General features: G+C 36.9%; 1 protein-coding gene across 1 annotated transcript; it reads right to left on the bottom strand.

Moving 5' to 3' along the window:
- Positions 1–38,134: 38,134 nt before the first annotated feature.
- LOC143559070 (uncharacterized) lies at positions 38,135–40,428 on the bottom strand. Its single transcript, XM_077047771.1, has 3 exons — positions 40,367–40,428; positions 38,537–40,231; positions 38,135–38,151 (listed from the first exon to the last, which is right to left on the bottom strand). The coding sequence occupies exons 2-3, from the start codon at positions 39,615–39,617 to the stop codon at positions 38,135–38,137; spliced, it is 1,098 nt and encodes a 365-aa protein (XP_076903886.1). The 5' UTR covers positions 39,618–40,231; positions 40,367–40,428.
- Between the last annotated feature and the right edge of the window lie 31,661 nt (positions 40,429–72,089).

The raw sequence follows: 72,089 nt of genomic DNA, 5'->3' as shown, positions 1-72,089 counted from the left end.
AATTGAACGCCCGTTGGTGATTAGATCGTTATTACACGAGCTATATACAAGATTGAGAGTTCATAAACAAGCTAAACAAGACCAAACGAACACGTAAAGGTATGTCTTTTACCTTAAAGTTCACGTTTTTATAAACGTTTAGTCTTGAAACTTAGAACAAGATTAGATCGGGTGTAAATGAAACGTAAAGTAACAAACTTGATGTTAGAAACGAACTTAACGAACTTATGGCTGCTTGTGACCCTTTTGAAATAAACCCTAGACTTAGTATTGAACGTTTCAATCTTAAAGGTTCAAACTTTATGTGTTTTCGGGTCGTGTTTTATCCAAAATTTTCAACGGGAAAATTTACGGGAATTATTAACATCGTGTCAAAGGATTTCACGTTAAAACTGATATGTTCATGGGGTTAGAACCAACTCGAAACTGCTACTGTACAACTTCGCCTGCAAGCAAGTTCGCCTACTGGTCAACTTCGCTGTTGATTAAGTTCGCTGATGGTTAAGTACGTTTACTGGCATGTTCGCTAACGTTTACCTTCGCCTCTCAATATGTTCGCTGAGCAAGTTCGCCAACTGTAAACTTCTCCTGATAGTTAAGTTCGCTACTGGTCAAGTTCGCTTAACACTAAGTTCGCTTAATATTAAGTTCGCCAAAAGTTAAGTTCGCTGAGAAATGGATTAAAATCCTAGTGAAAAATATGCTAAGACAGCTTAACCCCAGCCGGGGGCTCTGCCCCTTGGACCCCGCTAGGGGCTGCCGCCCCTAAAACCCAGCTGCCAGGGGCGCTGCCCCCGGACCCCCGTCCGTTGAGGATAATAATTAAACTAGAAACGCGATATGGGTAGTGATAGTTAATTGATACGTGTAATTGATATACATTTAGCCGTGCTCAACTAAAGAAAGGGATTACTATTAACGGTGAACGCAACCGCATCCAGGTGAGTTTCTAGCCCCACTTCCTTGTTTTGTTTTCGGGGCTGTGTGCATACTCGATGTGATAGTTAATACACTTACCTTAAGTGGTAAGTGTATGCCTTGCACGATTTATGTATGATGATTTCTTGACGGTGCGTGAACGATCTTCGGATATTGCACGTACCATTAGGTGGAAGTTAAAGATATGATAAATATATAAGATGTATAAATTATGTATGTATGAACATATATGATGTATGAATGATGAATATATGAACATATTTGATGTATGTATGATAGTTGATGGCACGTGAACGATCTTCGGATATTGCACGTGTTGTCATGGAAAGTATGTAAAGACAGGTATTGTACAGTTGCATGAAACAAAGGGACCAGACCCTAATAATATCTGTGAGGATAGGGACCAGACCCTCATAATATCTGTGATGGTGGGGACCAGACCCTTTTATAATATCTGTGATGTTAGGGACCATGCCTTCATAATATCTATGATGGTGGGGACCAGACCCTTTATAATATCTGTGATGTTAGGGACCAGGCCCTTATAATATCTGTGAGGTTATAGGGCGGAAGGCTCTTTAAATAGGATGGATAGTTATGTATGAAAAGTAAGTATGAATAATGTACACCCCTTCGGACGTGTCTGCAAGTATGTGAACCAATTGTATGTTGTATGATTAACTAGAACTCACTCAGCGTAGCTGACTTTTAGTTTGCACGCAGGTGAGTAGGATGAGGCAGCTCGCTTGAGGGGAACACATGGCATGGAATTGAAGATACTGGCATCTTAAGGAAGTGTTATGTTATTTTAAAGACAATGTTTTATGTTTAAACTAGTTTGAATGTTTGTTATGATGTGATTTGAAAGCTATGTAATTGTAACGATTCCGGCAAAATCAGGTATACCCTAACCGGTATATACTATTTATGTGTTATTTAATAATGAATATATGAATTATAATGCGTTTATACGACTACGTATGATTCACAGTACGGATTATACTCGATTATACAGTTAATCGTATTGGAAATACGATTAACTGATTAACGGTTATTGAAGCCCGAACGAATCGAGGATTACATTATAGACGATATATATGATATTTAGTGATGTTTACGAAGTATTAAAGCTTCGGGATAAGTGAATTAAAGCACAGAAAAAGAATTTTTGATTTAATGGTACGTCGGTACGTTAAACGAAACCTTTAATACCAAACCGAGCAAGAGACGATCGATCAAGCCGAAAAAGATGCGCAATTATTAATAATATGATGTTTTAAGTTAATAAATGTCATGGTTTAAGTTTTTAAAGTTTTTAAATCGGTTTTATATAAATTTCATTTTTAAGCCGAAAACGACCGTTTTAGCCTCGTTTTAAGCTAAATTAAACATTTAACCGAAAAACGAACTGAACCAGATTATCCAAAACGTTATCCGGATTTCCAAAATCCAAATGAGTGGCTAGAAATGGAAAGGTGGGTCCCACCCCACCTCCCCTACCCTTCCGATCGGCTTGGGGTATAAACCCCTTGCCTTATCATTTTTTTTTTGTAAACCAAGTATTGCAAGATCCTTCTTCCCTTCCACATTATGATCTAAAAACCCGGATTTGTAAAAAGAAAAGCAAGGTAAAAATCGAGTTATTTACGTTTTCATCTTCTTTTCTTGAGTTTATTTGCAAGAAAATGAGGTTTCAAGTAAAAAAGGGTGAAAACCCAAGATGAAAACCGATTCTTGCATGATCAAGTGATGTATACGGGTTATACAAGGGATCTTGGTCCAAGAAAGGAGTTAAACGAACCAAAAACGAATTTTTACGGTTTAAATCTTTGTTTTTAAATCATAACCGAACCCATGAAAGAAATGGCTTGATTGTGGGTGTAACTTGCTTGGTGTGGTGTTATTGTGCTTGTAGGTGTTGTATCTAGTTGTTAACAAAGGCTAGAAAGCAAGATCCTTACGATTTGAAGCTAAAAACACAAGGTAGTTCGGTTTTTATATGGTGTATGTGTTTTGGACAGATTGTGGTACATTTAGAGTTAGGCTACGGAATTTCACAAAGATGATCTACACATGAAAATATGAGTTCTGTGAAAATTTGGTAATTTTTGGATAAAGGATGAATATTTGGTGAATTTAATGCTCGGTTTTGGCTAAAAATGGTGAAAAATACTTAAATATCATGATAAATTCTGGAAAATTCCAGATAAGCTTTTTATAACAAGTAAAAGTCACACACCAAATTTTAGGTCAGTTGGAGAAGTTTAAGTAGGTTTTTCGGTTAAACGAGTTCTAGGGTTTTCTAGCTCGGTTTTAGTGAAAATGGCATGTAAAAAGAGATTTTGGTTCTGGAAAAATTACAGGGGACTATGTGGATGACAGGGGTCATCCAGGAAAAATTTGATATTTTTCTAAGGTCGTTTGGTATTTACGACATATTTAGTGTTTAAATGGTGTTTAAAAATAGATAAATAAATTTTAAATATAAAAATTAATTCTGGAAATATATTTATAAAATTCCCCACTGTCAAAAAGTGATTTGTGCAAAATTTCAAGATCCGAGATTAAACGGATAATTATTTGTGCTAAAGAAAATAAAAACAAACTTTTAAAGTTTAAAACGCGTAAACCGGTAAAGTTCGCCTAAACGAGCTGACCGGTGTATAAAACCCTAAAAATGAACTATTTTCATATAACTGAGTTAAACAAGTAAAAACAAATCATCCGAAAATAATTCGGATGATTTGAGTAATTTTATCCGATTTAACAGTTTCCGGTGCACTAAAGACGGAAACGGGTCCCGCGGCCAATCGGGGCGTCTAAACCGAGCTCTAATTTCACAACTTTAATTAAATTATCAGTCAACAACTATTTTCGGGTCGTGTGTGACCAAACTCATTTTGAAACGTAAAAACGGATAACCGTGCTAGGCACGCAAAACGGGGAAAACGAACTAATAGTAATTTTGACTATTGAACTCTAAACAATATCACAATCTGAGTCCGGAGAAGTGTTTCTGGGTTAACATTGCCCCCGGAACGGGTACAGTACTGGGTTAACAGTGTCCCCAGATGTACCGGTTAACACGGTTAAAGTTATATTAATAGTGATTGTATAGTAACGAACTTAGGGATCGTATTACAGATCCGGACTAGTTGCTTACGTACTGTGTTACCTGCTTGCTTGCGATAAGGTGAGTTTCACGAGCCCCTTTTTCTGAATTTTTTTTAAATATTTTCTCGGGGCGGGAAGCATGTTACTATTAAAATGTTTAAGTACATACTGAACGCATGGATTTGCGTGTATTTATATATATTTTATTGTACGGGAATCGTACGGAAATGTACTAAGATGGTAATTGTCTGAGTTGCTAACATTGTAAGGCCCTGTAACACGAGTGATTAGCTAAAAGCCGGTAGAGTGTGAATAGTACTATTGCTCTGACAAACCCAACTGGTCCGGCATGGATTTGCTGATGTTTCCCAGCCAGTTGCACATGTCTATTTTGTTGTTATTTATTTTGCTATGTAATGTTAGACATAGCGGTTTGGGGCAGGTTCGTGGGCGGAGTATGCCACGGGGTTGTATGTGGATAGTCAGAGGTTTCACTTGTGGGCTCAGTATAATTACATCGCTAATATATGATTATTATAATGATTTGTCACTGTTTATTTAAATTAGTGAAACTCACCAACTATTCGTAGTTGACCCGTTTTCTTTACAAGCTTTCTAGGTACCCCCAAACTGGAATAATTGCTACATGCTTGACGATGCGTGCTTTTTGTGGAAGCTTAATGATCTTTTTGTATTAAATATGTTAATGTACTGTTGGTAAAACTTATGTGCTAACGCTTAGACGGTAACTAAACTCGGAACAATGTAATATGGTGTAAATTAATGTAGTGGTGTTTTCTTTATAAGCAATGCTGTTGATATCAGACGTGTGTGTTGCATCTCGTTTACGTTTCCGCTGCGGTTACGGGGTGTTACAGAAGTTGGTATTAGAGCCATTGGTTATAAAGAATTAGGATGTCTTTAAAAGATACCTAAAATATAACCAGTAGCTCAAGTATTATAGGATCTGAATATCAACTAATAATTTATAGTGACGAGATCTGGATGAACTTGGATGGACAAGTGAGTTATTATGGTCCGGAACATAATAACAGACTTGTCCGCGCGAGGGAATTCAGGGGAAGTCACGGGGAACATTAATAGGTAAAATCGGCAACATATGTGTAAGTATATGATAATATTTTTATGTGACAAAGTTGTATAAGTATGTGTATATTAATTATGATTTACGTTATGGAAGGAACTATACGTTTGCTAACTTGTGTACAGGTAAGGATGTCGAGATCACGAAGTCTGTCATTGGAGGAGGACCCGGAGGAGATCAGTTCCGGGAACTCTAGGAGCTTACGCCTAGTATCCAGCACTGAGCCTAGTGAGACTAGCCGTAGGAGTACTAGCCTGTCCTCCCCTACTAGGGTTGCCAGATCCCCCACCCCACCCGCACCACAGGCCACCCCTACCCCTCCCAGACCCGGATCCTGCCTCACGGCGCGGATCAGTGTCCCCTATGTCCCACCTACCTCTACCCCACCCAGACCTACTTTCCACAGGGGCGAGTCCTCCCGCCCCCAACCCGAGCCTGTGCCTCCACCCGTGTGGGGTACCCCTAGGCTGGAGAGGGATGAGCGTCCCTCCTCCGAGGCTGCATGGCTCCGAGTGCTCACCGAGCAGGTGGTTGAGCACACCATCGCCTTGACGGTGGGGATCCAGAGGAGGAGGCACTTGGCGGACTGCGTACTGGACAGCCAGTATGCGATTGCTCAGCTGAGAAGGGAGGGCGCATACTCCCAGTGGATGATTGACCGGATGGAGACACGGATCCGGGGTGTGCTGGAGGTGTTGGTGACGATGGTGGCAGTGTTGGTGTGGTTGGTATACCACCATGCTTAGTTGTGTTAGGGTGGTAGTAGTCAGGGTCCGCTTTTTGACACTCTGTGTAAGCAGTTAGTGGTGATGCTAACATAGAGTGAATCTTGGGTAGTTATAGTACAGCCACTAGCCCATAGGGGGTCTCTTTTGGGGATGTCATTGTAGATACTTTTGGTGTATCATTCAAGCACTGACCCATAGCGGGTTATGTCGAAATGATGCCAATGTAGGACCGATGTATGAAAACTTAATCTATGTGATGATGTTTATGTAATATGTACTGATGTTTATTAATGAATGGAATGTGTGTTGTGTATCGAGATTGGAACTTGTATTAATTATATGTATTTTTCTTAATGTTGTGTAGAATGGCACCAAAACGGTCAGCTCGAATGTCAGAAGTGGATGTGGACCGTCTGATTGCTCGACAGTTAGAGGCGGCGATACCGGATATAGTATCGCGCATCGCCGCCAGGATTAACAATACGACCAATCCAGACCCTGCGAGCAATCAAACGACCACCAATAATGATGGGGAACAAAATCTTAACCTTCCACCGAACGGTAACCCGATTCCGAGTAATGACGCACCGCCTAGAGTGGTCGTTATAGACAGTAATGGCCCTATACTTAGTGTAGAAACGAACCGCACTGAACCGACTCCTGCAACAAAGGGATGTTCAATCAAAGATTTTATGTTGTGCAAACCCCTAGAATTTAGCGGGTCTGAGGGACCAAATGGGTTGGTTAAGTGGATTGAGAAAATAGAGGCTGTTGTGAACATCAGCAACTGCCCTGAGGATTACGTTGTTAAGTATGCTACCTGCACGTTCACGGACCATGCCTTGACATGGTGGAACACAATAGTGCAAACTCGCGGTCAGGCAGCGACAAACCGCATGACCTGGGTAGAGCTCAAGGCCCTTGTACTGGAACATTTCTGCCCGAAAAACGAACTGCAGAAGTTAGAAAACGAGTTGTGGAACCTAGAGATGCAGGGGGCAGACCACTTGGGTTATACGAACCGATTTAATGAATTGTCGCGATTGGTGCCATGGTTGGTCACCCCAGAGTCAAAGAGGGTTGAGCGTTATATATGGGGACTAACTCCAGTAGTAAGGAGTATAGTCAACTCTGGGGGACACAAGACGTTTGAGGGTGCGGTGACGCAAGCTGGTATCGTCACATACGATTTCGTGAGGAGTGGGTCACTGAAGGTGGCAGGAGAGCCTGCTGGGGGAAAGCGAGGTACGTACGACAATAGGATCCAGGAGAAACAGCAAAATAAACGTGCTCGGCCCGCTGCCCAGAACTACGCCATGACTAGTTCAGGCGGAAGGCAGGAATCGCAGAAAGGGACGTTCCCTAAGTGTGGGAAATGTGGTTACCAGCATGGTGGCGAGTGCAAGGGAGTAGCGTGCCACGGGTTTGGCAGGAATGGCCACTACGCACCGAGTTGTAGGACAAACCTAAACAATCTGAACCGACAACCGCAACCTATCCGTGCGCAGCCACCTAGGACCCAACCAGCCCGACAACAAAACCCACAAGGAAACCAAATGATGACCACCAGCCGTGCTTGCTTTGAATGCGGCAGCACAAATCACTTCAAGAGAAAATGTCCGAAACTGAACCAGGGAGGAAATGGGAGGCAAACCGTGGGTCAGGCATCGTCGTCCAATCCGGCGAGAGGCCGAGCATTTGTGATGGGGGCGAACGAAGCACGCCAGGATCTCAGCGTAGTGACAGGTACATTCCTCGTCTCTGATCATTACGCTTCTGTATTATTTGATACGGGCGCCGATAGAAGTTTTGTCTCCGTTAAGTTCCTATCGATAGCAAACCTTCCGATTAGTGAAACCATAGAACCTTATACCGTTGAACTTGCTAACGGTAAAACCATGATAGTTAATCAGATAGTTCGGAATTGCCCTTTTATTCTGAACGATCAATCCTTCCTGATTGACTTATTACCGGTAGAATTAGGTAGTTTTGACGTGATAGTGGGAATGGATTGGTTAGCACGTAACAAAGTGGAAATAAACTGTGAAAAGAAAATCGTCAAGATCCGGGTGTCGGATGACGAAGAGGTGTTAGTGCAAGGCGAGAAGTCGGGCACAATGATACCATTTATATCCCACCTCAAGGTGTTAAAATATATACGCCAGGGATGCGTGGCGTATCTAGCGAGCTTGACGGCCACAGATTTTGAGGAGAAACGGGTGGAAGATATCCCGGTGGTTCGCGAATTTCCACAAGTTTTCCCAGCAGAACTTCCTGGATTACCGCCAACCCGACAGGTCGAATTCAGAATCGATTTAATACCTCAAGCTGGCCCTGTTGCTAAAGCACCTTACCGACTTGCACCGTCCGAGATGCAAGAATTATCCAATCAGTTGCAAGAATTGTTGGATAAAGGATTCATACGTCCTAGTCATTCCCCGTGGGGTGCACCTGTATTATTCGTGAAAAAGAAGGACGGGAGCCTTAGAATGTGCATTGATTATAGGGAGTTGAACAAGTTAACAATCAAAAATAGGTACCCTCTTCCCCGAATTGATGATCTGTTTGACCAGCTGCAAGGTGCGAGCTATTTCTCAAAAATCGATCTTAGATCGGGATACCATCAGGTTAGAATTCAGGAAGAAGATATCCCAAAAACCGCATTCCGGACTCGCTACGGCCATTACGAGTTCTTAGTTATGCCTTTCGGACTAACAAATGCGCCGGCAGTGTTTATGGACCTCATGAATCGAGTCTGTAAACCCTACCTCGACAAATTCGTCATCGTGTTTATTGACGATATTTTGATCTACTCGAAAAGTAAAGAAGAGCACGAGCAACACTTAAGAATAATTTTAGAGCTTCTGAATCAGGAGAAGTTGTATGCAAAATTCTCCAAGTGTAACTTCTGGTTACAAGAAGTGCAATTCCTCGGTCACGTTGTAAACCATCAAGGAATACACGTTGATCCGAGTAAGGTTGAAGCAATTAAGAATTGGCAAGCGCCTAAATCGCCAAAGGAAATCCGCCAATTCTTAGGCTTAGCTGGATATTATCGTCGATTTATAGAGAACTTTTCCAGCATCGCCCAACCTTTAACTCTCCTGACTCAAAAGGATCGAAAGTATGAATGGGGAGAAGAGCAGGAAACGGCGTTTCAAACGTTAAAGCAAAAATTGTGCCAAGCGCCGATTTTAAGTCTCCCCGATGGAGACGATGGTTTTGTCGCGTATTGTGACGCATCGCGTAGAGGGTTAGGATGCGTGTTGATGCAGAATAATAAGGTTATAGCCTATGCTTCCCGACAGTTAAAAGTACACGAGAAAAATTACACTACTCACGACTTAGAACTGGGAGCGGTTATCTTCGCACTTAAAATCTGGAGACATTATCTCTACGGTACGAAGTGCACCATCTTCACCGATCATAAAAGTTTGCAGCACATATTCGATCAGAAAGAACTGAATATGAGGCAACGAAGATGGGTCGAGTTGTTAAGCGATTATGACTGTGACATCCGTTATCACCCCGACAAAGCTAACGTCGTAGCCGATGCCTTGAGTAGGAAAGATCGGGTTAAGCCATTGCGAGTGCGAGCGCTGGGGATGATAGTCCAGTCGAACCTTTCGGACCTGATTCGAGTCGCTCAACGTGAGGCGTTGAAAGAGGAACAATTGGAAAAGGAGGGACTTTACGGCAATGAGAAGAATTTCGAACAGCGCGTGGACGAAATTCTCTATTTCAAAAATCGGGTTTGGATCCCGACCCTCCATGACCTTCGTGAATTAATCATGGACGAAGCGCATAGATCGAAATATTCCATACATCCGGGATCGGATAAGATGTACAAGGATGTGAAGGAGTTCTACTGGTGGCCGGGTATGAAAAAGGATATAGCAACGTATGTCGGTAAGTGTACGACTTGTGCGAGAGTTAAGGCGGAGCACCAGAAACCCTCGGGGATGTTACAACAACCGAAAATTCCCGAGTGGAAGTGGGAGCAAATCACGATGGATTTTGTGACACATCTCCCTAAGACATCCCGAGGACATGATGCAATTTGGGTAATCGTGGATCGATTAACCAAATCGGCACATTTTATCCCGATTAGGAATAATTATAACACTGAGAGACTTGCGCAGATTTATATAAATGAAATTGTGTCTCGTCATGGGATACCCATCTAAATCATCTCCGATCGGGATAGCCATTTCACCTCCAATCTTTGGCAAGCTGTGCAAGAAGCGCTGGGAACGCGTATTGATCTAAGCACAGCTTACCACCCTCAGACCGATGGTCAGTCTGAGAGGACCATCCAAACCCTGGAGGATTTGCTTCGTGCATGCGTACTGGATTTTAAGGGAAATTGGGATCAACATCTCCTACTCGTTGAATTTTCCTATAATAACAGTTACCATAGCAGTATAAAGGCAGCGCTATACGAAGCATTGTATGGTCGGAAGTGCCGATCACCACTCTGCTGGACTGAAGTGGGCGACACTCAGGTTATTAGATCAGACCTGGTCCAGGAAACGACCAGCAAAATCCTTGAAATTAGGAACAATCTGAAGGCCGCGCGGGATCGGCAGAAGAGTTATGCCGATACCCGTAGAAAACCGTTGTCGTTTGAGAAAGGTGATAAAGTGTATTTGAAGGTATCACCTTAGAAGGGTGTAGTCAGATTTGGAAAGGCGGGGAAGTTAGCCCCGAGATATATTGGACCATTCAATATTACTGCAAAAATCGGTCCCGTAGCATACCGATTAGAACTACCCGATGAACTGAGTGCAGTTCACAACGTGTTTCACGTATCGAACTTGAAAAGATGTCTGGCGTATGAGACGTCGGTGTTACCTTTAGAGGGTGTCCAAATAAGTGATAAGCTCAATTTCGTAGAGGAACCCATAGAAATAGTAGACGGGAAAATCAGGCAACTTAGACACAATAAGATTTCGTTGGTCAAAGTTAGATGGAATTTGCAACGAGGCCCAGAATATACATGGGAACGAAAGGACGAATTCCGGAAGAAATACCCCTACCTATTCCCTCAAAAGGAAGTAGTCGACGCGTAAAATTTCGAGGACGAAATTTTTTTTACGAGGGGAGAATGTCACGATTCCGGCAAAATCAGGTATACCCTAACCGGTATATACTATTTATGAGTTATTTAATAATGAATATATGAATTATAATGCGTTTATACGACTACGTATGATTCACAGTACGGATTATACTCGATTATACAGTTAATCGTATTGGAAATACGATTAACTGATTAACGGTTATTGAAGCCCGAACGAATCGAGGATTACATTATAGACGAGATATATGATATTTAGTGATGTTTACGAAGTATTAAAGCTTCGGGATAAGTGAATTAAAGCACAGAAAAAGAATTTTCGATTTAATGGTACGTCGGTACGTTAAACGAAACCTTTAATACCAAACCGAGCAAGAGACGATCGATCAAGCCGAAAAAGATGCGCAATTATTAATAATATGATGTTTTAAGTTAATAAATGTCATGGTTTAAGTTTTTAAAGTTTTTAAATCGGTTTTATATAATTTTCATTTTTAAGCCGAAAACGACCGTTTTAGCCTCGTTTTAAGCTAAATTAAACATTTAACCGAAAAACGAACTGAACCAGATTATCCAAAACGTTATCCGGATTTCCAAAATCCAAATGAGTGGCTAGAAATGGAAAGCTGGGTCCCACCCCACCTCCCCTACCCTTCCGATCGGCTTGGGGTATAAACCCCTTGCCTTATCATTTTTTTTTGTAAACCAAGTATTGCAAGATCCTTCTTCCCTTCCACATTATGATCTAAAACCCGGATTTGTAGCAAGAAAAGCAAGGTAAAAATCGAGTTATTTACGTTTTCATCTTCTTTTCTTGAGTTTATTTGCAAGAAAATGAGGTTTCAAGTAAAAAAGGGTGAAAACCCGAGATGAAAACCGATTCTTGCATGATCAAGTGATGTATACGGGTTATACAAGGGATCTTGGTCCAAGAAAGGAGTTAAACGAACCAAAAACGAATTTTTACGGTTTAAATCTTTGTTTTTAAATCATAACCGAACCCATGAAAGAAATGGCTTGATTGTGGGTGTAACTTGCTTGGTGTGGTGTTATTGTGCTTGTAGGTGTTGTATCTAGTTGTTAACAAAGGCTAGAAAGCAAGATCCTTGCGATTTAAAGCTAAAAACACAAGGTAGTTCGGTTTTTATATGGTGTATGTGTTTTGGACAGATTGTGGTACATTTAGAGTTAGGCTACGAAATTTCACAAAGATGATCTACACATGAAAATATGAGTTCTGTGAAAATTTGGTAATTTTTGGATAAAGGATGAATATTTGGTGAATTTAATGCTCGGTTTTGGCAAAAAATGGTGAAAAATACTTAAATATCATGATAAATTCTGGAAAATTCCAGATAAGCTTTTTATAACAAGTAAAAGTCACACACAAAATTTTAGGTCAGTTGGAGAAGTTTAAGTAGGTTTTTCGGTTAAACGAGTTCTAGTGTTTTCTAGCTCGGTTTTAGTGAAAATGGCATGTAAAAAGAGATTTTGGTTCTGGAAAAATTACAGGGGACTATGTGGATGACAGGGGTCATCCAGGAAAAATTTGGGATTTTTCTAAGGTCGTTTGGTATTTACGACATATTTAGTGTTTAAATGGTGTTTAAAAATAGATAAATAAATTTTAAATATAAAAATTAATTCTGGAAATATATTTATAAAATTCCCCACTGTCAAAAAGTGATTTGTGCAAAATTTCAAGATCCGAGATTAAACGGATAATTATTTGTGCTAAAGAAAATAAAAACAAACTTTTAAAGTTTAAAACGCGTAAACCGGTAAAGTTCGCCTAAACGAGCTGACCGGTGTATAAAAACCCTAAAAATGAACTATTTTCATATAACTGAGTTAAACAAGTAAAAACAAATCATCCGAAAATAATTCGGATGATTTGAGTAATTTTATCCGATTTAACAGTTTCCGGTGCACTAAAGACGGAAACGGGTCCCGCGGCCAATCGGGGCGTCTAAACCGAGCTCTAATTTCACAACTTTAATTAAATTATCAGTCAACAACTATTTTCGGGTCGTGTGTGACCAAACTCATTTTGAAACGTAAAAACGGATAACCGTGCTAGGCACGCAAAACGGGGAAAACGAACTAATAGTAATTTTGACTATTGAACTCTAAACGATATCACAATCTGAGTCCGGAGAAGTGTTTCTGGGTTAACATTGCCCCCGGAACGGGTACAGTACTGGGTTAACAGTGTCCCCAGATGTACCGGTTAACACGGTTAAAGTTATATTAATAGTGATTGTATAGTAACGAACTTAGGGATCGTATTACAGATCCGGACTAGTAGCTTACGTACTGTGTTACCTGCTTGCTTGCGATAAGGTGAGTTTCACGAGCCCCTTTTTCTGAATTGTTTTTAAATATTTTCTCGGGGCGGGAAGCATGTTACTATTAAAATGTTTAAGTACATACTGAACGCATGGATTTGCGTGTATTTATATATATTTTATTGTACGGGAATCGTACGGAAATGTACTAAGATGGTAATTGTCTGAGTTGCTAAACAGAAGGTGTGGGAGCGGAAGCCGTGTAAGACTTGTGGTAAGATGCACAGTGGAGAATGTAGGTGGGGTATTGGTTCTGATACGTGTCATAAGTGCGGGAAGATGCATGCTGGGGAGTGTAGAGTTGGATCTAATGCATGCTACAAGTGTGGAAAGATAGGTCACTATGCTCATGAGTGCAGTGCTAAGCCAGCATGTTACAAGTGCGGTAAGACAGGTCAATTTGCTAAGGAATGCACCGATGGTGGCGCCGGAGGAAGCGGAAAGAAGGATGCTGAACCAACAAGGCCAAAGACTAGAGCCTACATGCTGACTCAAGAGCAAGCCAAGCAGATTCCAGATGTTGTCAGAGGTATGTTTCTAGTAAACGGTATATCCGCTTCAGTATTATTTGATTCGGGTGCGAATAGAAGTTTCGTAGCCACGCCGTTTAGTAAATTAGCTAAAATGAAATGTTGCCGAGTGTCTGAAACTTTTATAGTAGAAACTGCTAGTGATACCTCGGTTAAAATAATGAGAATGGTTAAGGACTGTAAGATAGAGTTAGAGGGACATGAGTTCCCTGTTACTTTGTATGTTATGACCTTAGGAGGGTTCGATGTGGTTTTGGGAATGGATTGGTTGTCCGAGTATGAAGCTCAGATAGTGTGTAAGAGTAGGATAATAAGGTTAAAGTCCTTGGATGGTAGTGCGGTGACGGTTTACGGCGATAAGGAAAGTTCTAGGCTTAATGTCATTTCGATGATAAAATCCGAGGGTTTGTTAAGGCGAGGGTGTGGTGCCTACCTGGCGTATGTTGTCAACGCTACGGCCGAGACAAAAGAAATGAAAGATGTTCCTATTGTGCGCGACTACCCAGAAGTATTCCTAGGGGATCTTCCGGGGTTGCCACCGGAGCGAGAGATAGAATTCCAGATAGACTTAGTACCAGGAGCCCAACCCATCGCGAAAGCGCCTTACCGTCTAGCACTGTCCGAGATGAAAGAATTGATGTCCCGGCTGCAAAAACTCCTCGACAAAGGTGTTAATGCACAGAAATTTGACATTGTGGATATGTTATCCTGGCATATGTTTTGGATCAGTTATCCTTAGAATATGTTGCAGATCCCGTCAGGATCAAGGATCCACAGTACTTATTATTTATTAACGATTTTCCTTTGTTATCTTGATATTTTGGGCAGGTATAACGGCTAGTTACCAAGTCCAACCTATAATTTCGCAATCAAGTCAACAAACCGCGTGGATAATTAAGGAAACAATTACAAGGAAGGAATGGCTTGATTGGCGGCTTAAAATAGGGATATTTGTTATATTATCTATGTATATATTGAGATATGATCGATTAGGACTACACATGTATTCTCACACACACTAGAGCAGAACCATATATTCTCTCTACACACTAGCCTACTTTGTAACATCGATCATAAACTCCACAACACTTGTAATCACCTATTGTTATCAATATAATCGACGGTGATAGTTTTCACCGTCCGGGGGTTTTTTGTGCCGGAGACCACGATAATCATATACTTGTCGACCAAAGGTTACTTTGTTGATCATTGACTAAAGTAATTCGACCAAAGATTATCTTATTAATCCTTGACCGAAGTTATTTTACCAAAGATTACCTTGATAAGTTTTGACCGAAGTAAGACTATCTTGGTTAAGGGCTTTTTCCCTCGTAATCACATCGCTGAGTTCAACCAGATTTCACTTATACATTAGTTATTATCGAGTTAGCACCTTACCTCACATTTACGAATTTGGATACTTGATCCTTAGCTTGTCCAAAACAATTTGGCGCCCACCGTGGGGCAATTGGTGCTATAATCCAGAAAATACCTTATCAATATTCAACCTTTCATACCCATATCACCATAAATGGCCTCTCAATCAACCTCTGTTTCATCAACCATGCCATCTTTGGTTCCTCTCTCATCAAGAACTTTGCCGCCGATGCCTCCTCCAATCACGGGAGCACCATGGGCTGCTGTTGCTGGAAACAAGATGCAAATTCCAGTCTTCCAGAGCTCAAAGACCACTGCTTCCACTTCGGTGGTTAACTCTAACATTGATGTTTCTGCTATGTTTTCACAGGTTAAGGCATACATGGAGCAGCAGAACAAAACCAACCAGAAGATCCTACGTGAAATTGAAGATCTTAAGAAGAATAAGAGGCCACTGGAGGAACAGACTCCTTTAATGCCAAGGATTATGGATTTCACTACTCCAGGATCTGTGGCTCTACAGACGCAAGGATCCTCCATCTTCCAGCAAGGATCATCTATCCTTCAACCAGGATCTATGGGTCAGCACGCTCAGGGATCCTCGATTTTCCAGCAAGGATCATCTATCCTTCAACATAGGTCCATGGGTCAGCAAACTCAAGGATCCTCGTTCCTTCAACAAGGATCATCTATCCTTCAACAAGGATCCATGGGTCAGCAAACTCAAGGATCCTCGTTCCTTCAGCCAGGATCCTCTGGGATTTATCACCAAGGATCCTTCAACTCCCAACTTCAAGGATCCTTCTTCCAGAATCAAGGATCCTTAGGACTTCAACATCAGAGGTCTTTGGAGGTCCATGAAGGAGGCATCATCCCCATGCAAACCATTGCCTCTGGTGGACCAGCTACCATGGCAGATGCTTCTTACCTTGGCTGCACTTCTGGATGCCAACGCTCAATCAACCGAGAGGTAACATGTATAATCATATATCCTTAGACACTAACATTGGCTCTATGCAGGATGCAGGTATCAACCAGGCTATGGCTAAGGAACTTCAGAAGCTTAAGGATATGATATCCAGCGTACCAGGAGTGGTCCGTCCGATTCCTGAAATACCAGAAGGAAGCCACAATTTGTCCAGATTTGCTCCACCTATTTGTGATGCTGAAGTCCCAAAACGATTTCAGACCCCCAATATGAAGGTGTATGATGGGACCACTGATCCCGAAGAGCATGTGGCTCAATACAGGGAGAGAATGGAAATCAATCCAATTCCCGAAAAACTCAAGGAGGCTTGTCTATGCAAGGGTTTCGGATCCACACTAACAGGATCTGCATTAAAATGGCTGCTAAGTCTTCCTCCCTTTTCTGTTACTTCTTTTTCACATTTAGTTAACTTGTTCAACAGCCAATTTTCTTGTAGTAGGAAATTTGAGAAGTTAACTAGTGATTTGTATAGAGTTGTCCAACCTTATAATGAATCTCTTAGGGATTTTGTTACAAGGTTTGGCAGGGAAGCCCTAAAGATCCCTAGTCTTGATATGGCTACGGCTGTTGAAGCATTCAAGATGGGACTTCAAAGGGGTTCCCCATTTTATGACGATCTTGTGATGACCCCATGCAGGACTTTAGATGAAGTCAGAAACAGGGCACTCAGATTTATAAGGCTAGAGGATGACAAGAAGATCCAAGAACGGTTAGGAGCTCCAAGAAAACAAGAGTCATCTAACCAGAAACAAGGATCCTCATACAGGAACAACGACTCAAAGCCGTACACAAAATTCAACAATCAAAATGTCTGGGCAGTTGAAGAAGGAGAAGATGATGAGGACTACCCAAGTATTTCCGATTATTGCTTCTCTGTTGATACCCATGGTTTGATTTGGGCCATGAAGGATCTTGGAGAGAAAGCAAGGTGGCCTCGAAAAAATGAGAAAACAACATCCTTCAAAGACAAATCCAAGTGGTGTGCATTCCATGAAGACTTTGGCCATCAGATAGAAGGTTGTATTGGTTTAAGGAGGGAAATCGGATACCTCCTGAGCAAGGGTCATTTCAAAGAGCTCTTAGGAAGAAAAAAGCCTAGGATCCAGGATCCTGAAGATGTACCACAGAAAGAAAATCCATCCCCACCAGACACACAAGTAATCAACTTCATCTCCGGTGGCTCAGATATATGCGGTACTTCTTTCTCCTCAGCAAAATGACACGCCAAAGAAACAAAGTTGGAGAACGGAGACCGACCAGTCATATCCACTACTTTTACGACTGACAAAAGAATCTTCTTTGACGAAGAAGATAAGACAAGCATCCAGGATCCTCACCACGATTGTTTGATTATAACTTTATTTATTGCTAACCATTATGTACGCAGGATCCTAGTCGACGGTGGAAGCTCAGTCAACATCATCCAACATGACGTACTACAGAAAATGAACATCCCGGACTCGGAAATCTTCCTGAGGATGTAGGTGCTAGTGGGTTTCAGTGGTGAAACCAAGAAGACATTGGGGGATAACAAACTCCCAATATACATCGAAGGGTTAAACTCTTACCAAAAGTTTTGTGTTATTGACAGTCTTTCTTGTTGCAACGTTATTCTTGGTAGGCCTTGGATACATGGAATGAAGGCTGTAGCCTCTACTTACCATCAGTGCATCAAACTACCAACTCCTTGGGGAGTAGTAAGGATAGATGGTGACCAAGTGGAAGCCAAGAATTATTATTCTTCATCAATGAAGCCTACAGCTAAACAAACGATAGCATAGCAATTACAGCAACATCCTAGGGACGTGCTTGAAGCTCGGGAATGAGACGTAAAAGAAGTATCTTTAGATCCTAAAGATCCAGACGCGAAGGAGTTCGTAGGATCCTGTATCCCTGACGAGATCGAGGAGGATATGATATCCTTCCTAAAGCGACGAAAATCCACATTTGCCTTCAAACATTCAGATATGACAGGTATTTCTAAGGAGGTAATTACTCATAAGTTGGGTCTTGATTATTCTATTAAACCCGTCCATCAGAAGCGAAGGAAATTCGCTTCTGAGAGGAACGCGGTCATACAAGAAGAAGTTGAAAAACTTCTTAAGGCCGGTATGATCAGAGAGGTTAAATATCCTCGATGGCTGGATAATGTGGTTGTTGTTTCAAAAAAGAATGGAAAGTGGAGGGTGTGTGTCGATTTCACCGATTTAAACAAGGCATGCCCCAAGGATCCTTTCCCGTTACCACATATAGACTCCATGGTGGATGCAATGGCAGGGCATGAGATGCTTACCTTTATGGATGCTTCCTCTGGATTTCCACAAATTCAGATGGAACCATCTGATCAAGAGGATACAACATTCATGACTCCTACCGGCATATATTGTTATATTGCTATGCCGTTCGGACTAAGAAATGCAGGGGCAACATATCAAAGATTGGTCAACATGATGTTCAAGGATCAGTTAGGCAAAACCATGGAAGTCTACATAGATGACATGGTAGTGAAGTCAAAGAGGGCTGAGGATCACCTTAGAGATCTTGAAGAAGCATTCAATATCCTTGACCAATATAACATGAAACTGAACCCGTCAAAATGCCATTTTGGTGTTAAGGCTGGAAAGTTTCTAGGATACATGGTAACCAAAAGGGGAATAGAAGCGAGCCCAGAGCAGATAGAAGCCATCATTAATTTAAAGTCTCCTGCGAATGCTAAAGATGTCCAAAGGCTGACGGGAAGAATAGCTGCTCTCAACAGATTCATTTCCAGATCCTCAGAGAAGTGCAAAGACTTCTATTATATCTTGAGGAAAAATAAAAAGTTTGAATGCACTCAAAGGCACGAAGATGCACTAAAGGATTTTAAAGATTATCTATCCTCAGCGCCTGTTTTGATGAAGCCAATAGATGGAGAGCCGCTGTCCTTGTACTTAGCTGTGTCAGGTAATGCAATTAGTGCTATTCTGGCCAAGAATCAAGAAGGACAACAGCACCCGGTATATTACGTAAGTAAAAGCCTGTTAAATGCAGAGGTCAGGTATTCTCATCTTGAAAAATTAATTCTTGCTTTGATTATGGCCTCAACCAAGTTGAGACACTATTTTGAAACACATACTATTATTTTAAGAACTAATTATCCTGTTAAGAATGTGCTTAGAAAACCAGAATTGTCAGGAAGGATGGCTAAATGGGCTGTGAAATTGAGTGCATATGATATTCAGTATGAGCCCAGAACAGCCATTAAGTCACAAGCGCTTGCAGACTTTGTGGCTGATTTCAGTAGTGACATGCAAGAGGAAGTTGATTTGGAGGTTCAACAACTGGAAGAAACCAAGGATCCTTAGATCCTCTTTACTGATGGAGCATCCAATGTAAGAGGAACAGGATTGGGTATCCCACTGAAATCGCCACAGGGGGACATAATACCCCAGTCCATTGCGTGTGCATTCCAAGCCACCAATAATGAAGCGGAATACGAAGCTCTAATCGCAGGTTTGCAATTAGCTAAACACATGAGGATTAGGTATCTTCAAGTATATGTAGATTCATTATTGATGACTAACCACTTTAATGGCTCATATGCTGTTAAAGGGGAAAGACTAATCAAATATCTAGATGTTGTGAAGGAACTATCAAAGTTCTTCGATTCTTTTAGTATTATACAGGTAACAAGAGAAGAGAATGCTGGGGCAGATGCTTTAGCAAATTTAGCTTCATCATTGAAGATTCCAGAAGATACGAAGATCCCAATCATCCATATACTCTCACCAGCAATAGGAGAACAGGAAGTTGGGGAGATAACAACTGACAAAGATATTGCGTCTTTGGATCTATTATCCTCAAGTAATCAAGGATCTTGGATCCTCCCGATCAAGAAGTTCATTCAAAATGGAGAGATTCCAGCCACAGAAAATCCTAAGTCCTTCAAACTTAAGGTATCACAATACATTTTATTGAATAATATTCTATATAGGAAATCTCTTGCAGGTCCATACTTGAGATGTATCGAAGATCCTGAAATGCAAAAGGTGCTCAAAGACTTTCACAAAGGAGATTGCGGTAATCACACTAGAGGTAGAGCCCTATTCTCAAGAATTCTAAGAACAAGATACTTCTGGCCTACCATGAAGAGAGACGCCATGGAGTACTCAAAAAAGTGTGACTCATGTCAAAGACATGGAAATATTCTGCATCAGCCAGCGGAGCCTATGTATCCTATATCCTCATCATGGCCTTTCATGAAGTGGGGCATGGATATCGTGGGTAAGCTACCTAAAGCGCCAGGAGGAAAAGTATTCATGCTTGCAATGACTGATTACTTTTCAAAGTGGATAGAAGCAAAAGCTTTCGTTCAAGTCCGCGAAAAAGAGGTGATATCCTTCATTAAAAGAAATATAATTACTAGATTTGGTATCCCTTTAGAAATTATTTGTGACAATGGTTCCCAGTTTATCAGGAAAAGAACCACTAACTTTTGTGACAGTTGGGGCATTAAGATGATTACCTCCACACCAATTCATCCTCAAGCTAATGGTCAAGCAGAATCAAGTAACAAGATTATTATCAACAACTTGAAGAAGAAACTAGGATCCAAGAAAGGTAAGTGGGCCGAAGAACTACCATGTGTTCTTTGGGCCGATAGAACAACACCTAAGAATGCAACAGGTCAAACACCCTTCTCATTGGTGTTTGGATCAGAAGCTGTAATCCCTACAGAAATGGTGGTTCCTACTGCTAGAACAAGCATCCGTGATCCTGAGGCCAATAATGAAATCCTTCTCCTAGATCTAGATACTGTTGATGAGCTCAGAGACCTAGCTAAGATCAGAATGGCAGCATATCAACAAAAGGTAGCTGGGGCATACAACAAAAATATAAGGATTAGAAGATTTCAAGAAGGAGATTTGGTATTGAGAAAAGCCTTCCAAAACACAACCAATCCGACAGATGGGAAACTAGCACCCAAGTGGGAAGGTCCTTATCTGATCGAGTCGGAAGCAGGGATGGGGGCATATCATTTGCTCACCATGGAAGGCAACAGTTTACCAAGAGCATGGAATGCTATCCATCTCAAGAAGTATTTTTTCTAGTCAGGATCTAGTATCCTTCGAAAATCAAGCATCCATCTAGGATCAAGGATACTAAAATTGGTAATATCTATTTGATCACTTATTCATTTCATATTCTTGTTATTTTAAGGATAATGTATTCTTAACATTTATCTTTTCCAAGTTTTTAAGTAATAATGCAGATTTCAAAAAGAGATTCAATGTCTAAGAGGTTGGCCACCTCTCCCTCACGCTTAAGGTACATTGCTATTTTCCTTGGCCTAGTCCACGATTGGATATGACCCCCGATGTTCATATCCTCCAAGGTTTAAAGGTTTTCACCTTTCTTATAAATTAGAGTTTCTACACTCTCGCCTGGAGCGCACGCTATCCAACGTATAGTCCGGGGCAGCGGGACCAGTACACGCTTAGTGGCTGACAATTTCGTTGTCTTCGGCTATATGGAGGATCCTACGATTTATGGTAGACGTACCATACCATCGGGTTATAACGTTTTCACGTTATCTTACGTTTGGGATAAATCCCGGTTTGGGCGAGTCCCCAGTTAACATCCGTATCTTTGGGCCAGTCCCTAGTTTGGGCTTGTCCCCAGTTTTTGGGCTTGTCCCCAGTTTGGGCTTGTCCCCAGTTACATGGGCTTGTCCCAAGTTGCACGGGCTTGTCCCCAGTTACACGGGCTTGTCCCCAGTTGCACGGGCTTGTCTCCAGTTTATTTGGGCTTGTCCCCAGTTTGTTGGGTTTAATCCCAATTAATATCATAAACTATTTGCATCAGGTATCATAAATTAGATTCTGAGGATCACCGAAGGATCAATTCTTATGGAGTCAAAATCCTTTAATTCAGTTTTATAAAGATTGCAAAAGGATCAATACTTATGGGAGAAGGATATACAGCCGGAAGTGAAGTTTCCATGGAAACTCCATTGATATGTGACAATTATATCCAGCTTGTCAAATCTCATATGTTTTTGCAGAAAGTTTGAATTCAAAGGCAAAATGACAGCTGCGATCTTATCACAACCGCCATTTTTGGGGCAATTGTTAATGCACAGAAATTTGACACTGTGGATATGTTATCCTGGCATATGTTTTGGATCAGTTATCCTTAGAATATGTTGCAGATCCCGTCAGGATCAAGGATCCACAGTACTTATTATTTATTAAGGTTTTTCCTTTGTTATCTTGATATTTTGGGCAGGTATAACGGCTAGTTACCAAGTCCAACCTATAATTTCGCAATAAAATTAACAAAACGCGTGGATAATGAAGGAAAGAGTTATATTGAAGGCAATGGCGGATTTTTAGGGATTATTAGTTAATAGTCTTTATTGTTCATAACTCCATAGAGTTATTACCTTTTATGTATAAATAGAGATTATGATCAGCTAGAAAACACATCCCGACACACCCAATACTCTCTGCTCTCTACGATCACAACAATACACACACACACTTAGAGAATATTGTATCACTGATCGTAATCTCCAACCTTGTATCCTCACTTTTCATATTAATAAACTTGACGGTGATAGTTTTCACCGTCCGAGGGTTTTTTGTGCCGGAGATTACTATAATCACATACTGTCCGACCAAAGGTTACCTCGTTGATCCTTGACCAAAGTGATTCGACCAAAGATTATCTTGTTAATCCTTGACCGAAGTCATTTTATCAAAGATTGCCTTGTTAAGTTTTGACCGAAGTAAGATTATCGTAATTAAGGGTTTTTTCCCTCGTGATCAAATCATTGTGTTCACTAAGATTACGATTACACACAAATCATTGCCGTGTTAGCACTATACCTCACTTAACATATTTGGATACATTATCCTTGAGTGATACATTATCCAACTGCAAAAACTCCTTGACAAAGGTTTTATAAGACCAAGTGTTTCCCCGTGGGGCGCACTAGTGTTTTCCGTAAAGAAGAAGGATGGAAGTATGAGAATGTGCATAGACTATCGTGAGTTGAATAAGCTTACAGTAAAGAATAGATATCCTTTGCCAAGGATTGATGATCAGTTTGACCAACTGCAAGGTTCAAGTTGGTTCTCACGAATAGATCTCAGATCAGGCTATCATCAATTGAAAGTGAAAGAGGCAGACATCCCTAAGACAACGTTTCAGACGCGGTATGGACACTACGAGTTCCTCGTAATGTCATTCGGTCTAACAAATGCTCCTGCAGCATTTATGGACATGATGAATAGGGTGTGTCGGCCGATGCTGGATAAGTCAGTTATTTTCTTCATCGATGATATACTGATTTATTCAAGGAGCGAGTCTGACCATGCCGAGCATTTGAGAGAAGTATTGGAAACTCTGAAGAAAGAGAAGTTGTATGCTAAGTTTTCGAAATGCGCGTTCTGGTTGCGAGAAGTGCAATTTTTAGGTCACGTGATCAATCCTGAAGGGATTACCGTGGACCCAGCTAAGATTGAGGCAATAACGAATTGGAAGACTCCACAGAATCCGACTGATATACGAAGCTTCCTAGGTTTAGCTGGCTACTATAGGAGATTTATCGAAGATTTCTCCAAGATAGCCGCACCGTTGACCGTTATGACCCGAAAGTCGATAGTATTCAGTTGGGGCAAGTTTCAAGAAGAGGCTTTCCAGGAGTTAAAGAAGAGGCTCACGCAAGCTCCGATCCTTGCTTTACCCGATGTGATGAGGATCTGGTTGTCTGTGTTGATGCTTTGCATCGTGGGTTAGGTTGCGTGTTGATGCAACGAGGGAAGGTGATAGCTTACACGTCTAGACAGTTGAAAGTCCATGAGAGTACTTATCCGACACATGATTTAGAGCTAGCAACAGTAGTGCATGCCTTAAAGATATGGAGGCATTACTTGTATGGTACTAAGTGTACTATTTATACGGATCATAAAAGTTTAAAGTACTTCTTCGAGCGGAAGGAACTGAACATGAGACAGAGAAGATGGTTAGAGTTGAATAAGGACTGTGACCGCGACATGCAATTTATTACTAAATAAAGTATTTATAAATGCGTGTCAAAAGGTTTGCAAAGCCATGCAATATGGTGAAAGTTGTAAGTTATTACTAAATAAGTCTCGCATTCAACATTCAAGATGAAACCTCGTATTATAAGGTCTTTATGAGATTTATCACCTTTGGTTTACAATATTTAAAATCATGAAACCATACACATAATTGTTTTTCAACCTTTGAAAACAAATCCTCATAGTCAATTTTTTTTTGTCATGACAATACAATATATATATATATATATATACATAATTTTAGAGTGTATAATTTAAAATTGATTATTTGAACACATGAGGTCGTTAAAAGTTCATTAGTTGTATATATATAAATAAAAAAATAAAAACAATTTTAGGGAAAAAACGAAGCTTGCATGCGTAGGGTGGGGTTATAGGCCTCGTACGGTGAATGGTTTGGAGATTTTGTGGTAAGTGAGAGTGTTTAGGTCGGCTTGGATAGTTGAGTTTTCTTGAGTTGAATCGATAGGGTTTGTTGAGTTTTGGTCGTTTGAGTGGGTTAGGCTTGGATGATTTGTGTGAGTAGTGGCTGGGCTAATAGGTGGGGTTTGGCTTATTTGAGCTCGGGTTAAGTTGATGGGCTGGATAACTTGATCTTGGCTAGTATGGGTGGAGATTTGGTTTATACATATATTTTGTAAGAAGTTTTTGGGTTGCTATTTTGATATCAAATTCTATGTTGGATGGAAACGGTGTGGCGATATGGTTTGTGATTTGACATAGTATGGGTCGAAGGGTTTTGAGTCTTAGTTGGGTAAACTTTGGTTTGTATATGTTCAAAGCATTCGTGGGTGTGTTTGTCGGTGTCTTTGAAGTATTAGGATGGTGAGTTTGATAGGTTTTTGTGGCGTAGAAGTGTCGGTAGTTAGGGCCATTTGTTGGGTTGAGTTTTGTATATCTTGGACTTGCATGGGGTTTGGGTAGTTGAGGGTATACTTTTGGATGTTTAGGTTTCGTTCATATTGAGGAAATATATGAGTGCGCGGGAAAACTTTTGAAGTGTAAGGATGGTTTGATTTGAGGCGGTAGTTTGAGATGGGATACGGGTGTTTGGGAACTTGTTGCGTTTAGGGAAATTTTGACTAATAGTAGGTATTAAATTGAAAATATCATAATTTATAAATAATGTTTGAAATGTCTATGAAAATTTTGATAATTAAAATTACAAGTTAATATATATATATATATATATATGAATATATATATATTATATAAGTAGAATTTTTGAGATCCGAGCGTCTGAACCACACAAAAATTTTTTTTATAAAGATTACCGTAATTTTATTTTTTTTGCTTATGTGGAAAATTTAAAATACGTAAATTGAATGTCAAAATTTGTTATGGGGTCTCAATATTAAATGATGAATGTCGTTTTTTTGGAATGCAAAGTTGAGTAATGAAAATCTCTTTACCAAGTTCGTTACCTAATGTCTTGTGAAGAAAATATTATAGTAAGTTAGAATGACCGCCATTGTAAATCGAGAAACCACAAGTAAACGTTTTTTTTTGTCTTTTAAGTAAAATTTCAATGAAGTTTTGCATGAGAGTTTCAAGAAGATTACAAGCTATAAATTTGTGACTTTCTTGGAAGATCATGGCAAAACTATCATAAGAATTTTAAAACGAGTTGTATCATAAAATGCAAGTTTTATTGGTGAAAATTTATAATGAAGCAAAAATGCATAATGAAAGTTGTTGTAAAATAGATTTTAGGTAATGAGAATTCTACCATGGATATTATGTAATATAATTTAAAGCGTCGTGAAAAGTTTAAATAATTAATATTGTGAAAGGATTGTTCAAAATAAACGGAATAGTTATAAAAATGAAATTTTATACAAATTTTTTTTGTACAAGGACTTTAAAGAAATTTAAAGTTTAGATAATAGAAGATTTACTTGAAAAGTTGAGGTGAAATTTATCATAAAACCTTCTTAATATGATGAAATTTATATAATAAGATTTTCGTTTGTAAATCGACTTAATGAAAATAAATGACATATTCAAAATTATTATGAATAGATCAAACTCTATATATACATATATTTATTTATTTATTTTCCTTTTTATAACGAAGAGATTTTAATGAACGAAATTGCAATAAAAATCCTTGTGAAATCAAAATGAGAAAAGTGGTGTAAATTTTTACCATATAAAATCAAGATATAAAGGAATTATCAATAATAAGAAAAAAATTATAATGTTTATAAATGAAGACTCGTGATAAGAATTTATAACAAAATGTAGGAAAAATGGTTTAAATTCTTGAAACGTAATAATAATGTTTTAAGATTTAAAGGTGAAAAAGTCGTGCATGAACCACCATGACTTGACATTCCGATACTAAAAACCTTTTTACTAAACTACGATGTTGGAGTCTAAACATGTGCACATACCACCGTGTCTTTTTCATGTTTTCGACTCAAATAACGATAATGACAAAAGCAATAAATCGAGATACAACGGGATGTCAAAACACTAGTCCACGTACCACCGAGGCTTTTATGTTTTCAACACCAAACATTTGGAAGGCGACCGGAGCGCTCACATTCGACAACTTAAAGTTGTCATCTCATATGAGACAATCTTTAAGGAGATTTGAAACAACGGGATCCAAGTTAAGCTCGTGATCCATAAAACACAATAAAAACTATTGTTTTTTGCATTTTAAGGTAAGGATACCATGGAGTACTATTAAAGTTTGTGTATATGTACAATTATGATTTGATAAAATAAATAAGTATATAAATAAACAAGTGTATTGAACAATCAAGTAGGGTAAACACGTATAGTCAACACGTATAAGGACCCTAAAGTAAAGACTATACTAAGTCATTACGTCTAACCACCTATCCTATAGTCTTGTGGCTCTGATACTAATCTGTCACACCCCGACCAAAGGCGGCGGAACATGCCGGGGTGCAACCGATTGCCCAAAAACACAAGACAGTATTTAAAGTGACAATATTTATTCAAATCATTTTATTTCAACGAATCAGTAATCAACACATCTCGTTCACACAAACAAATTGAATACAAGTAACAATTATATTATTCGTTTTACTAATACCCTAATAGTCTTGGTAACGTTTTCATCAAGTCCTCGAGTCAACAAAAGTCAAACCTGTAACATTTCATAAAATAAAGTTTGTCAACACAAAGGTTGGTGAGCAATTCATAAGATTGAGCATATAAATATATAGTAGTAAAAAGTCACAAAACTTGTATACGAAATGATAAATAAAAGCAACAACTTGGATAAAATAGATATCGCTAATAGTTTTACGTTAGCGACTCCTACCTATAAGGGGATGCCAAATAGTCTAGGATTTTATTGACAATTGCTAAATACATTAGCACCACCTAGCTACAAGGGGTTGCCAAGTAGTCTAGTATTTAATAGTTATCGTTAATTGCATTACGTTAACGACACCTTGCCATGAGGGGTTGCCAAATGGTCTAGGATTTATAGTTCCACCATCCAAAAGCGATAAACACATAAGCATATAAGCATAGAACACCAAATCAAGCAATTATTCAAGTAAGGTATACAATCACGTTTGTGGGATTAAGATTCAAGTAAATAAAACATTTTGTTGATAAGTATGAAATGTCACCCCAAAACGAAAGATGAAAAAAGGGGTATGAAAGTACTCACCTCGATTAACGAATCGGGAAATAATAAATGATCGACATATAAAAAGCTTGTGAACGAAATGAACGAATCCGACTTGAAAGCTAATTGAAAACGAATAAATAAAATATATTAATGAACTTGAACTTTAGTTGAAACTACATTTGAAGCATTAAATAAGAATGTTCGGTTGTTACTCGGGTTACCGGTTAGTTTGTTAACGATTAGGGACTCGTACTTAAATGATAATTAATATGAAAATAATATTATTTTATTGGGCTTTTAAATGACTAAACCAATATTAAATAGAAACGAGACGGGTTTAAATCAAGAGTTCGGTTTAATAAAAATGAATTGATAATAAAGTTTATAATAATATTATTAATGTTAAAGATAGAATTGATAAAAATGATTTTAAAGTATGTTTGATATATATATATATATATATATATATATATATATATATATAAGATAATGTTGATGATATATAAAGATATACTACCACTCGAGGATTGTTGTTAAAACTAATAATAGTAATAGTAATAACAAATATAATAATAATTACTTATGTTGTTGATTATACATTATTAATAGATTTAAATTTTACTAATAATAATAATTATTATTATAATAATTATATATGTCATATTAATAATAAATAATACTTATAACATTTTTAATAAAAGTAGTATTAGTGATAAAAAGAATATAACTCGAGTGATGATGACGTTAAATGGTAACTAGGCCCGACATGGGGTTCGGTTTAATAAAACAAGTGGATAATATTCACACTAATATAATTTAATAATATTACTTAATAATCATAATTATAATCATAATAATAATAATCTATTGTTATGAAAATAATGGTAATAAGAATTGTTTTGTTAAACAATAATAATAACAATAACAATAACAATAACAATCATAATAATAATAATAATAATAATAATAATAATAATAATAATCTTGTTAATAATAATAATAATGATAATAATAATATTAATATTTATAATAATAATGATAATAATAATGATAATAATAATATTAATGATAAATAAATATAATAGTAAGTTATTCGTAATAATACTAATAATTATCTTTATATATATTGATATTAATACTAATAGTAACAATAAATTTGTTAAGTATAAAAGTTATATCGAAACCGGTATAGGTTGAGACGCGAACCCGAGACCTCTAGTTTCTTAACTAACGTATAACCCAAAATGAAACCAAGATGACGATTGTTAATTAAACCCATAAGAAAATTTATATATCCATTACCCGGGTGTTTATCCTTTCCCTATTTCAAACCAACTTCAAACACGTCCAACCCGTATCAAATAAATATAACCGATACGCAAACCAATTATTAACAATTTAAACCCGGAATCAATATATAAAAACTAATAATACCAAAACCCAAATTAATTTACCTATTAAATGTTCCCGAGTCGTGGCTCTATACCGGGAAGGAAAACGAGCTGAAACCACCGGAGGCGAAGGAAACAGAACTGCCGGAGATGAGAGAGAGCCGAAGAGAGAGAGAGAGAGGAACGACGAGAGAGAGGGAGCCGAGAGAGAGAGGAACGACGAGAGAGAAGGAGCAGAGAGAGAGGGAGTTGTAAGACCGCCGGAGACGGCTTACCAGAAAAAACGAGGGGGAGAGGTAGACGGAGATAGTGCACGGCGGCCGGCTTTTCGAACGCCGAAAAATTGACCCGGAGAGGAAGAGGGCTAGCGGGCTTTGCTGCTGCTGCTGGAAAGCTCTATATCGGAAGAAAACGAACGGCCAATGGGGAAATTGGGAAGATGAGGGTGATGCGTCGGAGATGGTGGCTGGAGGGGTGGCGGCGGCGGCCGGAAGGAAATGGGAAGAAGATGGGTGTGGGTGGGGTTAATATGTTAGGGTTAGGTTTTATGTGTTTGTATATGTATGCATATTTTAACAAAAGGCCCCTCAAGTTTCTGTCATGGTTTAAAACGAGTTTAAAGATTTCCGAAACTTATAATAACTTTAAAAAAACTCAGTTTGAACCCTCTAAGTTTTCTAACAACACTATATTATGACAAACATCGATTTATTTAAGGTCGAGGTCCATCATAATATTATAAAATAATACTTAAAGAAAGAAACAAAAGTGTCGAGTCGGTTTTACAAAATAAAAGTTTACAAAACTAATACAACTCGAGACTCAAATTTGACGAATGTCACAGTATCCCCAACTTTTTGAAAATTTCGTCCCGAAATTAAAATAAACTTAAAGAGAAGTAATTAGTAACGAATATCGTCTTTAGTAAGATAATTGCATGAACAAATTTTTAAGCAAAAGAATAACGTCAAGTCCTTGCATGACTCGAAAAACGCTACAAATGTGAAACATAATATAGGAACTTATATATAGGATGTATCGGCGGCGTATCCACCATGCCTTTATCACGATTCGCATTTTCATCGTTCTTTTGCCATCATCCTCGGGTCCGAGTTATCGCACACAAGTGTACTTACTATGGCTTCCATACGGGGATTTCGATAATTAAGTGTGCACCCAAAATTATTTAGATCGTCATATGGTCCACATGGTTCGTCCATTGTGTGGTTTAAGAGGCATATTTATATGTTTTTTTTTTGAAATTTTAAACATTTGAAACGTGCATAAATCTGTTGAATTTTAATAATGAGAACTCTGATAGAAGGAAATGAGAAATCCAATAAAGGAAACGAGAATCCAAACACTGAAAGTGTGAAACCCGAAAGGTGAGTACATGAGGTAAGGGTAAATAACGTTACAATTTCAATAATGTCGTGCAATGAGTTTCATACGTGTACAAACTTGAGGTTATAAGTAATTGAGAATATGATTGTGTGAAATCATGAGGATGAGGTGAGTTTCTTTGGGGTGACGCATACGTGCATCAATATAAATATAATAGTATTGATTAACAACCAAAACAATCGATGAAATGTCATAAAACGTGAACACAACCACTATTGTGAAACCATTTATATAATCATCATTATAATAACGGTTTCTAATAGCGCCAAAACTTGTAGACAGCCACACATAGGCCGTTAATAGATTAGATGAAATGATATAGAATAATGCATAGAATCGTGTTTACATAAATGCTCAAATAAAAATAATATAGTCATGAAAATATCGTTTAAAAGATAAACGAGATTTTGGCGAAGTTAAGGTTTTGAAAGTATTACACAAATTGTTATTGAATAGTTTGCATTCGGTCTTGAAAATCAAACACAAAAATGAAATCTCATGTGCATAATATTGTCATCGAAACATCTCATCAAATGAAAATTAAATCGCAATAATTATGAGACTCAAATTTAATGTAGAAATATGTAAATCGCGTAGCGTATAATAGACTAAAACTGAAAATGAGGTCTTAAGTAAGGCCGTTTTATTGTTTCTAAGAAATGTACATAATAACAAAGCATCGCGGTAACGCATTGCTAGGGAAAATATTTAAATCATTATTGAATGTAAATCTTGTAACCCAAATTGTTAAAGGAGTTTGTATGCATAAAGTCATTGTGATGAAAATAAAATATATAAAGTGATGATGCTTGCGATAATAAGAGGTAATAGTGCGTAAATCATTATTTAACAAAATTCAGGTCACAATATGAAGCATAAAGTATTTATAAATGCGTGTCAAAAGATTTTCAAAGCCATGCAATATGGTGAAAGTTGTAATTTATTACTAAATAAGTCACGCATTCAACATTCAAGATGAAACCTCGTATTATAAGGTCTTTATGAGATTTATCACCTTTGGTTTACAATATTTAAAATTTTGAAATCATACACATAATCGTTTAACAACCTTTGAAAACAAATCCTCATAGTCAATTTTTTTTGTCATGACAATACAATATATATATATATATATATATATATTTACATACCTTAGAGTGTATAATTTAAAAGTGATTATTTGAACACATGAGGTCGTTATAAATTCATTAGTTGTATATATATAAATAACAAAAATTTTAGGGAAAAAACGAAGCTTGCATGCGTAGGGTGGGGTTTTAGGCCTCGTACGGTGAATGGTTTGGAAATTTTGTGGTAAGTGAGAGTGTTTAGGTCGGCTTGGATAGTTGAGATTTCTTGAGTTGAATCGATAGGGTTTGTTGAGTTTTGGTCGTTTGAGTGGGTTAGGCTTGGATGATTTGTGTCAGTAGTGGTTGGGCTAATAGGTGGGGTTTGGCTTATTTGAGCTCGGGTTAAGTTGATGGGCTGGATAACTTGATCATGGCTAGTTTGGGTGGAGATTTGGTTTATACATATATTTTGTAAGGAGTGTTTGGGTTGCTATTTTGATATCAAATTCTATGTTGGATGGGAACGGTGTGGCGATATGGTTTGTGATTTGACATAGTATGGGTCGAAGGGTTTAGAGTCTTAGTTGGGTAAACTTTGGTTTGTATATGTTCAAAGCATTCATGGGTGTGTTTGTCGGTGTCTTTGAAGTGTTAGGATGGTGAGTTTGATAGGTTTTTGTGGCGTAGAAGTGTCGGTAGTTAGGGCCATTTGCTGGGTTGATTTTTGTATATCTTGGACTTGCATGGGGTTTGGGTAGGTGAGGGTATACTTTTGGACGTTTAGGTTTTGTTCATATTGAGTAAAGATATGAGTGCGCGGGAAACTTTTAAAGTGTAAGTGTGGTTTGATTTGAGGCGGTAGTTTGAGATGGGATACGTGTGTTTGGGAACTTGTTGTTACGTTTAGGGAAATTTTGACTAATAGTAGGTATTAAATTGAAAATATCATAATTTATAAATAATGTTTGAATTGTCTATGAAAATTTTGATAATTAAAATTACAAGTTAATATATATATATATGAATATATATATTATATAAGTAGAATTTTTGAAATCCGAGCGTGTGAACCACACAAAAAATTTTTTTATAAAGATTACTGTAAATTTTTTTTGCTTATGAGGAAAATTTAAAATACGAAATTTGAATGTCAAAATTTGTTATGGGGTCTCAATATTAAATGATGAATGTCGTTTTTTGGGAATGCAAAGTTGCGTAATGAAAATCTCTTTACCAAGTTCGTTACCTAATGTCTTGTGACGAAAATATTATAGTAAGTTAGAACACTACGTGAATATCGACCTTCGGCCACACATGTGGTCTGGGCGATTTGCCACACTTCGGCTTAAATGTGTGGCTAAAAGGTCTTTGACCATGTTTGAAAACCTTTCAGAATGTTTTGGCCACACATATTATTCTTCACGTGACCATTCTATACCTACTCAGGTATTTTTCGCCACACTTTGAAAAAAACTGTGACAAAAACTAGCCACATTATAAAAACGTGTGGCGAAATGTGACCTACAGTCATAGTTTGTTTGATCTTTGATACATATGACCAAAAACACATGCATTAGCCACAAATATGACTTTTAACTAGCCACATGTTTTAATAGTGTGGCCAAATTTGATAAACGGCTACTGTATTGATAAGAGATGTGTCCAAATGTAATTAATGGCCACTTATACGAGGTTGTGTGACCAAAGAGTATCTTAGTTTTGCTTTTTATAAGTTTTTTATTGTCACGGATACACTTATTATGTTTGGCTATAAGTGATAAATTGTCACACTTAAATATTTTTAAATGTGTTCAAATGGGCCACTTATAAGAGATTGTGTGACCAAAGAGTATCTTAGTTTTGTTTTTTATAAGTTTTTTATTGTCACGGATACACTTATTATGTGTGGCTATAAGTGAGAAATTGTCACGCTTAAATATTTTTAAGTGTGTCCAAATGTAATTAATGGCCACTTTTATGAGGTTGTGTGACCAAAGAATATCTTAGTTTTATTTTTTCTAAGTTTTTTATTGTCACTGATACACTTATTATGTGTGGCTATAAGTGATAAATGGTCACACTAAAATATTTTTAAGCGTGTTCAAACATCATTAATGGCCACACGGTGATTTGACGAGTGGCGACGTCATCATTGCCTTTACAGTTTCTTGTGCCGCCAATTTCAAATTGTAAGGGAGATGTACCGCCGGGTTCCGATGGTGTTTAAATACCAGTCACAATCACAATCCACAATCACAAGCACAATTCATAATCAGAATCCACAATCACAATCACAATCCACCTTTCTTCCGATTATAATTTCCGATAATGGCTTCAACATGGCTCAAACGTGCACTGGGTGCTCATGCTCCCATCTACTACGACCCCACATTTTTCACCATACAATTCCACTTTTTTTTCCGGCGCCGTCCGGAGGAATCAAAGGGTGAGGTTTGTGGACTATGTCTACCTTCACACCTTCACATACCAACAACTTAACCGAATGGTTAGGTGGCTTGGGTACACGACTGCTGATTATTTCAGCATTGAAATGATAGTGCTGGGAATCGAGGTGGCGTACATCGAGTTGAACGACTTGGAGCACTTCAAGGCGGTGTCCGTTTATGAGGCATTCCATACTCAGGTGAACCTTCGCCTCCATAGGCTTAGGGACTCCACCTACACCTTAGATGGCATGTACGAGAGGATCATGCCCTCTCATACTCCAGAAGAGAATCCGGATGTAGATTCGGATAGAGAATCTGATAGCAGGACTCCAGAATCGGATGTAGATTCCGATATGGAATCGGATGTTAGGAGTAGGGATGGAAACGGGCCGGGTTCGGGCCGGGTATTGGTAATCCCATACCCGTACCCGTTTGTAAAACCGTGTCCCATACCCGGCCCATTACCCGTCGGGTATTTGTCGGGTAATTAACCGTCGGGTATCGGGCATACCCGCAGGTATCGGGTATACCCGTTTGGACTTTCAAGTACATTTTTTTAATCATTGTAATTATTTTATACCATTTATCCATACAACAATTCTTACAAATTTAAATATAATGCACTACATATATAAAAGAATGACAATAAATATATAATATCATTATAATTTTTATATAATTTTCTATATAAATGCTTCACAACCTATGAAATACAAAGAATTTTTGGGGTATATAATTCGGGTATATGGTTCGGGTAAATGGGTATGTGTATTCGGGTAATCGGGCCGGGTATCATCTAATCCCATACCCGGCTCGTACCGGCGAAAATTTTTAAATCCTAATCCCATACCCGGCCCATACCCATCGGGCCTCGGGTATACCCGTCCCATTTATTTCGGGTTTCGGGTATACCCGTCAGGCTCGGGCTTTTTTGCCATCCCTAGTTAGGAGTTAGTTTTATGTAATTTGGTTTTCTATATTAATGTAAATGTTATTATTGTAAATGTTATTATATTTTGGTATTTATATGTTATGTGAATGTTATTATTGTAAATGTTATTATTAACTGTAAATGTTATTATTATATTTTGGTTGCGTATTTGAAGCGTAGTTGATGTTGATTTTTTTATAAATAACTTTAAAATAGATGTTAGTGTGAGTGAATAACAAAATAGATCTAAAATTTACTTTTTGGTAGTTGAGACAGTAATTTATTGTAGTTCAGTTGATTTGTAGCGTATCTAGTAAGATAAACTAGTTTTTTTTATTTTAATTAACTTGAATGTAGGCTATTATTACATAAATATATTTCCAAGATTATTGACAAGTATTTAAAGCGTACAAAGCGTGTGATATACTAGTTTTTTTTATTTTAATTAACTTGAATGTAGGCTATCATTACATAAATATATTTCCAAGATTTTGGACAGGTAGTAGTTATAAATGTAATTAATTTCCAACATTAAGTAGCTTCTATGCGTTTCCAAAGCGTGTGGAAACCATTTTGATAGGTAGTAAGTATCAATTATAGTGTGGTATACACTCAACAACCAACTATATAACAACAGAGACTTTAATAACTGCATAAAACTGGTGACTGAAACTTATTACACTTTTATATATGTTATGTGAATTCCAAACTTGGCCAAGCAGAAAAAATCTAAGGTTTCCACAGATCTTAAACTTCCCAAAGATGTTAGATTTTGATAAAATCCTTTCCAAAACTCAATGCCGTCACCAAATCTTAAATCTAAGGTTATTGGTGATGGCATTGAGTTTGGAAGCGGTTTTTCAAAACTGAATTTTATTTGTTCAAAGGCTTCTTCAAAGTCTGGAGGGTACAATTTTTGTATGCAGGTTAGTGAAAGAAGGGCATAATGGTCTTTTTTTTAAAAAAATGAGTTGATAATGTTTTGCAGGAAACCAGCTGTTGAAACATAACCAAATAGAGGTTGTGCAAGAAACAAAACCATCAGACGAGAAATGATGACTGTCACCGAACACCCTAGACAACATGATGCATTTTTGGGCTTTCTTTGTATTAATATAACTTTGATATAGCACAAGTCAGTTATGAGTGTAATAACTTTATTGATCTTACTATGGTATACTACAAGTCAATTGTGACTTTTATCTATGTAACATGATGTATGTTTGAACTTGACACCAATTGATCAAAATAGCTAGAAGATGAAATGAATTCAACAAACCGGCATGTACGTATAAGTAGTAATAGTATTAAAAACAACCAATATTTCTTTAGTTTGAATTAATAAGTACAAAGTAAAGAATGGTGATATCATGTATCACAACTATATTTAAACATTATTTACATCTAACTAGCCGAACGAACACAACTGCTGGGTCGACAACCCCGACATCGGTGTCAATATCCATTACGAATAGTTGTAGGATTTTCCCCGGGCCTCCAGTAATCATCCGGGGACTCATTACGAAGCAGTTGATTTGGTTGTACAAGTGGCAATGTATTACCCTCATGAGGGAAAGTTACCGTACTAAATTCCTCATTGACCTCGTCATACGAATGCCTATAATTCTTGGGTGGAGTCATGAGGACAACATGATTTCTTCTATCCAGCTGATCTTGAACATAAAACACATGGCGTGCTTGCGAGGCCAATATGAACGGATCATCCTTGTGGCCAAATTTGTTTAGGTCGACCGACGTGTAACCAAGAATATCATGTTTGACATGTTTACGGTCAACCCATTGGCACATGAAGACCGGAATTCTTTTAGTATGATAATCTAGGACCCATATCTCTTGCAAAACCCCAAAATAAAAGTTTTGTCCATACGTCACCACGTCATTTTTGATGTGCATGTCATCCGCTTCTACACCAACCCCGCTGTTCTGGTAAACTCTACCATCATGAGATTTTGTACGAAATTCAAAACCGTTGATGTCCTACGAGTCGAATTTGTAAACGTTGCGGTGTGCTCCGTGTGCAATCCACTTTACGGTTTCCGATACAGAACCTGGGAGCCCGCTAGCTCTCTTTCAACCTGAATTTCATTACAAGGATTAGATTCTTCACCTACATTGCAGAAACTATAAAAGAATTTTAAAAATTATAGAAGACTTAATAAATTGATCTACCTTGTCGCGTAACCAGTCACCAAACTTTAAAGTATGCTCCTTCTCCAGCAATGCTTGTCGTTTCCCAGGAATTTGGTTTTTCAAAGAGGTCTTGTGTTGTCTGCAAGTAAGAGTGTAATATATTGTGAATTAATATATATATATATACATATTTATATATATATATATATATATATATATATATATATATATATTGATTTTGGGTGCGTTTGCTGAGCGTTTTAGGTTTTTAGCTTTGTTTTTTGCTTTTGAACGTCTCGCGTTAAGTCATTAGCGTACAGTAACTGCACCCTATATATATTTATATATATATATATATAATTTAGAGTATATGTTAGTAATACTTACTCGATATACGATGCTATTTCAGGCGTATTCTGCAGCACAAAGAAATGTGCTCTCTTGAAAAGATCAGGAGAAACTTCAACTGATTTAACGCCTGTGACAGGAATTGTCTCCCCATTATCATCATGCTTATCATGTGGAATAGAAACAGTACTCTTGATGTTTTTTTGGTATTCGCTCAGAAACTCGATTGTTTCTTCCGCAATGTTCTCCTCAGCAATGCACCCTTCTGGATAAGTTTTGTTTCGCACATGCCCTTTGTAACCTTCATACACCTTTCAAAGGGATACATCCAACGAAAGCATGATGGCCCACATAATTTAATCTCTCTTACAAGGTGCACGGTTAAGTGAACCATGACATCAAAAAATGATGGCGGAAAGTACTTCTCCAGCAGGCACTGTGTAACTATTTGCTCTTCCTGCATCTTATCAAGCTCTTCTACAATGATTTCTTTTCTACAAATTGACTTAAAAAAACAAAGCCTGATTATAGTATTTCTCATTGGTTCTGGCATGATGGACCGTATTGCAAAGGGCAGAAACTGTTGCATAAGCATGTGATAATCATGTGATTTAAGACCTTGTAGCTTCCTTTCTTTAAGATTCACCAAACTAGAGAAGTTAGAACGATACCCTAGTGGAGCCTTCAGTTTATACAGTGTTTCAAGAAACATGTATTTTTCTTGCGCTGATAATGTGAAGCATGCTGTAGGCAGTTCTGTATTGTTGCCTTTTGCTTTCGATTGCTACTCCTTTTTAATCCCTAAAAACTCCAAATCCTTTATAGCTGCCAATCCTTCTTTTGCCCTACCGGGAATGTTTAGCAACGTCCCGATAATACTTTCTGCCACATTCTTTTCAACATGCATCAAATCAATACAATGTTGGACAGGTAAATACTTCCAATAGCTAAGCCGTTGGTACCATATGTTGAACTTCTTCCAATATGGTTGCGACCTTGTGTTATCCCTTTTCCTCTTACTCCCACTTAGGGATTCAGATCCCTTTCCCCATTCATTGTTAATGTTTTTGACCTCGTAGTATATCTCTTCCCCTGTCATAGGCTCTTTAGTGGTTCTCATCTCCTCTTTTCCGTTGAACGTCTTTGTTTGTTTTCTGAACGGGTGGTCATGTGATAAATACCTTTTGTGGGCAGCATAACTCTGCTTCTTTGTGTGAAAAATTCGAACACACTGAGTGTCGCCCCGACACACCACACAACCTTTGAATCCACTGTAAGGGCAACCACATAGTGTACCAAGAGCAGGGTAATCATTAATCGTCCATAACACAGCTGCACGTAGTGTAAACATTTCTTGTTTATATGCATCATATGTTGGCTCCCCGACCTCAAATAAAGATGCTAGATTGTCAATTAAAGGCTGTAAAAACACATCAATATTGTTTCCTGGCACTCCGGATATTAATAAGGAAAGCATGATGAATTTTCTTTTCATAAAAATCCAAGGTGGAAGGTTGCAAATGACTGCTAAAATAGGCCAGACACTGTGGTTTCTGTTGCCTCTATGTACGTCGACCCCATCAGTGCAAATCCCTAGACGAAGATTTCTTGGATCGCTTCCGATGGTATCGGAGTACCTGTCATCTATGGCTTTCCATGCTGGTGAATCTGATGGGTGGCGTAAAACACGTGGTTTATTGGTACTCGTGGCATGCCATGTTAAATTCTCTGCTGTGGTCTTTGATTGAAAGAGGCGCTTGAATCGTGGAATAATGGGAAAGTACCACAGTACCTTAGCGGGCGTGTTTATGTAAGTTTTGTTAGTCTTCTCATCCACCTTCCACCTCGACTTGTTACAAACTGGACATGCATTCAAATCCTTGTAATCCTTATAGTAAATAATGCAGTCATTGATACACACATGTATCTTTTCGTATCCTGAGCCCATTGCCTTCATCATCCTTTGCCCTCATACATATTATTTACCATTTCGTTATCTGCAGGTAGCATCTTTTTCAACAATTTCAGAAGTTCATCAACGAACTTATGAGATACCCCGTGCTTGCTCTTCAAGTTGAGTAGTTGTACTAATGCAGAAAACTTGGTGAAGTCAAGACATCCTTTATATAAGGGCTTCTCGGCGTCAACAAGTAGTTGTAGAAACTGTTGATACTTCTTGTCGCCTTTGAAATTGTCTTTTGTAGCATTTACCATTTCTACAGTTTCACAGGCATCTGTTGGAATGTTGGTGTCAACAAACACAGTATTATTATCATAAGTAGTTGGAATGCAGGTGCAGGCAAACCCAATATTATTAACATAATTAGTTGGAATGTTGGTGTCGGCTTCTCCATGTTTTATCCAAGTAGTATAATTCTTATCAATTCCAAACTTGTACAAGTGATGTTCTACATCGTCTACACTAAGAGATACGTGGTTCACACACTTAACACATGAACATGAAACAGAAATTGGTGGTGATGTCTCCTTGCAATTACGAACTGAAAAATGTAGAAATGCCTTAACACCATCTCTATATGCTTTACTGCAACTGTCGCCTACTGACATCCAAAACTTATTCATCTTCCAAGAATTTTTTTATTAACTGTGTCATCAACGATATATATATATATATATATATATATATATATATATATATATATATATATATATATATATATATATATATATATATATATATATACTAACTAACGCCAATAAATGTAACTGATTAAAAGCAAAAATATTTGGTACTCACCTGAGATTAATGAAGCTGTTTGGTAGGATTGAGATTGATGAGAGTTCAATAGATCATTTATTAGGGCTTGGTGAGATTTTGAGATTTTATTTGGTCAATGCTAATTGATTTGGGAGTCTTCCAGAAGATAACTCGATTAATTGGCGGGTAAAAACGAAAATTTTAAACTTCTAAATTTCGTTATATAAATATTAGAAGAGGTTCCATAACGTTCTCAGGGTGTAGCTCAAATGGTTGAGGTGCTTGTGATTAAACATAGATTGCAAATATCGCGGGTTCGAAACTCAGGAGGGAACATATTTTTATTGATTTTTGATAATAACCTCTTTTTAATGAAATATTATAATAACCTCTTTTTAATGAAGTAAATACACTATGATTTTGGAAACACTCAAACTAAACTACTCATTAAGCCTTTAAATGCGTTCAAAAACATAAAAATAGCTGGTCTAAAATCATAACAAAGTTTATTAGCTTTTAATTACAAAACTAATTAAAAGCCCAAAAAACAACAAGAAGCAAATAAAATACAATATCTTCACTTTTTTTTCTAATTCAATCCTTGAAGCTACACTCCTTGCAAGTTGATCCTCTAATGACTTATTTGCCCTTATCAAGATAGGAATTATGTATGTACATCTTGTGCACACATCAGATCTTGTGGATGAAACACAATCAGACCATATAAATAAATCACATTTTTTGCCCTAAGTTGAAAAAAATATAGGGTTTATGGTCAACAATTGTAGATGAATTCCAACTTTATTTGCAATTTCACTAACCTGAGATGCACAATTGTAGAACCTCCGACCTGGATTTTTGGTGGTGCTTGATGTTTTTTGAATGGCTTCTTGACCACAAAAACAATAAAGCTGAGATCGATTGCTTCTGTTACTGGATGTGGTGGTCCTCGATGAGATTTCTTTCATGGTGAAAAAGGAGTTTTTATTGAAAACAAAACTAGATATATAAGTATATATATATAGGAGGGTTTAGAAAGGAGTTGTTGTACACATGCTTTTTATTAGTGTTTTAGGATATTAATATATGTCTTTGTACAGTAGCGAGTTGCAAGCGTAATAGACTCTTTTGAACAATTATATAACATATTTTAACTTAATTGATTACACGCATTTTTAACAAAGAAAGATGAGAACCATTAATCCATATTTACCATTCATCAAAAGATGCATCACAAAAAGTACCCTTAATTACAATACATAAAACATGTTAAGAAAGCATTTTAAGATAATATATATTTACCATTCATCAAAAGATGCCATACAAAAAGTACCATTAATTACAATACATCACAAAAAAAACCAAGACCAGCAAAGCTAACATCACCATCACCCCGCCTTGTCCACAGTCTCCGCCCCCATCTCCTTAAAACTCATGTTGGTTGACACCGTAGTTATGGTGTCAACCAGGGTCTCACACACTGAGTCGTAGCATTCAGACTGTTGTTGCTGATAATCAGCAACCATTGCTCAAAACTCATTGTCGTCTTCCCACAACATGAGTTTACATGAGTGGAAGGTCTGTAACATCCACAAATTTCTAAAGTAATATTTAATATATTATTTTGTCGGGTGAAATAAACGAGTTAGTGGAACGATAATAATAATAGCAAAATAAGAAGACTAAGTAGGATAATTAGATGGGATTTGTCATGGACCAAAAGGAAATATGGGCCTTAGGTCCATGGGCTTAAGGGAGTATAAATACCCCCTTAAACCCTAATCCTTTCCATTCCATCCATCTTATCCATCCTAATCTCTACACACTCAAAAACACACACATACTTCCTACACCATATACGGCCGCGAGCTAAGGAGCAATCTGAGACCAAACCGAGCCTATAACTTAATAGATCTTAAGCGTGCAAGCAAGATACAAGATTTTAGTACATCACCAAGCTAACCGTAACCTTAAAAACACGTAAAGGTATGTCATTTATCCTTAAAGTTTACATTTTTATGAACGGTTATCCGTGAAACTCGAACCTAGCAAAGATCGGGTATAAACGAGTATTAAAGTAGCAAACTTGATGTTCGAAACGAACTTACGGCTGAATATGTCTCGTTTAAAACAAACCTTAAATTTAGTATTGAACGTTTTTAGCTTAAAGGTCCAAACTTTATACTTTTTCGGGCCGAGTTTTACCCGATATCGATCATGGGGACGTTCACGTGGTTGCTTAATATCATATCAAGGATTTCATGTGAGAACGGAGGTGATTATAGGGGTTAAGTGCGAACAGTAGCCGATGCTGGGTAACTTCGCCTGCGGCTAAGTTCGCCTGCAGCCAAGTTCGCCAAAGCAACTTCGCCATATAAGTTCACTTAAATGTTAAGTTCGCTAAGAGGTTAAGTTCGCTTAAATGTTAAGTTCGCTTAGAGGTTAAGTTCGCTTAAATGTTAAGTTCGCTTAGAGGTTAAGTTCGCTTAAATGTTAAGTTCTCTTAAACATTAAGTTCGCTTGAATGACAAGTTCGCTTAAACATTAAGTTCTCTTAAATGACAAGTTCGCTTAATACTAAGTAAAAGTAATCTGATACGATAGGACGAGTATTAATACGTATAACTTATATACAGTCATCCGAGCTCAGTAAAGGAGGGATTAACAACTATCGAAGGAAGAAGTAGAGTTCAGGTGAGTTTCTAGCCCCATTTCCTTGTTATGTTTTTGGGGCTGTGTGCATACTCGATGTGAAGTGTGAATACACTTACCTTAAGTGGTAAGTGTATGCTATAGATGTTATACAAGTAGCTAATATATAACGCTTGCCGGTGCGTGAACGATCTTCGGATATTGCACGTATCGCCAAGGATGGTGACTGTCAAGTGGTTATTAGTGTGTATGATTGTTGAGGTGACTTGCTTATTATGTAAACAATGTGCTGATAGGAAGTGGGTTATAGACAGGTAGATGTAGAGTGTGATAGAAGTGGCAAGGGTCTAGTAAGGGTGTTAGTGGCATGACGATAGTGCGTGGTAGGGTAAGCCTATACGTGTCTTCGTTATTAAAGTGGCATAACGTGAGTGCGTGGTAGGGTAAGCCTATACGTGTTTTCGTTATTAAGTGGCATAATGTGAGTGCATGGTAGGGTAAGCCTATACGTGCCTTCGTTATTAAGTGGCATAACGGGAGTGCGTGGGAGGGCAAGCCTCTATGTGCTTCCGTAAACAAGTGGCTAAGTGATTAGGGGCAGTTAAGTGGTTAAGTGGTAAGGTGAACAGGCTAGCCAGTGGATTATGTGTCTTCGGATACATATATAATGTATGAAGTGGTTGTATGATAAGTTGCTTGATTAACTAGAACTCACTCAGCGTAGCTGACTTTTAGTATGCACGCAGGTAAACAGGTATTTATGTTTATTGAGAAGGCGTGAGGATGACACATGGCATGGACTGAACGGATGGCATCTAAAGGTGGAAGAAATGATGTTTTAAAATATGAGACCGTATGTTATGTTTTTAAAGAAAAGATTAATTTTTTTGTAATAAACGGTTAAAGTTTTATATTCCACGAAAGTTTTAATAAACTCTGATTTGTAGAACTGTGTTTATGAGTAAATCCGACGCTAAAGTAGGGCTACCGGGAACGGGGCCTTACAAGTTGGTATCAGAGCAAAGTTCGAGAGATTTAAGCATCCTACATGCTTAGACTCGAACAGAGAATGGGATTTAAGTAAGAAAAGAAAGAAGATGCCAGTTCAAGAATGCCACGTGTCGCTCAAGCAAGATCAGTAAAGGTAAAGTGTATGATTAAATGATGTATGTTAATGAGAAAGAATAGATATGTGAACGACAGGGATAGGAATAATTGATTGTTTAATTTGACTAACTGCTTAAGTAGAACCAGCACAAATAGACTCATAAAGGGAAGTGTATGGGACACGAAAAGTAACGTGATCAGTTAATCACAGCTGGCCACTGTTATTACCTGTTAGCCTTACTATCATTGTACTAAATAGTTCCTTGAGTGATGACGTTTGTGTTTTCTCTTTTAGAATATGATGGCTGGAGCTGGAGAAATTGCTGGAACTGGAGGACGCACTGGACGTCGTGGCAGGCCTCGTCTTGTCCGGCAACCTTCAGTAGAGGCAGCTTCCAACACCGGAGACGAAGAAAGCGCAGCTGGAGGAGACCCGAACAACAACGAAGGGTTTCAACTGGATCCTGTAATTCAGGCAGCTATTGTCCAAGCTGTAGCTATTGCTGTGAAGAATATTACCTTTGAAGGGTCTGCTGGAAGCCGTGAAAGAACTGCCGAAGGGGCAGGTGGTGATGGTAGGAAAAATGATGAGAGGGAAAAGGGTGATTCAAGTGAGGTGAGGTCTGTGAAAGTTGATGATAGGAAGAGGGGCCGAGGCGGTTGCAACTATAAGTCCTTCAAAGGTTGTGACCCGCCTAAGCTGACTGGTTTAGGAGACGCAATCGCCACTCTTCAGTGGATAACCGCCATGGATAAAATTATCCGAATCAGCGAGTGTCGTCCTGACCAAGCTGTCGGTTATGCCACCCAATCGTTTGAAGATGAGGCAATGTATTGGTGGGAATCAATTGAGCAAAGAAGGAGTCGAGAGGAAATCAAGGCCATGAAGTGGGAAGATCTGAAGGAGTTAGTGATGAAAAGGTTCTGTGCTGATGCTGAGGTTGAGAAGGCTAAGATGAAGTTTCTGAATCTGAAGGCGGGAAAGATGACACACCGCGAGTACACCACTGAATTCAACCGCATGTCTAGGCTGGTGCCTGACATGGTAAACACTGAGGAGAAACGGATCAAGTGCTACATCTGGGGACTTCCCCAAAAGGTCCGCATGTTAGTCAGGGCTAACAAACCTGCTACCTTTGAGTCTGCAGTTGAGTTAGCAGAGATGGTTTATGATGATCTGGCGGCGGATGATGTGGAAGTGGGAAATAAGGAAGGAGGGAAAGGAAACAAACGGCCTGCAGATGGCGTGGAGTACGCGGAGAAGAGGGCACTGAAGATGGCACGCAGAGAAACATGCAAAGTATGCGGAAAGATGCACTTGGGAGAATGCAAGGCTGGTCCAAACCAGTGCTACCGATGCGGGAAGAAGGGACACATCTCCCGGGAATGCACCGAGGACCAGAAATGTTACAAGTGTGGTAAGTCTGGTCACATAGCTAGGGAGTGTGGAGAAGCCGTGGCAGTGGAGGAAAGAAGAGGAGATGCGTGAAGGGATGGTCTAGTAGCTGCTGAGGGAGTTGCAAGAAAAATAAGTGGCATGTCACATATGTTTTATGTTTAGTACGGTTAAGGAGTTTTTTTTATGTCATCGTCGAACCTTTGAATGATTTCCTTTTATGTTATGAACTAATTGTGGCCTTTTGTGATTTTGTATGAATGACTTATGAATCATCTTGAATGCATGTTGGTTATGATAAATAGTTGTGTAGTGGTAAAGCATCGCCGTAGGGGTTAGCGTTATTATATAAAACAAGAGTCCTTGGGAAGACGAGACGAGACTTGGTTCATCGAGGGCCTCATGAGAAAGCTACCTTAATAGCTAAAACACATGATCACCACTCGATGACTGCTAGTCAAGAGTAAGAAGGATGACCCATAAAGCGGAGGCGATTCAATAAAGTGTGTAAATACAAAAAGTGTTCCTATTACAAGGAATAAGCTAGGTTTCGGGGACGAAACCTCTTTAAGGAGGGAAGACTTGTAACATCCCAAAATTTCTAAAGTAATATTTAATATATTATTTTGTCGGGTGAAATAAACGAGTTAGTGGAACGATAATAATAATAGCAAAATAAGAAGACTAAGTAGGATAATTAGATGGGATTTGTCGTGGACCAAAAGGAAATATGGGCCTTAGGTCCATGGGCTTAAGGGCGTATAAATACCCCCTTAAACCCTAATCCTTTCCATTCCATCCATCTTATCCATCCAAATCTCTACACACTCAAAAACACACACATACTTCCTACACCATATACGGCCGCGAGCTAAGGAGCAATCCGAGACCAAACCGAGCCTATAACTTAATAGATCTTGAGCGTGCAAGCAAGATACAAGATTTTAGTTCATCACCAAGCTAACCGTAACCTTAAAAACACGTAAAGGTATGTCCTTTATCCTTAAAGTTTACATTTTTATGAACGGTTATCCGTGAAACTCGAACCTAGCAAAGATCGGGTATAAACGAGTATTAAAGTAGCAAACTTGATGTTAGAAACGAACTTACGGCTGAATATGTCTCATTTAAAACAAACCTTAGATTTAGTATTGAACGTTTTTAGCTTAAAGGTCCAAACTTTATACTTTTCCGGGCCGAGTTTTACCCGATATCGATCATGGGGACGTTCACGGGGTTGGTTAATATCATATAAAGGATTTCATGTGAGAACGGAGGTGATTATAGGGGTTAAGTGCGAACAGTAGCCGATGCTGGGTAACTTCGCCTGCGGCTAAGTTCGCTTGCAGCCAAGTTCGCCAAAGCAACTTCGCCATATAAGTTCGCTTAAATGTTAAGTTCGCTAAGAGGTTAAGTTCGCTTAAATGTTAAGTTAGCTTAGAGGTTAAGTTCGCTTAAATGTTAAGTTCGCTTAAACATTAAGTTCGCTTAAATGACAAGTTCGCTTAAACATTAAGTTCGCTTAAATGAAAAGTTCGCTTAATACTAAGTAAAAGTAATCTGATACGATAGGACGAGTATTAATACGTATAACTTATATACATTCAGCCGAGCTCAGTAAAGGAGGGATTAACAACTATCGAAGGAAGAAGTAGAGTTCAGGTGAGTTTCTAGCCCCATTTCCTTGTTATGTTTTCGGGGCTGTGTGCATACTCGATGTGAAGTGTGAATACACTTACCTTAAGTGGTAAGTGTATGCTATAGATGTTATACAAGTAGCTAATATTTAACGCTTGCCGGTGCGTGAACGATCTTCGGATATTGCACGTATCGCCAAGGATGGTGACTCTCAAGTGGTTATTAGTGTGTATGATTGTTGAGGTGACTTGCTTATTATGTAAACAATGTGCTGATAGGAAGTGGGTTATAGACAGGTAGAGGTAGAGTGTGATAGAAGTGGCAAGGGTCTAGTAAGGGTGTTAGTGGCATGACGATAGTGCGTGGTAGGGTAAGCCTATACGTGTCTTCGTTATTAAAGTGGCATAACGTGAGTGCGTGATAGGGTAAGCCTATACGTTTTTTCGTTATTAAGTGGCATAATGTGAGTGCATGGTAGGGTAAGCCTATACGTGCCTTCGTTATTAAGTGGCATAACGGGAGTGCGTGGGAGGGCAAGCCTCTATGTGCTTCCGTAAACAAGTGGCTAAGTGATTAGGGGCAATTAAGTGGTTAAGTGGTAAGGTGAACAGGCTAGCCAGTGGATTATGTGTCTTCGGATATATATATAATGTATGAAGTGGTTGTATGATAAGTTGCTTGATTAACTAGAACTCACTCAGCGTAGCTGACTTTTAGTATGCACGCAGGTAAACAGGTATATATGTTTATTGAGAAGGCGTGAGGATGACACATGGCATGGACTGAACGGCTGGCATCTAAAGGTAGAAGAAATGATGTTTTAAAATATGAGACCGTATGTTATGTTTTTAAAGAAAAGATTAATTGTTTTGTAATAAACGGTTAAAGTTTTATATTCCGCGAAAGTTTTAATAAACTCTGATATGTAGAACTGTGTTTATGAGTAAATCCGACGCTAAAGTAGGGCTACCGGGAACGGGGCCTTACAAGGTCTTTGTTTTTTCGGCTGCGAGTGTAGCCCTAATCGCTTCGACTTTCTTCAACAAAGAGTCGTCTTTCTCTTTCTGAAAATCCATCATTTTTTTCACTATGGCCTTCACGGTTTTCTCAGAAGAACTCATTTTTATTATCTTTCTGAAACTGTTAGTGTGATTGAATAACCAAACTTAATGTAGTTAAGTTTGATTTGTAGTAAGATATAATAAGATCTAGTAAGATATAGCTTAACTTTAATGTAGGCTATCATTACCATAATATTTTTCCCGGCATTTTTGACAGGTGAGTATAATGTGATCAATTAATTCTGACAGGTGATATAAATGCAAGTAATCTCTAGATTAAACAAAAACACATGAGACAAGTTACTATTCGTCCGGTGCGTTTCCCATGCGTGGGACACCCTTTTGTTTTGTCTGTGAGCCTTTGGGTTATATATACCTACACAACATTTGTGAAACTCATATACCTACATAATTTTAAATTATTTTTTTTAGTTAATAATGGATTGCTCGTCATCATCATCATCATCCAGATCCTAAAAGGCTGCCCTCAGAAGGCGAATTGAGGCTCAAATCGAGGTAGATAAAGCTTGTCGGGAAACTCATACTGAAGAATTTGTAAAGACTAGCAACAACTTGGATGCCAGGGATCTCATTACTAAAGTTCTTACTCGGATGCCCGCTAGTTGTATCCGAGATCTTGCTGTTTTGTTTATGGTTGATGTAGGACAGAGAGAGCTTGACGAGTTAAAACTTTTGGGCAAGGCAATTCTTGAACTGAATTGCTCAATGGAATTGAAGTTGAAGTTTCTTATGTCACTCAGAGATTAGTAGTAATAAAATTTGTATGTTTGTGATGTTGTGTTTATATGTGTGTTTTGGTAATAATAAAATTTTTATGTTTGTGTTAAAACATTGATTCAACATGTAACTATTATCTTAAAGTGCATTACAAACTGATAACAGAAGACTAGAGATCTCCATAAGTCCATATCATAACAAGTATCTTAAAGTACATAGCATGAAATCATTCAAATTTTTTGTTGCCTTTTCTTAAGTTCATCAATCAACACTTCTCCGGTTAAACGAGTGTCGTCATTTTCATGGAATAGCAGTGCATTTTTGATAAGAGTATTTATGTTTCGGTTTATATCCGAGAGGAGAATTTTACACAAATACTTTGACCTCAACCCTTTTAGCTGTATTTGTTATATAGGGTCTTCCTTTTTGAGATTAGACCCCCATAGTTTCTTCCCATCACATTTCTCCATGTGTCTCATAGCAAAAATACCACAATCTATTCCATTACTTGTTGTTCTCCATGCCATCTTCAATCTATTGATTGTTGCTACTTGGATTTGCTGAGCAATGGGGTGTTTGATTGTTTAAAGATACATGCAAAAGACGTTTCTCTACACAGAATATAAAGCAATTTAAGTATTTTGACAATTTTTATAACAGGTATGTATGTTTTTTGGGTTAAAGGTATTTATGTTTACCAGTATATCAGGAGTCTTTCCGTATCTTTCTTCAAATTTCTCTCTAATTGCTTTTGATTTGTCTTCTAAGCTTTTAAACTTTGCATTAGCTGGTATTTCTTGATTTGCATTGTTGTCAAGTAATTCTATCACTCCTGTTTGAAGATTGAAGGTAACCACAAAGAAATGATATGTAGAATTGGCACGAGCACTATAGCAACCTCCTTGAGTGATAGAATTCAACTCCTTGCCATTTGTGTTTCGATGTTGTTTGAAAACACATCCAGTCTTTCTTTATTTGTGAAACCCTTTGACTCAGCATAATGGTCACTTGTCTGTATAATAATTAAAATGCAGATGATTAAAGCGTTTATTGTGCGTTTACCAATAGTACAAACAAAATAGATTAATTTGTACCAGCACAGTGCTTGTAGCAAAGAATCTGAACGGTGATGCTGCAGATTTTTTCTTTTCTTCATAGTTCATTACTTCAACGAATGCATCCATTGCATTGGTGGCTATATAAATGCCAGAACAGAAGATTTCAAAGACCACCTTGAACGATTCTGTGTGAGCGGACTTGAAGACCTCCTCCCAAATGTTTTCAAGACAAAAAAATATATACTCTAAAAGTATTTCTTCATCTTCTGTGACACTAGCGGATGCGTCAACCTCTCTCAGAATATATGGAGAGTTCAGGCTATCACTTGTTGTCAATCCGGTGTCAACTGTTAAACATAAAATAACTCACTTTAAATTTGACTTAAAATAATTGTAACTATAATTAAATACCTTCAACCCCTTTTGGTTTTTATTTATAACTAAATACCCTCTTTTAACGTCGCAAGCACTGTATTAACAACTTCATCAATATCTGTGCATGAGACATTGTTTTCTTGACCTGCATCACCTGCATCATTTTTTACGACAGCCAAAGATGTAATATGTTCAACTGTGATTATAATTAAGCTGGTATATAATTAAGCTGGTACATATATGATATACCTTTCTGAGCAGCCACTGGACCACCAACACCAACATCTGAATTAACTGCATCACACAGATGTAATAAGTTTAAAATAACAGCATAAGTGTTTTAAGAGCGTTTTAATTATACTAATAATTAATTTAGCCCAAATACCTTTTAGAGCAGCCACTGGAACACCAACACCAACATCTGAATCTTGTGTTTTAGGGACCACATTATTAGTGAATCTGTTTTCCCACTCACAACATCTAGCAAAGATATTCTCATTTGATGGATGCCTATCCTATCCTTGACGGATCAACTCGTTGATCTCGAAGCAAATTTTATCAAATTTCTTCAACTTGTTATCCATTGCCTTATTCCAAGACTGTAAAAAGAAAATATAGTTATTGTTAATTCAAAAACATTTTCAATTTATCCCAGCCATTTGTAATGGAGTTAAATAATAGTCAACAAGCACGATAGGCATTTGCAAACATAAAGGTGAATAATCGCTTACATAATCATCCAAATCTTGTTCAGCTGTTTGATCGGCATTATCTGTTTCAGATGCACTTTGACCATCTGTTTTTTAATTACATATAATGTTGTATTACATAAAATGCATGTAGAGATAAGAGATATGGGAGTTTTTTAGAAGAAAATAACAAGTTTAATACCATGTTCTTGTTTCTCCTCAGCTGCAGTATTTTCTTCAACTCCAGGCTTACTGGCAGCACTAACCATCACAGCAGCAGTAGCAGCAGCAGCCGCAGCAGCAGTCTCATCAAGTCTCTTCCCGGCAGAACTAACTGTCATAGCAGCAGTATCAACAACAGTAGCATCAGCAGTCTCATCAAGTCCCTTCCCGGCAGAACTAACGGTCACAGCAGCAGGAGCAGCAGCAGCCGCATCAATCCCTTTCCCGTCAACACTAAACGTCACAGCAGCAGCAGCAACCTCAGTAGCATCTTCTTCTAAGGGAGGACCATTATTCTCCAAGTATTTTTCCATCTTATTAAGAGTAGTTGTAGTTATGTAGTTGACTGCAGGCGTTGTGACGGGAGTCCCAAATGGACCATATTTTTCTGGTATTCATGCGTGTAAAGCATCACAAGGAAGGTGATCGGACCGTTGTATTGAACGTTGATGCCTCTCCATTCTTCCTTTGTCGTTTTCAAGTTTTCAATAACATAGCTGCATCAGTCCATATTTGGAATATCTGAGGTTTTATCAATGGCGGCGATGAATCGTTGATTGACTGTTGTTGATTTTGTCATAAATCCTATACAGGTGTTGACCATCACAAGAAAATTATTCTTAAATAGTTCACCAACTCCTTGATCCGCGGCTAGTTTGTCTTTCACATGCTTTAAACTTATTCTTGCATTTGTCGGGAATTGATTTTTGAACAAATCTGTAGTAACATCTTCCCCCAATCTTGGTCTACTCTTGCCTAAAACAGGGATCTTACCCATTGGTATCCCCAACACTTCATGTACTTTTTGTGGTGTTATCTTAATAACACCGCTCCCAATGTTCAGTTCATTTAAACGGTTATTATAGTTCATGAGCAACCAATATCCCAAAGTTGTTGGAGTTTGGGTTACTTGAAGTCTTAACTTTGACCCGAAACCCATTTCTTCAACACAAGTTTTTTGGGCAATGGTCATTGCCTTCACTGCATCAACAATATTAATAGGTGCACACCTATTCATCAACCTTTTGTCTACAAATTCAACAAAAGGTTGTCCCCTCTCGGCTGGCTTCTTTTCTTTAATGGCTCTCTTTTTCAGAAGCTGAAAGTCCGGGCCAGAGGTGCTGTGTTCCATCTGTTTACTCTTTGACAACAACCTGTCGATTTTTGTGTCAAGGTCTGAATCAGAGTCTGCTTCCACAACATGTTTTGTTTTCCCCACCGGAGCAACTTTTTTAGTCTTCCTTTTATCAGTCTTGTTTTTTTCGACAACTGAATCACATACATACAATAAAACATGGGGGGTAGGGGATAACAACACGAATCACAAGAAAACAGAAAACTCTTATAAAACATCACAATGATAAATTCTCATACCAAAGCCATAACACGCTAATCATACACATATAACATGCTTTAATATTATACATAGATTTAAAAAAACAAGGATATGTATTACAATAACAACACGCTTATCAAACGCATTAATACATAAGAAGATTCAAACAAATTCTTACATTTTGAAGATTAAGTAAATCTAAAACGCTAAAAAAATCATAAAGTAACACCTGTTCCATCTTCATTCTGAGACCTATCGTGCTTTTGCTTCGTCCTTGGTTCCGTTCCAGAAGTAGATGAGTTAGGGTTCTTCATTTTGGTTCCGTTCCAGAATAATTAAACAACTCGTGCTTGTGCTTGTGCTTTTACTTCACAGTAGAAACGAATCGTCGAAGGATTTTAAGAATATTGACTTATGAGGTTGAATTTTGGGAATACTTATCGCCGTTCCAGAAGTAGATGAGTGACTTACGAGGGTAATTATTTGACCCTTTTAAAAGAAGGCGCGTGCTTTTAAATTTTAATCGTACGGTTAGTATTGTATAGTAGCAATATATATATATATATATATATATATATATATATATATATATATATATATATATATATATAATATTAGTGGGTGGTGGTGGGTTCAGGTGGTCATGATGGTGGTGGACGGTGGAGGAGGTGCGGTGGTTCATGGTGGCGGATGCAATAAAAAGTGGTGTAAAATCCTTGTGAAACGAAATGAGAAAAGTGGTGTAAAATTTTACCATATAAAATCGAGATATAAAGGAATTATCAACAATAAGAAAAAAATTATAGCGTTTATAAATGAAGACTCGTGATAAGAATTTATAACAAATGTAGGAAAAATGGTTTAAATTCTTGAAACGTAATAATAATGTTTTAAGATTTAAAGGTGGAAAAGTCGCGCATGAACCACCATGACTTGACATTCCAACACTAAAAACCTTTTTACTAAAATACCATGTTGGAGTCTAAACATGTGCACGTACCACCGCGTCTTTTTCATGTTTTCGACTCAAATAACGATAATAACAAAAGCAATAAATCGAGATACAACGGGATGTCAAAACACTAGTCCACGTACCACAGAGGCTTTTATGTTTTCAACACCAAACATTTGGAAGGCGACCGGAGCGCTCGCATTCGACAACTTAAAGTGGTCATCTCATATGAGACAATCTTTAAGGAGATTTGAAACAACGGGATCCAAGTTAAGCTCGTGATCCATAAAACACAATAAAAACTAATGTTTTTGCATTTTAAGTTAAGGATACCTTGGAGTACTATGAAAGTGTGTGTATGTGTATAATTATGATTTGATAAAATAAATAAGTATATAAATAAACAAGTGTATTGAACAATCAAGTAGGGTAAACACGTATAAGCAACACGTATAAGGACCCTAAAGTAAATACTATACTAGGTCGTTACGTCTAACCACCTATCCTATAGTCTTGTGGCTCTAATACCAATCTGTCACACCCCGACCAAAGGCGGCGGAATATGCCGGGGTGCAACCGATTGCCCAAAAACACAAGACACTATTTAAATTGACAATATTTATTCAACTCATTTTATTTCAACGAATCAGTAATCAACACATCTCGTTCACACAAACAAATTGAATACAAGTAACAATTATATTATTCATTTTACTAATACCCTAATAGTCTTGGTAACGTTTTCATCACGTCCTCGAGTCAACAAAAGTCAAACCTGTAACATTTCATAAAATAAAGTTTGTCAACACAAAGTGTAACATCCCAAGATTTCAAATAATAATATTTTATATATTATTTCGTATAAGGGAAGGTAAGTAGGCTAACTAAAGAGAATTAATCATGGACTAAAAAGGAAAGATGGGCCTTAGGTCCATGGGCTTAAGGGGGTATAAATACCCCTTAAACCCTAAATCTTTCCATTTCCATCCAACTTATCCATCTTATTCTCTCTACACCTTAAAAACACAGACCTAAACATCTTCATACGGGCGCGAGCTAGAGGAAGGCATTCAAGACCGAAATCAAGCCAAATATAGATAAGATCTCCATATACAAGGTAGATACAAGATCATAGTTCATAAACAAGCTAACCCGAAGCCTAAATACGCTTAAAGGTATGTGCTTTAACCTTAAAGGTTACTTTTTTATGAACGATTTGCCATGAAACTTAACCCTAGAGTAGATCGGGTCTAGATGTTTCATAAAAATGCAAACTTGACGATTTAAAATGAACCTAATGGAGTTATGACAACATACGGCTCACAAATGAACCCTAGATCTAACCTAGAATGTTTTAAATGTATAAAGGTCCAAGCTTTATGCCTAAAACGAATAAGATCTAGATAATAGAATAGTAATGCAGGTAAAACGGTTATGAATGATGATAATAAAGGATTAAAAATTCATGATTTAAATCATAGACCAAGTTAGCTGGGCTAGGTGGGAGCACAAGATAGAAAAAACAAGCTATGTTGGGGGTTCTCGACCAATCCTGAGAATCCTTGGTCAAACCTTATGATTTTCGGTCAAACAGACAGCCAACAAGAGTTCTCGGCCAGGAAAGTCATGTGTTCTCGGTCAAGAACGCATGTTCTAGGCAACCTTGTGTTCTCGGTCAGAGTTCTCGGCCGAAAACACGGGTTCTCGGTTAAGGATGGATCTCGGCCAAGTAGGAGAGTTCTCGGTCAACATAAGAGTCCTCTGTCTTGGGTTCTCGGCCACACAGCTCTTTGTTGGACCTTGGGCCTGAGTCCAGTTGGGCCTGAATTAACTGAATTCATAAATGATAAGCCCATATCTGATTTAAGATAAACAAGCCCATTATTTTGAGCTCAACTAGACAAGACCAACATAGAAAATGATTTAAAATGTTAATGGAAAATGTGTTAAGACAGTTCAAGAAAATAAAATTTTTCTAAGCTGACCTGGCAGCTTAACCCCAGCCAGGGGCTCTGCCCCTTAGACCCCGCTATGGGCTGCCCATAGAACTCCGCTGCCAGGGGCGCTGCCCCTGGACCCCCGTTCGTTGGGGGTTATAATTAAACTAGAAACACGATATGTTGTGTATTGTATTAAATGTATGGATATGATAACGAAAGGTAAGGTAAGGTTAAAGGGGTTGCATACCCTAATAATATATGCGAAGGCTAAAGGGTTGCATACTATAATTCCTTTAAGGGTTGTGACCCGCCGAAGCTGACTGGTTTGGGATCGGAATTGCTACCCTTCAATGGATAACCGCCATGGATAAAATTATCCGCATTAGCGAGTGTCGTCCCGATCAAGCTGTCGGTTATGCCACTCAATCGTTTGAAGAGGAGGCGATGTATTGGTGGGAAATTGTGGAGAAGAGGAAGACTCGGGACGAGATTAAGGCCATGAAGTAGGAAGATCTGAAGGAGTTAGTAATGAAGAGGTTCTGTGCTGACGCCGAGGTTGAGAGGGCGGAGATGAAGTTTCTAAACCTGAAAGCCGGAACGATGACACATCGTGAGAACACCACCGAGTTCAACCGAATGTCTAGGTTGGTGCCCGATATGGTTAACACTGAGGCTAAGAGGATCAAGTGTTATGTGAGGGGATTGCCACAGAAAGTCCGCACGCTAGTCAGGACAAGTAAACCTGCTACCTTTGACTCTGCTGTCGAGCTCGCAGAGATGGTTTATGCAGACCTGGATGCGGATGATATTGTGGTGGAATAAGAGAAGAAAGATAAGAAGTGAGTCAATGTCAAACGACCCGGTACTCAGTTGTGGAACTCCAAGGAAAAGAAGCAGAAAGTGTGGAAGAAGAGATCGTGCAAGACGTGTGGTAAAATGCACGGTGACGAGTGCAAGTGGGGTACAGGATCAGATGTTTGTTTTAAATGTGGAAAGGCGCATGGAGGAGAGTGCAGAGTAGGGTCAAACGCATGTTATAAGTGCGGAAAGGTGGGGCACTATGCTCATGAGTGCAGCAAGAAGCCGACATGTTTCCGGTGTGGTAAGACGGGCCACACGGCCAGAATGTGTACTGAAGCTAGGGGAAGCGGGAAGAAGGATGCAGAACCATCAAGGCCGAGGACCAGAGCTTACATGTTAACCCAGGAACAAGCCAGGCAGATCCCAGATGTTGTCACAGGTACGTTTCTAGTGAACGGTATTTCCGCTTTTGTATTATTTGATTCGGGTGCGAACAAAAGTTTCGTAGCCACGCTGTTTAGTAAATTAGCTAAAATGAAATGTTGTCGAGTGTCCGAAACTTTTATAGTAGAAACTGCTAGTGATACCTTGATTAAAATAATGAGAATGGTCAAGGACTGTAAGATAGAGTTAGAGGGACATGAGTTCCCTGTTACTTCGTATGCTATGACCATAGGAGGGTTCGATGTAGTTTTGGGAATGGATTGGTTTTCTGAGTATGAAGCTCAAATAGTGTGTAAGAGTAGGATAATATGGTTAAAGTCCTTGGATGGTAGTGCGGAGACGGTCTATGGTGATAAGGAAAGTTCTGAGCTTAATGTCATCTCGATGATAAAAGCCAAAGGTTTATTACGATGTGGATGTGGTGCCTACCTGGCGTATGTTGTCAACGCTACGGCCGAGACAAAAGAAATGAAAGATGTTCCAATTGTGCGCGAATACCCAGAAGTATTCCCTGAAGATCTTCCGGGGTTGCCACCGGAGCGAGAAATATAATTCCAGATAGATTTAGTACCAGGAGCTCAACCCGTCGCGAAAGCGCCTTACCGTCTAGCACTGTCCAAGATGAAAGAACTGATGTCCCAACTGCAAGAACTCCTCGACAAAGGTTTTATAAGACCAAGTGTTTTCCCGTGGGGCGCACCAGTGTTATTCGTGAAGAAGAAGGATGGAAGTATGAGAATGTGCATAGACTATCGCGAGTTGAATAAGCTTACGGTAAAGAATAGATATCCTTTGCCAAGGATTGATGATCTGTTTGACCAACTGCAAGGTTCAAGTTGGTTCTCACGAATAGATCTCAGATCAGGCTATCATCAACTAAAGGTGAAGGAGGCAGACATCCCTAAGACAGCGTTTCGAACGCTATATGGACACTACGAGTTCCTCGTGATGTCATTCGGTCTAATAAATGCTCCTGCAATATTTATGGACATGATGAATAGGGTGTGTCGGCCAATATTGGATAAGTCGGTTATTGTCTTCATCGACGACATATTGATTTATTCAAAGAGCGAGTCTGATCATGCAGAGCATCTGAAAGAGGTATTGGAGACTCTGAAGAAAGAGAAGTTGTATGCTAAGTTTTCGAAATGCGCGTTCTGGTTGCGAGAAGTGCAATTTTTAGGTCATGTGATCAATCCTGAATGGGTTACCGTGGACCCAGCTAAGATTGAGGCAATAACGAATTGGAAGACTCCACAGAATCCGACTGATATACGAAGCTTCCTAGGGTTAGCTGGCTACTATAGGAGATTCATCGAAGGTTTTTCCAAGATAGCCGCACCGTTAACCGGTATGACCCGAAAGTCGATAGTATTCAATTGGGGTAAGTTTCAAGAAGAGGCTTTTCAGGGGTTAAAGAAGAGACTCACGCAAGCTCCAATCCTTTCTTTACCCGATGGTGACGAGGATTTGGTTGTTTGTACTGATGCTTCGCATCGTGGGTTAGGGTGCGTGTTGATGCAACGAGGAAAGGTGACAGCTTATGCGTCTAGACAGTTGAAAGTCCACGAGAGTACTTATCCAACGCATGATTTAGAACTAGCAGCTGTAGTTCATGCTCTTAAGATATGGAGGCATTATCTGTACGGTACAAAGTGTACCATCTACACAGATCATAAGAGTTTAAAGTACTTCTTCGAATAGAAGAAATTAAACATGAGACAGAGAAGATGGCTGGAGTTGATTAAAGATTATGACTGCGACATTAAATACTATCCTGGTAAAGCTAATGTGGTCGCCGACGCGTTAAGTCGTAAGAATGAGGAAGTCCTTGCAGCCGTAAGGTCATACCAGCTGATTATGAATTCAAGTCTTTTTGAAGAAATCATCAAAGTGCAGTCAGAGGTGTTAGTAGATGATAAGTTAGTGACGAAAGAAAGAATTTATGGCCAATAGGATGAGTTGATAGAAAACACACATGGTGTTAAGACTAGGTTTGACCGCATGTGGATCCCACGCCATGGAGATCTTAGGGGTCGAATCTTAGATGAAGCTCATATGTCAAGATACTCAATCCATCCAGGAGCTACAAAAATGTATCAAGACTTGAAAAGAGACTACTGGTGGCCAGGGATGAAAAACGATGTAGTGGATTATGTTAGTAAGTGCTTAACTTGTTTACAAGTCAAATTCGAACATCAGAAGCCTTATGGAAAAATGCAACCGCTTGAGATACCTGAGTGGAAATGGGAACACATCACTATGGATTTCATAACTAAGCTACCTCGTACAGCTAAGCAACATGATACCATTTGGGTGATTGTGGACCGTTTGACCAAGAGTGCTCACTTTCTGCCCATACGAGAGGCTATCTCGTCAGAAACGTTAGCAAGCTTGTTCATTAAAGAGGTTGTGACTAAACACGGAGTACCGTTATCGATCGTGTTAGATAGAGATACTCGGTTTACTTTGAGATTTTGGAAGAAGTTCCATGAAGCTATGGGAACGAGGTTAAACATCAGTACGGCGTATCATCCTCAAACAGATGGACAAACTGAAAGGACGATCCAAACCCTTGAGGATATGCTACGTGCTTGTGTTTTAGACTTTGGTGGAAGTTGGGATGATCACCTGCATCTGGAAGAGTTCTCCTATAACAATAGTTACCATTCAAGTATTGGTATGCCACCGTTTGAGATGCTTTATGGTAGATGATGTAGAACCCCGGTGTGTTGGGGAGAGATTGACCAGAAAGAAATGGGAAGTTTAAAAGTGGTTCAGGAAACGTCTTTAAAGTTCGATCAGATTAAAGCAAGAATTAAAGCTGCTCAAGACAGACAGAAGTCATGTGCTGATAAGCGGCGACGACCGATCGAGTTTAACGTTGGTGACAATGTGATGCTCAAGGTCTCGCCTTGGAAGGGGATCATTCGCTTTAGAAAGAGGGGAAAGTTGAGTCCGAGATACATTGGACCATTTAAGATTTTAGACCGCGTGGGTGAAGTAGCTTATAAGTTGGATTCGCCCGAGGAGCTAGAAGGAATTCACGGAACCTTCCATGTTTCTCATCTGAGGAAATGTCTGGCTGATGAGACGTCTCATGTGCCATTAATGGACATCGAGGTTGATGAACAGTTGAACTATATTGAGCAACAGATAGAGATCGTCGATCGCAAGGAAAAACAACTTCGTCAAAAAATTATACCCTTGGTGAAGGTGATATGGAAGCCCCGTAAGGGATCGGATGCTACTTGGGAGGCTGAGGATGAGATGCGCAAGTTTTACCCTAATCTGTTCATGTAATAGTTAGGTTTCGGGGACGAAACCTCTTTAAGGGGGGGAAAACTTGTAACATCCCAAGATTTCAAATAATAATATTTTATATATTATTTCGTATAAGGGAAAAGTCTACTTGGGTTAATAAATAATAATTAGGAGGGAAGGTAAGTAGGCTAATTAAAGAGAATTAATCATGGACTAAAAAGGAAAGATGGGCCTAGGTCCATTGGCTTAAGGGGGTATAAATACCCCTTAAACCCTAAATCTTTCCATTTCCATCCAACTTATCCATCTTATTCTCTCTACACCTTAAAAACACACACCTAAACATCTTCATACGGCCGTGAGCTAGAGGAAGGCATTCAAGACCGAAATCAAGCCAAATATAGATAAGATCTCCATATACAATGTAGATGCAAGATCATAGTTCATTAACAAGCTAACCCGAAGCCTAAATACGCTTAAAGGTATGTGCTTTAACCTTAAAGGTTACGTTTTTATGAACGATTTGCCATGAAACTTAACCCTAGAGTAGATCGGGTATAGACGTTTCATAAAAATGCAAACTTGACGATTTAAAATGAACCTAATGGACTTATGACAACATACGGCTCACAAATGAACCTTTGATCTAACCTAGAACGTTTTCAATGTATAAAGGTCCAAGCTTTATGCCTAAAACGAATTAGATCTAGATAATGGAATAGTAATGCAAGTAAAACGGTTATGAATGATGATAATAAAGGATTAAAAATTCATGATTTAAATCATAGACCAAGTTAGCTGGGCTAGGTGGGAGCATAAGATAGAAAAATAAGCAGTGCTGGGGGTTCTCGGCCAAACCTGAGAATCCTTGGTCAAACCTTATGATTTTCGGTCAAACAGACAGCCAACAAGAGTTCTCGGCCAGGAAAGTCATGTGTTCTCGGTCAAGAACGCATGTTCTCGGCAACCTTGTGTTCTCGGTCAGAGTTCTAGGCCGAAAACACGGGTTCTCGGTTAAGGATGGATCTCGGCCAAGTAGGAGAGTTCTCGGTCAACATAAGAGTCCTCTGTCTTGGGTTCTCGGCCACACAGCTCTCTGTTGGACCTTGGGCCTGAGTCCAGTTGGGCCTGAATTAACTGAATTCATAAATGATAAGCCCATATATGATTTAAGATAAACTAGCCCATTATTTTGAGCTCAACTAGACAAGCCCAACATAGAAAATGATATAAATTGTTAATGGAAAATGTGTTAAGACAGTTCAAGAAAATAAAATTTTTCCAAGCTGACCTGGCAGCTTAACCCCAGCCAGGGGCTCTGCCCCTTGGACCCCGCTATGGGCTGCCCCTAGAACCCCGCTGCCAGGGGCGCTGCCCCCGGACCCCCGTTCGTTGTGGGTTATAATTAAACTAGAAACACGATATAGATAGCGACAGTGGAGTGATACGTGTAATTGTTATACAATTAGCCGTGCACAGCTCAAGAAAGGAATAACGATTAACGGTGAACGTAACCGTGTTCAGGTGAGTTTCTAGCCCCATTTCCTTGTTATGTTTTCGGGGCTGCATGCATACTCGATGTGAATGTTAATACACTTGCTTTAAATGGTAAGTGTATGTCTTAATGACGATTGTGATAGTCATGTATGCATGCTTGACAATACGTGAACGACCTTCAGGTATTGCACGTATTGTTAAGGCAAGTATAGTGTAGTATGTATGATATGTGTATGTGAATAAGGGAGTACGTACGATTATGTTGTGTATTGTATTAAATGTATGGAAATGATAACGAAAGGTAAGGTAAGGTTAAAGGGGTTGCATACCCTAATAATATATGCGAAGGCTAAAGGGTTGCATACCCTAATAATATATGCGAAGGATAAAGGGTTGCATACCCTAATAATATATGCAAAGGTTAAAGGGTTGCATACCCTAATAATATATGCGAAGGTTATAGGGCATCATGCTCTTTAAAACGTAAGGTAAGTATATGAAAGAAAGGGCGAAGGTAAGTAAGTATAATATAAACTAAAGTATGAAAGTATGTAGCTATGAATGTATTGTATGTTATGTGATTAACTAGAACTCACTCAGCGTAGCTGACTTTTAGTATGCATGTAGGAGAGTAGGATGAGGTAGCTCGCTTGAGGGGACACGTGGCATTGAATAAGAGGCTGGCATCAGAAGGCTCAAGAGGTGTTATGTTTTAATTGCTTAGTTTTTGAAAGACAAGTTGTTTGTTTAAGACAAGTTTTGGATTGTTATGAAATGTTTTTTGAAAGTTTTTATGTTCCGCGAGGGATTTTATTAACTCTAATGATTAAAACTATGTTGATGAGTAAATCCAACATCCCAATGTGAGGCACCATTAACGGGGCCTTACACAAAGGTTGGTGAGCAATTCATAAGATTGAGCATATAAATATATAGTAGTAAAAAGCCACAAAACATGTATACGAAACGATAAATAAAAGCAGCAACTTGGATAAAATTGATATCGCTAATAGTTTTACATTAGCGACACCTAGCTATAAGGGGATGCAAAATAGTCTAGGATTTTATTGACAATTGCTAAACACATTAGCACCACCTAGCTACAAGGGGTTGCCAAGTAGTCTAGGATTTAATAGTTATCGTTAATTGCATTACGTTAACGACACCTTGCCATGAGGGGTTGCCAAATAGTCTAGGATTTATAGTTCCACCATCCAAAAGCGATAAACACATAAGCATATAAGCATAGAACACCAAATCGAGCAATTATTCAAGTAAGGTATACAATGACGTTTGTGGGTTTAAGATTCAAGTAAATAAAACATTTAGTTGATAAGTATGAAATGCCACCCCAAAACGAAAGATGGAAAAAGGGGAATGAAAGTACTCACCTCGATTGACGAATCGGGAAATAATAAATGATCGACATATAAAAAGCTTATGAACGAATCCGACTTGAATGCTAATTGAAAACGAATAAATAAAATATATTAATGAACTTGAACTTTAGTTGAAACTACATTTGAAGCATTAAATAAGAATGTTCGGTTGTTACTCGGGTTACCGGTTAGTTTGTTAACAATTAAGGACTCGTACTTAAATGATAATTAATATGAAAATAATATTATTTCATTGGACTTTTAAATGACTAAACCAATATTAATAGAAACGAGACGGGTTTAAATCAAGAGTTCGGTTTTATAAAAATGAATTGATAATAAAGTTTATAATAATATTATTAATGTTAAAGATAGAATTGATAATAATGATTTTAAAGTATGTTATATATATATATATAAGATAATGTTGATGATATATAAAGATATACTACCACTCGAGGATTGTTGTTAAAACTAATAATAGTAATAGTAATAACAAATATAATAATAATTACTTTTGTTGTTGATTATATATTATTAATAGGTTTGAATTTTACTAATAATAACTATTATAATAATTATATATGTCATATTAATAATAACTAATACTTATAACATTTTTAATAATAGTAGTATTAGTGGTAAAAAGAATATAACTCGAGTGATGATGACGTTAAATAGTAACTAGGCCCGACATGGGTTTCGGTTTAATAAAACAAGTGGATAATATTCACACTAATATAATTTAATAATATTACTTAATAATCATAATAATAATAATAATAATAATAATAATAAGAATAATAATCTATTGTTATGAAAATGATGGTAATAATAATTGTTTTGTTAAAGAATAATAAAAACAATAATAACAATAACAATAATAATAATAATAATAATAATCTTGTTAATAATAATAATAATGATAATGATAATAATATTAATGATCTAACTATACTATTAAAGCAATAAGTTTTATGTCAAAATCTCTCATTCCTATTGGTTGATTCTCATACTTTCCATGTATATCAATGGCTTCTCTAATTTTCATCTTATTAAAACAAATCAATAATGTATTAAAATAAGATTAATCAATGCTATTAAAGTATTATCTTTCATATTTCATTTAATGTTTAATTTATCATTTTGAATATTCTAATTAATGTAATGTTTTAAAATCATAGCTATAGTTTCTAAAACCAAATATTCAAAATTTCATTTTAAATATTTTATTATTTTTGGTTGATTTCATTCACCACCTTTGTTTATTTTTTAGATAATATATAATATATAATTTAGATAATTATTTGATATTTCATGAATAAAATAGATTACGGATTTAATATAGAGATTACGAATAATATATATATATATATATATATATATATATATATGTATGTATGTATGTATGTATATAGAGAGAGATTACCGATTCAAAATATTAAAATTTTGTTAAAATATTATATTTATTTAAAACTATCAAATTCATAAAGTTGTAGAGGTTTGTACCATTCATGTTAAATTTAGGAAAGGATAACCCATTTTATTAAGGAAATGGTTTAATTACGAAATTTGTAAATTTGAATTAATTATTGTATATTTTTTTAATGTAATTAATCTGTAAATATGAATTAACTATTGTATAAATTATGGTCTAAATTTGAATGTAAATTTGAATTAATTAACAATCATTAAGTTTTCCCACATTTACGGATGTTGACCTATTGACCCATTGAATTAATTACGGCCATTAAGTTTTAACAATTATAATACAAATCTATTGACTTATTATTCTTTAACAATAACAACTGAGTTACAAATCCATAATGGTAACAATTATAATACAAATTAGAGTTTTAACATTTTTACTTAAATCATCAGGTTTTATTTTTGTATTTTGATTCAATTGAAACTATATTAATGGTAACAAATAAAAAAATAGTAAGTTATTTATGCTGATTTGCTAATTAATTATATTATGTTGATTATTTTTATAAATTTCAATCATATGATTAAGGTTTTAAATATATCATAATTTATTATAATTTTAGATATATGGTAATTGATAATCAATTTTACATATACAAAATTATTGAATTGATGATTGATTGTATTAATGTTAATAAATAAATGAGTAAGTTATTTTTCTACATTAATAATTTAATGTTGTAGGTTGAAATTATGGTGTAGATTTAAAGATATCAATTTTAATTATTTTGTATTTATAATATAATTTAGGTACATTACATTCAAGTATTTCAAGTTTTGAAAATCCCCCAATTAGCATCTCCTAATTTTCGTCCATAATTCATGCAAGCCGATGACGGAATTGGCGACCGGGTTGAAGAAGTTTGTTAAGTGGTATCTTTGGTATTATGGTCATAATCAATGGAAAACTAAATCTGTACGTTCATAGTTTTGATTTGTGTTTTAGTTTTAGGATTTTTTTTTAATTTGATGAAAGAAGAAAAAAATCTCATGAGCACGATTTTTTGCTTGAAATGAGGATGACTCAAAACAATATTCTCATTTTGTTTTTCTAATATACATTTGTAAGTTGTGAACACAAGTTCCCCTTGATTAATATTATACATTTAATTTTATTGTGTTTTTATATATTTTTTATAGGGATGATCAATAAGATTTAGGTTGTCTTAATATATGTCAAATCTACACATTCATAGATTGGATTTGTTTTATTAATTTTTGGAATTTTTTGGTTGAGAAAAGAAGATTTTATGGATTGAGTATTACTTGATAAGATGTATATTTTTTATTTTTTAATATTCATGTATATTTCTTTTTTAGTATTGCTGTATAATTCTTTCACAATTTATGTAAGTTAAATAATTATATTATATTCCGAAAATGAATTTTAATTGATTATTCTATAATATATTCAAGTAAGATTATAATGTACATTAAATTACCTATAGTAGCATAATCATTACTCTATTATTTTTGTCAATGTCCAATTAAGTCAAAAATATTCCGTCCAATTTAAACAACATTATACTTTTCAATATTATATTAGTTTACATTTTATATTGTTATACACATTTAATATGGTATTATAGAAACCGAATATTACTCATATATACTTAGTTTACAAAAATTTATTATTATATCTTAGTCTGAACATGTATATATATATATATATATCTTAGTCTAAAAATCTCATTATTACAATTATATAGTTTGACTTTCCTTATTTGTTAGAAAAATCGAATTTGAATAACTTAAATAGCTTAAATTCAAACTAAATCCATTTTAATGGAATATTTGTAACGAAAAACATTACAATGTTTTTTTTACATTCATATTATTTACTTTACATATATTTTTCACAAGATTATTATTATTCAATATTAATATAGATTTTTTTTGCATTATTATTCATTTAAGTTTTTATTCAATTTTAATTTAGACTGTTTTCTCAAACTTTAATATGTTGACCAAGTCTCTATAATTTCTATAATATAGATTACAGTTTTCCAAAATACATAATGATATTTTCAAAAACTTTCTATAATACACATCACCCACATTTAATACTATTAAATGTTAATCAATAATATTTAACAAAATATGCATCCAAATTAATGACATTTAGAATTTAAAATAAAGGTGTATTAATTTTGTAAAACTATCTAACGATATAAATTTTAATATATAATAAACAAGTTAATTATATATTATATATTAACTTAATATATAATCCATAATTAAACATTTTCTTAAATTTAATTTTATGTAAGAGATTTTTAAGTAAATCACTTCTGATATTTCCATAATTCATAAATTAGATTCTTTTATTAATGTTACGTAATATTGTTTCAAAAATAACTCCCACGGTTTTTAAATTATATGAAATTACATCAGTTTAGGAATGCTATGTTTCGAAATGAATACTTACTCCTCTTGGTCGACAACAATTTTGAAAGAGCAACGTGTTTTAATATTGATAAGTTTGCTAATGATATATTGTTTCTGGAGTGTTTGGAACAGCGATTTAACAACGAAGTGGTATTATTAATATTATAAATGTTATCATATTATTTGTTTTATAGATTAAAATACTTGCTTATTTTTTGTTACTTGAATGGTTGATATGTCCGAAATAAACCAGATTAGCAATGGTGATATCCAATCATAAGACACCGTCAATACAATATTGGAAACTTTTAATTTGTATGTTTAATATCTGTGATATGGGACTGTTACTTTTATAATGTTAACTTCTCTTTTGTTATGAAGGAGAGGATATCCTTTGGTAAGAATAGTGCTACTCATATGAAAATTGTTGAGGCAAATTTTGTTAACAAATCTAAAGAGGATGTAAGGCCCCGTTACCGGTGCCCTACATTGGATGTTGGATTTACTCATAAAACCGTTCACTTATCAGAGTTAATTAAAAACATTCGCGGAACATAAAAACTTTCATAAAACATTTCATAACAATCCAAAACTTGTCTTAAACAAACAACTTGTCTTTCAAAAACTAAGTAATTAAAACATAACACGTCTTAAGCCTTCTGATGTCAGCCTCTTATTCAATGCCGCGTGTCCCCTCAAGCAAGCTGCCTCATTCTACTCACCTGCGTGCATACTAAAAGTCAGCTACGCTGAGTGAGTTCTAGTTAATCACATATCATACAATGCACTCCTAACTACTTACTTTCATACTTTCGTTTATAATATACTTACTTACCTTCGCACTTTCTTTCTTTCATATACTTAGTTTTGAAGAGCATTACGCCCTATAACCTTCGCATATATTATTAGGGTATGCAACCATTTATCCTTCGCATATATTATTAGGGTATGCAACCCTTTATCCTTCGCATATATTATTAGGGTATGAAACCCTTTAACCTTCGAATATATTATTAGGGTATGCAACCCTTTAACCTTCGCATATATTATTAGGGTATGCAACCCTTTATCCTTCGCATATATTATTAGGGTATGCAACCCTTTATCCTTACCTTACCTTACCTTTCATTATCATATCCGTACAATTAATACCATACACAACATAATCGTACATACTCCCTTATTCACATACACATTTCATACATACTATACTATACTTACCTTAACAATACGTGCAATACCCGAAGGTCGTTCACGTACTGTCAATCATACATACATAACTATCACAATCGTCAATAAGACATACACTTACCATTTAAGGTAAGTGTATTAACATTCACATCGAGTATGCAAACAGCTCCGAAAACATAACAATGAAATGGGGCTAGAAACTCACCTGAATGCGGTTACGTTCACCGTTAATGGTAATCCCTTTCTTCAGTTGTGCACGGCTGACTGTGTAATAATTACACGTATCAATTAACTATCACTACTCATATCATCTTTCTAGTCTTAGTTATTACCCAAAACGAACGGGGGTCCGGGGGCAGCGCCCCTAGCAGCGGGGTTCTTGGGGCGGTAGCCCCTAGCAGGGTCCAAGGGGTAGAGCCCCTGGCTGGGGTCGAGCTGCCAGGTCAGCTTGGAAAAATTTTATCTCCATTAACTGTCTTAACACATTTTCTATTAGGATTTTAACTTACTTTCTAATTTGTTAACTCATTCTTCATAACGTATTAAGTCTGATTCGCTATCTGATTCGTTTCCGAACTTAACTTAAGCGAACTTAGCTACTAGCGAAGTTAACATCAGCGAACTTAGCTACTGGCGAAGTTAACATCAGCGAACTTAGCTAGTAGCGAACTTAACATCTGGCGAACTTAACTATCAGGCGAAGTTCCCAGTTGGCGAACTTGCTTGCAAGCGAACTTGGTTGCAGGCGAAGTTGTTCAGTGCCGGCCACGGGTTGGGTTTTAAGCCATAAACACATCCATTTTAACATGAAATCTCTAGATATGACGTTAATGTTTCTCGTAAATCGTTCCCACGGCTAATTTTGGATAAAACTCGGCCCGGGAAGCATAAAGTTTGGACCTTTAAGCTAAAACGTTCAAAACTAGATGTTAGGGGTTCATTCAATCGAGCCGCAAATGTTTATGGGTTCATTAGCTTCGTTTTAGCATCAAGTTTACAACTTTACGTTTCGTTTATACCCGATCTATTCTCGTTCTAAGTTTCAAGGTTAAACGTTAATAAAAACGTAAACTTTAAGGTAAAAGACATACCTTTACGTGCTCGTTTGATCTAGGTTAGCTTGCTTACGAGCTATCAATCTTGTATATATCGCGTGTAGTAATGATCTATCAAGAATCACGTTGCTTGGCATTGGATCTCACTCTCTCTCTCTCTCGGTCGTGTATATGTGTAGGTGTATGTGTGTGTTTTTGAGTGTGTAGGCAATATGGATGGATGGAATGAGGATTAGGGTTGTAGGGTGGTTTAAGGGGATATTTATATCCCTTAAAGCCCATGGACCTAAGGCCCATTCCCTTTAATCCATTTTAATTAGTCCAAGTCCATGATCTTTTCCTTATTAGACGCTAGTTAATATTATTTAACACACGACAATTTAACGCAAATCTCTTTATTTATTATTAGAATATATAGGATGTTACAGAGGAACATCTAGGATCTTTATAACAGTGTTGACGGTGCAGTTTTAAAAGTAGTTACTAAGTCTAAAACAAAAGATGTTATAGTTGATGTTGGGATCGGAAATAAAATCTTATGAATCATTTTATATGTTATTATTATAACATATATGTTTATTTAAACTTTTGTAATTGTTTATAACATATGAATCCATTTTGTTTATAACATATTAATTATATTAGAGTTGTACTTTTAATTTCAAACGATGCAATTACCGTTTAACTAATATTCATGACGTAATACCTTATAATTCGAATTTGTAGCAGCCAAACAAGTCCAAGAGACTAACAATACAAAGTTGATTATTCATTTCAAAATTCATATTGTTTGAAGGAGATGAAGGTTGTGGGTTATAGTTTACTTTTAATTGGTGGTTTGGTACCATATTGATCTTTTGTATTATTAGATTATGAATATGTTTTGGTATATTGTTAGTTCAAATACTAGCTAGATTATTATGGATTTGGAACTATGACCCTGGTTTGAAAAAATTAAGTATATTTTTAACAAGTTCTTATGTTATTATTTTTATATTTTCAACCGTGTCTAACACGGAATCTAATATGGATATCAATAATAACGATTATATCAATAATAATCGTTCCCTTAAATATACTAAACTTTTATTTGTTCGTTCTATATCAATAATAATCGTATTACCAAAATTATCGTTATATTAAATAAAATTACTTAAATTATGTTACACTTTTAAATTGACTGGTATTAATTAATTCTTTATTTAAATTTATATTTTCATCACTACTAAATTAGCATGTACGGAATATGACGAAAAGTTTAATCTCCTGAATAGATACAATTGTCTAAATAGCTAAAAAAAATATAGCTACAAATAAAATAGGTTAAATGGATACACATTGAAAGAAACATAAAAGCTAAAGAACAAAATCTATTAAAACAATATTATAGTATTATTATTATTATATGTATTTAATAATTATTTAACGTAATTTATACACAAATGAGTTATAAAAAACTAGATGCGAAAGCTTTGGCTAATTTCCTAAATGATATATATTAGGAATCAACTATATGTCAACTACACTTGAATGAGAATTAATATGTTATTGAATATTGATTAAAACTTTATTTTTAAAGATCAATTAATTATAGTATTATGAAGGACTAAATTTAGGTTTTTGATTGTCATATTGTTACCTACAACACTTCTCAAAGTGAATATACCATTGCTTTTATAACTTGCAAGATTCATACATTATGCATTTAAAGAATCAAAGATGTATATTATCTACTAGGTTATTGACCTGTGGGCACCACGGGTGGAAACATATAAAATATGTAACATCCACCGGTAATATGAAAGTGGAAAACATATTTTCATACATATATGTGGAGACGAGAAGATGATATACAATTGTTAATAATGTCGGTAACAAAATAAAAACTTTATTAAACATAACTTTCAAACGAAAATAACATGCATTTTACAATAATTAGATAGATTAAAAATGAGAATTTCATTAATTACAAAATAGTTCCTTATAAACGACATTTTTAGTTTTATTTGTACTTTTTCCATCATTGTCTAATATATGCATTTTAACACCGTCTTTGCTCTTCACTCGTGATAAAGCAACATATAGTTGACCATATGTTTAAGTTTTAGCAAAATTAAATTTCTATTTTCATCACCACCAAATTAGCATGTATGAAATATGGCGAAAAGTTTAATCTCCCGAGTAGATGCAATTTGTCTAAATGGGTAAAGCAATACAGCTACATAGCACAAACTATTAAAACAATATTAGATTATTATTATTATATGTATTCAATAACTATTTAACATAATTTATCCACAAAGGAGTTATAAAAAAATGGATGAGAAAGCTTTGCAAATTTCCTAAATGATATATATTATTACAAACTATATGCCAGCTATACTTGAATGAAAATTAATATGTTACTGAATATTGATTAAGACTTTATTTTGAAGATCAATTAATTATAGTATTATGAAAGACTAAATTTAGGTTTTAGATTGTCATATCAGTTTGTTTTGTAACATAAATTTAAAATATACTTATAAAAAGAAATGTTTTAGATATTGTTCATCTTTTAACATTGATGTGCAACATATATTTAAATTGATGTGTAAATAAACACGGGTACTGTCTTAGAATAATAAACATTATGGTTATTGATGTGTAACAAATGTCTTGGATAATGTTCTTCTTTTAAATCAACATTGAGATAAAAGTTTTGTTGAATCAAAATTGTAAAATTGTTTTGTTGATTTAGAGACTAATTTCTTTGTTTGCTTATTATTGTGCTCATGATAGTTTAATTTTTCATTTATCTTTGTTAGTCTTTGTATGTTTTTGTATTTGATTCAAATAAGTTATGATGTCTTATAATTCATATAAAATTATCATTATTTTTAAGTACAACATTTGAATTTCATTATTTATAAATACAACAACGTCATTATAGATATACCAGATGATCTTTTGATTGGTGATTCATTCGATCATATTTCTGATCTGATTGATTTTGTATATCCAGCATTATTGGAAAATTTTAATGATATCTCATATTTTTAA

Source organism: Bidens hawaiensis, unplaced genomic scaffold (genome assembly GCF_021521415.1).
Source record: "Bidens hawaiensis isolate Kalapana, Puna unplaced genomic scaffold, B.hawaiensis_p1.1 tig00019691_1, whole genome shotgun sequence".
Classification (NCBI taxonomy): Eukaryota; Viridiplantae; Streptophyta; class Magnoliopsida; order Asterales; family Asteraceae; genus Bidens; species Bidens hawaiensis.
Note: the sequence above shows the minus strand (reverse complement) of the source record. Positions and strands in the feature narration are given on the sequence as shown.

Excerpts from the sequence above, each read along its gene's own strand:
- LOC143559070 (XM_077047771.1), bottom strand. The coding sequence starts at position 39,617 with ATGATGAAGGCAATGGGCTCAGGATACGAAAAGATACATGTGTGTATC.